The 72089-nt window shown below is 40.8% G+C and overlaps 2 protein-coding genes across 4 annotated transcripts; both read right to left on the reverse strand.

Annotated features, from left to right (window-relative positions):
- Positions 1–7751: 7751 nt before the first annotated feature.
- On the reverse strand, positions 7752–39945 carry LOC105272722 (carnitine O-palmitoyltransferase 2, mitochondrial). Its single transcript, XM_011314948.1, has 2 exons — positions 39402–39945; positions 7752–8646 (listed from the first exon to the last, which is right to left on the reverse strand). The coding sequence occupies exons 1-2, from the start codon at positions 39918–39920 to the stop codon at positions 7825–7827; spliced, it is 1341 nt and encodes a 446-aa protein (XP_011313250.1). The 5' UTR covers positions 39921–39945; the 3' UTR covers positions 7752–7824.
- On the reverse strand, positions 30226–36379 carry LOC105272721 (hepatoma-derived growth factor-related protein 2-like). Of its 3 annotated transcripts, none has more exons than XM_011314947.1 (5): positions 31913–32946; positions 31425–31807; positions 31138–31349; positions 30860–31057; positions 30226–30802 (listed from the first exon to the last, which is right to left on the reverse strand). In XM_011314947.1, exons 1-2 carry the CDS (start codon positions 32798–32800, stop codon positions 31802–31804), a joined length of 894 nt encoding a protein of 297 aa, XP_011313249.1. In that variant the 5' UTR covers positions 32801–32946; the 3' UTR covers positions 30226–30802; positions 30860–31057; positions 31138–31349; positions 31425–31801. The 3 variants fall into 3 exon arrangements, with proteins under 3 accessions (XP_011313249.1, XP_011313248.1, XP_011313247.1); XM_011314946.1 differs by lacking the exon at positions 30226–30802 and adding an exon at positions 35886–36379 and having other exon boundaries at positions 30841–31057; positions 31913–32818; XM_011314945.1 differs by lacking the exon at positions 30226–30802 and having other exon boundaries at positions 30841–31057.
- Positions 39946–72089: the final 32144 nt, after the last annotated feature.

Genomic DNA, 72089 nt, shown 5'->3' on the forward strand with positions numbered 1-72089 from the left:
GCCAGCAGAGTGCACTGAGCAGCCAGACCAACCCATCGCTACACGCGATGTCCAGCACTCACCACCGCCAGTAAAGGTCTACAAGGTAGCTGCTTGTCAACCCGGTGATGGACCGATGATTGCTCTACATGGACCTTACCTGCAACCAGGAAAAATCACGGCACTCATCGATACAGGGGCTTCGGTTAATCTGATCTCTCTCCAGTCATTGAACCCGGACACCATAATCGACACCACAGAAATCATCACGATAGTTGGGTTAACTAATCATGTGCTCGACTCTTTGGGAACCATCATGCTCCCAATGCATGCCGAAGTGTCAATCCGGTTTCATGTGATCATTCATCAACCTGGTGGTTATGGAGCCATCCTAGGGGATGAACTCCTTAACACACTCAAAACCCATATATCCTTCAACACCAATACTGTCCGTTTCATCACAAATCCTAACCATGCTAACCACTTTTGTCTACCACCTCGCCTTACGCGGGAAGAAACGTGCAGAATATCAGTGACCGGGGGTGGACCCACAGTAAACGTCAGAATCAACAAAAAGCTGAATAGCAAGAGACATAGATTTCTGATTGACACGGGGGCTCACATCAACTTGATCGAGAGAAAGGCCATCAAACCATCAGCAGAGGTTCAACCTCCCAGAATTAAATTCCTTCTCGGGGTAACCGAAAATGCTCTACCCACCTGCGGACTGATTTATCTGCATATGTTCGGAACAGAAGTCCCATTCCACATAGTAGACGGGGAATTACCCGTAGATGGAAGCGGTATCCTAGGTCAAGAATTCCTCATAGCTGAGGAAGTCGACATCCGATATGCACAGCGGAACATCACCACCATTAAGGGACCTTGTAAGCCCATCCCGTGGTACGAATATCATAGGCCTAATGACTTCACTTTAATACCACCAAGGACAAGAATGGTCATTGAAATTCCAATGGACAACCCTGAGGTAGGAGTAGGCTATCTGCCCAAGGTGGACACACCAGGAGGAATATTCTTGGGAGAAGCGGTAGTCCAGGTGGAAGACAACACAGCCACGGCCATGGTCATCAACACTACTGAAGAACCGGTTCAACTACACCTATCACCTCAATGGCTTGAACCCTTCGATGAATTCACAACATTCTCATTGGAGCATCCACCGCCAGATGAATCTTGCATAGTCACCTGCAACCTAGGTCTACTCCCCGGCGAAGAACAACAGCTGGATAATCGGGTGACCGAAATCTCGAAGGCTTTGCCGGAGCAGGAACTCAAAACATTCGAACGAAAGCAAGTCGTTCAGCTGGTAGAGCGATTCCCAGATGTGTTCCATCTGCCAGGAGATGACTTGGGTCACGCCAAGGACTTCAAATGTAAAATCCGAACGACGGACGAGGTCCCCATCTTCAGACGACAGTACAAATATCCTCAGCAACACCGAGAGGATATCAATGAACAGATTAAGTCAATGAAGGAACAAGATATCATCAAGGACTCGGAATCCCCTTATAACGCACCATTGTGGATCGTCCCCAAGAAATGGGATTCTCAAGGAAGAAAACGTTGGCGGCTCGTAATAGACTTCAGAGCACTGAACCAAAAAATCATCGGAGATTCCTATCCCCTGCCCGACATTACTACGATCCTGTCACAGTTGGGCGGAGCGAGGTACTGCAGTGTATTCGATCTCGCCAGTGGATTTCAGCAAATAAAGATGGACGAACGGGATGGCGAAAAAACTGCCTTTACCGGCCCGGAAGACCATTACGAATATACCAGGATGCCATTTGGTCTGAAGAACTCTCCCCCGATTTTTCAAAGAATGATGGACCAAGTCCTCACAGGTTTAAAGGGCTCTGAACTATATGTCTACCTAGACGATATAGTCATTTATTCAAAAACCCAAGAAGACCATGTCAACCGGCTCAACAAATTCCTCAACCGCCTCAGACAGAGTGGACTCTCTCTTCAACAAGACAAGTGCAGTTTCTTCAGAAGGGAAGTTGCCTATCTGGGTCACGTCATCGATAAAGAGGGCATTCACCCGGACCCAAAGAAAGTCAAAGCCTTGAGGGAAATGCCGGCATCAACCAACCAACATGGGGTTCAGAGATTTCTAGGCTTCAGCAATTATTACCGAAGATTTGTAAAGGAGTATGCGGAAAAATCCGAAAGCCTCACCAACCTCTTGAGAAAAGATACGAAATTCAAGTGGGACGAGGAGCACGAAAAGGCGTTCGAGGATCTGAAGAAGGCAACTACGGAAGACTCTCTGTTATTTCATCCTGATATGAGCGAACCGTTCATCGTCAATGTTTCGGCAACATCCAAGGGAATTGGAGCAATTTTAAGCCACAAGGACGAGGAAGGAGACACCCCATCCTATATGCTTCCAGAACCCTTAGAGATGCAGAAACCAGGTATACACCGGCGGAGAGCGATTGCCTAGCAGTGGTGTACGCTCTAAACTACTTCAGGCCATACATTTACGGAGTACCATTCATCGTAGTAACAAGTAGCTTCTCTCTAAATTGGCTGATGGATTCAAGCAACCCCACTACCCGTCAGGTAAATTGGAAGACGTTCCTGAACGACTACTCCTTTGAGGTGGAGATCAGGAAACAAACGGGCGCTCAGCTGGCGGAAGCATTCGCAGGAAACCCTCTGGAAAACCAGACCGCCGAACCAGTACTTCTCGCACCGTGTCTACCAATCAGCACGAACTCTACTCCCAAACCATGCCTGAAACCGTCACGAACAGTCACTAACCCTAACCTCAGGGTCAGAATCAACAGTGAACCTGACGTTATCAATACCAAGAGCTCCATCGCCGACAGAATTAGACTCAGAAGGGCTACCCAAACGTCTGACAATAGCGGAAAACCAATCAGCTATAGAGATAAAAAGGAATACCGTCGCAACACCAACCGTAACCCAGCTAGTCCAACAGGACAGCTATCCACGGAGGAGACCACACCAACACCTACAACGAGTCTTCAACCAATTGTCGAAACCCTTGAAGAAACCACTCCAACTCCGACGACCGGAGCCCGACGTCAAGCGACTTCAGGGACTTCTCAAAGGACTCAGTCAACTACAGCTTCACTGCCTCAAGCCCTCATTGAGGTACCTGAAGCAACCATATCCAACAACGACGTATTAGAACCAATGAATACTCGTCTAGAACCAGATCCAACAACGCTAGAGAAAGCAAAATTGGAAGGGTCCTTAGAAGGAGATTCAATTGAAGAACTAGAAGACGACGTGTTTATCTCAGAACAGACCCCGTTGATGAATCAACAAATGATCGTGGAAGCTGACCCCCCCGACAGACTGGGAAGACGAGCTAGATCAGGAACCCGATTCTCCTCCAGAGTCTTTTAACTGTAAAAGCATCCACCAAAGCCTCAAAAAATTCGATGAGATTATGGAACGCCATAACGAAACTCATCCAGAAGAGGAAAGCTCCGATGAGGAATTCGAATCACCGATTCCCACGAACCTGAACGATCAACGGAAGCTTAGCCTAGGACCAGAATTCAACAAAAGCCTTCACGAGTCATACGAAAAATTCAATGAAAAGATGCGCCAATACGAGGACCGCTCTTTACCGCTCATCAAGTCAACAGACGAGGTCTCCAAGGAAAAATTCGATAAAATGACAATCGAAGAACTACGCGAGGCTATCATCAATTTCAAGGATAAAGTGGAGGAAAGGATACGAGCGAGAAAGGGAGAACAGGGCGAGCCCACAACTCCATCGGAAACGCAAAACCCTGACCAGAACGGTTCCAATCAGACAGCTCAGGTCGACAACATCACATCGGAGCAGCCATCGGGGGCAACCAGCCAACAATCATCCTCCCGACACTCGGTAATTGCCAAACCAAGGATCATACGAGAATTCTTGGTCCCAACTCCAAGAGCTATTCAAAACCCAACAGCCGGGTCATCACCATCGAAAACCATTGGAAACAGGGACCTCGTGACTCATAACCAGCTCTGCACAGAAGAGGAAGACGACAACTCCATGTTTATAGATGATGACGTGCCAAAAGACATCCTCTTTCCTCCATTCCTACAATCAGTCAATGACACTTTACCGGGGGTGGATCCAGGGTATCCCTATCATCCAAACCCAACAGACTGTTCATCACAGGAAAGAGCAATTGTCAAACCGTCCGGGAACAATGTTGACCAATCAGAGCCAATCTCTGGAGAGCAGGAAAATGGAGGGCCACCCGAAGATAAGCTTACTATTCCACCAGATGACTATTAACCAGCTAAAAATATCAACGAAACCAGGGATGGATTAACCTTCGTTCGAGGCAATATCGCCCATTTCTTGACAGCAGATGCTGAATTCACTAAACAGAATACCAAGCTTCTCGGTGACTTGAACCTGATTGACCTAGACTACATCAAAAAATTAAATCCTCAACTGGGACAAATCATCGTCACCAAATCTGGAAAATTCAGAATCTTCACCCTCATTGTAAAGGAATATCACTTCGATAAAACGCAGAACAGAATCTTAAAACTCTGCTTGCGAAACCTAAAAACAGCAATCGAAAAATATGAAGTCAAGCAACTGAAAATGGTGATGAAGGGAGATGAAATCGATGAGGATATTAGAATCAGATACTACCTAGAGCAAGAATTCCAAGCCCACCCTGTGACCATCACCTTGTGCCACGGCAACGTCCGAATGCCCCCCGAGGCACTGCGACCCGAAATCATCCGGGAATGCCACGAAACTCTTCCTGGAGGACACAAAGGAATAGTGACCACCTTCCACAGGGTGAGAGAAAGATTCTACTGGCCCGGAATGAAACAAGAAATCGAACGAATGGTCAAGAAATGCCGCATCTGCCAGCTGCAGAAGATCAGACGAATAAAGTTCAATCAGCCAATGCTAATAACAGAAACACCAAGCGAATGCTTCGAACGAATATCCATCGACACCGTAGGAGCTCTTCCTCCGACTTCAGCAGGACACGTATTTTTGTTATGTGAATTGTTTTGGTGATCGCAAAAGAAAAATGTCTGGATAAAAACGTCAAACCCCGAAACTCATATAGATGAACAAAGAACCGAAATGAATTTACTCAATTCCACCTACATCTCAATTTATGGATAGACATTCAAAAATAATTGGAAAACCATTCATCAATGTATTCAATCATGTTCGGACCATTGCGGTAAATAGAATAAAAGTAATCAGGCATCAGTAATCAGCCATACTAACGATAATAAAGTTTAAAAAATTTTGCTCAGTCTTCAATGGAACCGATATATGAAAGTCCACATAGTTATCCTTAAATACAGAAGTAAGCCCTCCAAATAGACATACTATGGCATAGTTCCTTATAATTTCTTTCAGTCTTTGATGTAACAGATACATGGAAGATCTGATAGTTATCTTTCCATGTGGAAGTAAGTTCTCAAACTGAATATACTATGATAGAGTTCCTGATAATTTCTGTCCGTCCTTGAAGTAACTGATATATGACAGCTCCCATAATTATTCTTGAATGGGTAAGTCCTCAAAATTGACATATTATAGCAAAGGCCCTCCCTCGTCTATAATGTCTGCCTTGGAATTGATGAATTTCATGAAAAAAAGACGGTTCACTGTGTTCTGTCAATAACTAGGATGAATCTTGATTCGAGGAAATCTTTTTAGCAAATAATCGAAAGCGACTCTTCTTTTAAGAACAAGTCAGCAAAGGTGATTTCTAATTCCATGTCCTGTACCCCAGCCTCCTCCACTAGTGTTGTCAATTTTTTTAATCCATCCAACATGTATGATCAGGGCTAAAAGACGAAATTTACCAACAAGTAAACTCAATATCCGTTGCGTCTGTTGAAGTGCGAGCAAATGCGAAAAATGGACTAATTCCAAACGTCCTTACAGTAAAACCTCAAAAAAAAAACTTATACGTCCCCAGAGCAGCTATCCAATTATTGATTGTCGTAGGCCCCAATATGCAATTTCCACAATATGTTTTATATTAGGCATATGCTAGTATTTGGGTCAAAAGAAGCGGAAAAAATGAAAGATAGGCGCCGTGTGCAGTCCTTGTTATATATAATGAGTATCTCGAATGATCGAAGACAGGTATCCCAAGTGTCTCCAAAATCTTCATTACATAACTAGATATCTATATATGTGCGGAGAGTATAATATAAGAGCATATACATATATGATGTGATGTAGTTTTGCCTTCTGCGGAAGAAGAAACAACGATAGGCAGTCCTCGGCGACAAAGCAATCTTACAGAAGTCGAGCGTCAGAACATTTTTCCATAAAACGAGTAAGAATAAAAAATTACAAATAATTTTAAGGACAGCTGCCGACCAATCAATATCTATCCCGCGGAGGCAGCTGAGTTGCAGTTATTGCCCTATTAAGAAATGGCTACGTTTATTCCCTTCCGAATTAATTGAACATTGCTTGGTAATAAAATATTTAATCTTGCTTAAATTAACAAACAAAGATAGAAACATTTTAAATACTCGCTAAAAATTATCATGCTGTTCTCGCTTGCATCACGAAATAAAATAATTTAGACGACATGTAAAAGTAAAAATTAGTCAACCAATATTCAAGTCAGAATTTCAGGCTGATCGGTTGAACAGCTAGTAAGTTACTGTGTCGAATTATCCTGATATAGAAATCTAGCATTACCGCAAAAACCAATGGGCCCGTCAGAACATCGAGATAAAGTATAAGGAAGCACTCGGCGATAGAAATGGAGAATGAACCGAGAGAGGACATAAGCAATCCCACTGGAAGTAACCGAAAGGGTTACCGGTAAAACATAAAGCTGGATGGCCGCCAGATGCTGTAAAATCTAGTTTTACTGGTGAATATTTACAGAGAAATTATGATATAAATTGATGCGGATAAATGACATTTCAGCTGTATAATTTTCAAACTGCGAACGCAGGCGCCACTATTCGGCCTTTTCGGTAGAATATTATATTGCTCACCTAGGGAGGAAAAGTAGACAAGTCCTTCCCACGTGCAAAATTACCACGTGGTATGCACGTGGGAAATGCTTGTCTGATTATCCTCCCGAGGCTTGCATACGATTTTTCTGTCGATATGCGGCGAAAGTGACGTTTCTAACCGAACGAAGTGAGGTTAGAATGCTCACTTTCGGCGCATGTAGGCAGAAATACTTAATTACGGGGGGAGTTCCAAATTATCCCCCCGACAACTCATGCTTAGGATATCAAGAACAAAAATATTATGTAAATCAATATTAATATGTATTAAGTAGATGTTAATAAGTTTAAGTAGACTAAAAAAACGCGATAGAATTTGAAAAATTGGAAAAGTCATTAATAAAATCCTCTCTAGAATGATTACGCGTTATTAACACTAATTTCAATTTAATTCACAAAAAGCCATTATCGTCTGCTTAAATTACTTACAATTTTTCCTTGAAGTCCAATGTTCTATTAGAGAAATAACAAATGAATCTGAATAAAAACAAGTCAAATACAACTAAAAACGAGGACATCCGTCGTCAGCGGGCTGGCCCTATGACCAGAGCATTCCAGTAGTGCACGTTCGACTCCCAATGATGAGAAAATTTCCATCGTCGGAAAAGGAACTGATAGGTTGTAGAGTTCATTATAAGTGAACTAGAGAGAAGGGCGAGTAGGGAATTATGCCGTGATACTGCGTACTGGGACTGGGACTGGGTACTGGGACGGGTTCCTAAAAGACATACTAATCATACCATTTGGCACCACCCAATTTATTCATTTTTACAAATATATCCCAAATTATAAAAATTCATCAAGGCTAATTCACTTGGCTTGCAGAATTTGATGAATATCCTCAAAGGCTGATTTCAAATACCTTATATATTCTGTCGCATCGCGATGATTATTGTAGCTCGTGACAACTGATCCAAGTCGATTATCTTGAATCATGTAACCGATACCATAGCCATTCTCCACAGTAGGACCAAAGCCTCCTCCCAGGACGTGAGGGCTGGATAAAGTAGAAGTCGATAGAATATTATGATTCATTTTAGTGTACGCTGGATCCTTGAAAATTAATGCAAGGTTCCCACTTTCATTCTGTTCGTTAATTTTTTTCAATGCAAATAAATGTCTGTCGAAACCTTGACCCATAGCCGCTTGTTTGGTGAGCGCGTTGTGTGCCTCACTACACTGAATAATCAACTTTTTATACTCATAATCATATGTTTTACAGGAACGATTCTCTACGATCGCTTTGCACAAAGCTTTGGTTTGGTTCGTACATGATCTTATTGTCTCAGTGCGACCATGTTTGAAAGCAGAGGTGCTGCAGGATTCGTATGTAGCCACTGCTCTTCCCTCACGTTTGTAAAGAGCTAATTGAAATGCTATTTGCATCATTGCATCAGGACTAATACCAATCGTTTTGCACTGCTTTTTACCGAATACTTCGGATATGTGGTGATCTATTGATAAACGACTCTGAGCCCAGTCTTTATATTTCGCTATCGCCTGATTCACAGTTACTCTTATGACATCGTCGACATTGAACTCTAATTTTTCAACGTCTGGGCCTGAAGGAGATAGTTCAGTTTGATCATTTGGATGGAAACTAGGGTTGAATTCTATATCGGCTTTCAAATCCTGCAACAATAATAAATGAACACAATCAATTGGCAAATCTGAGTGACAAGGAAATGAAAATTTATGAAAACACAAAGTAAGTAGAGCGAAAGATTATTTCTGATGGTTTTTGCACGCTTTTTTAATTTTTTATTTTCTATCTGCTCTTCCCACTTGCCTCCGATACACCGATAGATACGTAAAAGTGCCTTGAACAACATTTAAAAATGTTTACACACTGTTCAATCGGGAACATAAATTAATTAACTGAAAACGATCGACTTTTGAGCACCTAACGCCAAAAATGTCAACCGCGTCAATTGAGCTCATCCAATTGCAAAAATATTATCGGCATGAAGAGCGAAAAGGAAGGAAAGGTAAAAGAACATTTAAACCCGCGTCCTTACCACCCTCAACTTCGCCTCATATCGGTAATACACACACGGGTTAGAATGCCTTGTTTTCCTCCTTTGGCGCAGAATATACTGTTTCAACATGATTGCAAAGGGAACTTCGTGTTCTGCTGTCTGAAGAGCGGAACGCAACCGAACATGTCCCGCCTTTAGGAAGATACTGCCAAGCTCGAAAAGTCAAAACTTTCCACCCTAGGGCGGAAACTATTCCCTTTCCTTCCCGCTTATCAGGGAGCAAAGTGCGAACATTTCATGTAGGTGTGTTGGAAAAGAGCATGTGCACCTCATGGGGGAAAACATGACTTATGACTTTCCGCCCTTGATGTGCAATATACTATCCATCTAATATTCCCATTGTGAGCGTAAGTACCGTAGCGTGGTATTTGGCGACCGCCGGCGAATATATTATAACCATTTTTTCAGGTGTGGATTGCTTTTCTATGACTCCGACCCTTACCCCTATTAAAACTACTTTCACTGTGTAGTGCTTTCTTAGAAAAGAAGAATGGCAAGAAACAAATGTCAAAACTTTATTCACGCAATACACATGTGCTTCTCACAGGCAATGAGAATAGCTATCGCACGTCTGTCGCAATCATGGGAGTTTAAGCACACTATTGTAGCAGAACAGTGAGGAAAATGCCAGCACTTAATGTCTTTGATGCACTCCGGTGGTAACTTGGATGGTGGAAGCCCAAATCCCCGCAAGATCCTTGCAAATCGAAGCCAGGGCGCTCCCAGCAGGAGGAAAATGCCCGTTACGGAACCCAGTTGCGTAACCAATGGCGCCGTTCTTCCCTACGGGTTCCTCCAATTACTTTTATCTCCATACACTCTGAAATAGGGGATGGTTTGACAGAATCATGGATATATCCTCTACCTTCCCCCTCCCCCCATCGCCCGCCGATCTCGCAGAACTTGCTTAAATTCGCAGGCTTATCTACTCGATAACCTTTCACTCTAGGCAAACTGTTTTCTTTCGTTAAATATGATTTATAATTTCATCGATTATATGGTACAATAAACGGGGAAGATTATTCTCCGAGCCTGTTTAGAGTTTCTGGGTTCTCTAGAGATCTAATTTCCTAGAGGTCTAAGCGATTTTCACTCGATTATCGTGTTTGATTTTCCTCACATTTTTCCTGCGAACCCTTCGCTCGATTACCTACGCTCCTCGTCCGGACTTCTTAACACTCGTGTTTCTGGCTTACTTAAAGGGTCACGCCGGTAAAATTAAATTTTTTTTTCTCACGTCAGATGAACATTGCAAAACTTTGGTATCCATAGTGCCCGAAAAATTTCGTACTGGAAAAATACGATGATTGGCTGGACTAGAAATAGAACGAGTTGGACAACAGTCAACAGTATGAATTTGCGTTTTTTTTTCATTACAAAATTGACTTGGACCACAATTTCTAGTGGATTTGGGTGCATGAAGTTTCAAAATGACCAGAATACTTCACGGTACAAAGCTCAGAATCTCGCTTGAGGTTTGGATCAAAAAATGTTTCTTTCATATTATTTATATAATTTTAAGCACGTTCAGCATCATTCTTAAATATAATCATCCCGAAAATTAAAAAAAAGGATAAAACTAAAGGAACCACTGAGACAATGGAACTTCACCTTCCTTTCTCTCTAGAAATAATTAGGCTAGTTAGAATTATACCCCGAAATCGAAGGTGAGAGAAGAACGGAAAAGGTCGAGGATAACCTCAACTACTCCGGCCTCTCTCCCAGTAGGAAATAATTGATGAAGATGATTAGAAGATTAAAATAGCCATGACAACGAGAAAAAAACATAACGAAACAGAAAGGCTAGGAGATTATCCAGAATCCAGTGACCGGAAGAGGTTAGGCGCGCAGAGACCAACCAAACTATCGGAAAAACCGTCGACTCAGGAGCCACCACGCACTTTAGGGAACCTGGAACCCTAGCGATACTCCCTGGAGACCGACAGAATAGTAGCACCGATTAGATAAAGGAAAAATCCCATTCGCAAAGAGCAGATAGATACGAGCGGAAGGAAACTATCGACAAGGCTCCAGGAGGAGAGGTCGATAACTAGAACTACTACATACAATTTTGAAGATAGAGGAGAGATTTTTTCAAAATTGTTACGGTTTCAAACTAATAACAAAAGATGAATATTTTTTATAAATCAAAGGTGTGGAATCATTTTAAACTCGAAAATTTGACATTGAGATCGAAATGTGAACAAAACTGCTCACGTTGCTGTGTGTGTTTACCGGTGAGCACGTACGCGTTGGATAAACAAAACACTCAGCTTCTTGGATGCATGGTGTTCCAAAGTGGAGTCAATTTTCCATGGAGTAAAACAAAGATACGATCCAACATAACCAGTATAATAACATGAAATAATAATTTTTTTTTCTGCCTATATGCGCCGAAAGTGACGTTTCTAACCGAACGAAGTGAGGTTAGAATATCGACAGAAAAATCGTCTGTAACCCTCGGGAGGATCATCAGACAAGCATTTCCCACGTGCATACCACCCTCGCCTTCCGCTCGGGTGGTAATTTTGCACGTGGGAAGGACTTGTCTACTTTTCCTCCCTAGGTGAGCAATATACTATTGCATTGAATGGTGGCGGGGAGCTTACGAAAACGTACATCAGAAAGATTTTTTCAATTTTCAAGTTTATTCTCCATTTTATGAGTTGAAAAACATTATATTTGTATCGATGAAAAAATGTTGGATTCTAATTAAAACGTTCATTAAAATTGCCCTCACTACTGTAAAATTTTTGACAATTGCACTGAAACCAAGTCCCCCACATTCGCCGAAGCAAGCAGAAGTCAATTCAAAAAGCTCGACATTCTTGTATCACGGTGTGACATTTTGTAAAAAACAAACATTCCCTTTATTTCAAATAATGTCGGAGAAACATGATGCGAATACAATTGCGTTCTTCTCGCGAGAATGACTGCGGGTAGGAGCTAAAATCCCAAAATAAATCATCTCAGATCACTCTGTTGCTCAGCTGAATGCTATCTCTATGGCATTCAACCAATGCAGCCTAGAAAAGTATTTAAATGAAGGATTTTCTCAGTTATCTTCTTCGCATGTGTATCTACTCTTACGTTTGGATATTGTCCACCTTCTTAGAATGATTGGGAAATGGAAATGCTTCCCAAAAGATCGACCGCACATAAAAGATTTCTTTGTCCGAGCGGATGGAACATCAATTCACCGAACGGACTTAGAATCGTTCAAGTCAACTCTACATGCTACGTTAATTATCGCACTCTCTTCTAAGGTTGATACAGACAATCCTGAAGATCTTTACTTCCGTGCTCAAACGTTGCTTTAAAAATACATGAAGACTTCAGTTCTTAAAGCGGATCAAATCAAGGAAATTCTGGAGGATATGTGCAGATAGTAGCGATTTTGATGACTACGATGACAGTCAAAAGAAAAATGGAATAACATCGCTCATTCAAGCGAGCATCATATTAGTAATGTAGCAGATGAAATTTTGAAGAATGTACCTTCCCTCGCCACAATTAGAACTTGTCATGGTCGCAATAGGCCAACCTCACGAAGTGTAACAGCTTTGAACATTGATCTAAGTCCATTGTATAAAAACGGTATAGCAGGCCTTCCAGAATCGCTAAGTGAATTGAATCGGGAATATTGGGAATCCTGTAAAACTTGCAATGCAAAGAGAACAACCTCCTTCAAACATGGTGATCATCTTTTTATTGACTTAGAATCGTTACAATGGGACAGTCTTGCTAGGAATTAAAACTACCACGAAGACTATGAAAAACAATTATCACTTACAGATTTACCTATTTGTTTAAACTTTGGTGGTAGAGTTTACAAATTAGTCGGGGCTATTAAATTTCTTCAAGGACATTATCGACCACTAATTTTAAGAAATAATAAACTTTCCACTTTGTGGGAATTACATAATGGGATTTCTAGTTCGTTGCAAATTCGAAAATTGAACGAATTAGAAGTAAAGCAAAAAGATTCATTTATTTGCTTTTAAATATTCGATGTGAATTGAACCAATGACTCCATAAATCATTTTTCTAATAAAATGATGAATTATTTTATTGCAATAATTTGTGACGTGACATTTTCTCACGACCGAAAATGCCTGTCACCTTCGTCCTTCCTCCCTATGGCCTCCTCGCCGATACAAAAAAAAACACGGACAAAAATCGGGACCTAAAAAGGTTGCCGGGCGCCAGCTAATTTTCTAAGGTCGAGGTCGAATCAGCTTAAGCCTAACGAAAAATCAGAACGGAACTCCAAACTTACTCAATCTAGCGCAGCGAAAGGGTTAAGGGAGAGGTAACGGATAGGTTGTGGTTATAGTGCTAGGTTGTGGAGAGAGAGGTGGATTCGGGGGAAAAGGGCACAAATGTTCCAAAAAAACAACTGAGAGAAATACGAAGAAAGAAAAAATAGGCTCTATTAATCGGTATGCGACTTTTTGGCGCCGACGTTTTGGCGTCCCTTTTTTGACGCCGATACATTTTGGCGCTGATTTTTTGGGCGCCCAATGAAATTTCGGCGCTGAAAAATAAAAGTTACGAAGATGCGCAGAACGCAAGGTGACATTTTTTCCATCGAAAATGAATGAAGAAAAAATCGAAGAATTATAAGTGCGAGAGAAAAATAGTTCTACGGGAAGAATGAAAATATAAATATATCATAAAAACATATATATATATATATATATACGTTTTTTTTGTCCTTGTAGAAAAGGTTACCTTCATACTGCACATCTCCATGACTTATGATATAAAAATATATACTAAGCTTCATGAGTTATTTCATTCCCTATCTTTCTCGTATTATTTTCCTCTTCTCAGCGCAAATATTTCGACACCCAGCGTTCCAAACCAAAACAGACAACTGTCAATATTTACATAGCGCCCATTGAAAAATTCTCAGACATTTTTAAATTTTCGAAAATTATTCCCACATAAATTTTAATTCGCGAAAATATATATGGGCGCCAAAAAGCCTGCGAGCCAAAAAATCCGGCGCCAAAAAGGTGGCGCCAAAAAATCCTGCTCCGTCTATTAATTCACTTTAACTGACTGCTTTATTCGACGATTTCAACAAGTTATGAAATTCTCTCCAGTTGACCGAGGTCAACGGTACAAAATCCCTGAATGATTCGGAGGCCCCGTAGAATCGATTGCTATCAGTCTCAAACCATGAAAAAGAACTTCCACGTAGTTCTGCGCGGTGCAGGATTTTCCCAACCCCGTGTAACCTCAAGATAATTACCAATCGACGATTTAAGGAGCGATCGGTATTTTAAATTATCGAAATAGACTATTGAAGGGCCGTCGATTATAGCCCAAATCTGGCAAATCGCCGCGAAAATCCTCCGAGAGGACCAGAAGGAGGCGAAGAGGAAGAGAGAGAGAGAGTTGGGAATAGTGCGCGGGAGATATAGCGCGAAATTCAACGTGCACGGGGCGCGTTATGATAAGTTCTTAACGGTTTTAATTTCCCCGGGCCATAACGGGTCAACCGATCGAGCCCGAGTAAAGTCCACCACCGAGGGGGATAACTCGCGTACATCCTCCCAAAATTAGGGATTTTCACCGCGTACGGGGATCGAGATATCTCAGTTTTCTGGAACGAGAATTTTCCAATGCCGTTGACCCAGAGTTCTCGCTCGACAGTAAGCGGAGCGTAGTGGGGGAAATACCCAAGGCCTTGATAGCACGTATGCCGATCAAGGCCAATCGAGAAAAATTCTCACATTCCACGGGGGTTTTTGACGGTTTCTCCGGGAATTTTTACTGGCATTTTCACACGGAATGACCCAAAACTTCTACGGGGACGGTCCCCTGGGATTAATAACCCTTCACACGCGGTCGGCTATGGTTTCCAGGTCAACCGTGGCCGAAAAACATTCGCGAACACGTCAACGCAGGGAAAACGCCGTTCGATCCGTTGATCGAACGGGATATTTTTCATTCGTGAATCACAAGAACGGGTCTCAAGTCACCGGGGTGACTAGGAGAATTAATTAGAATATTCTCTGACCTTGGCACGGGCCTTGTGCCCAGGGTCGGATCCTCCCATTGCGTCCTTTTGCATCCTCGTGAACAAACTCCCTTATCACCTTCGTGTCCTGGTGATAACTGCCAAAAAGATAGCCGGCGTCACCCAGCGCGCTAGACCTTCCCATTCAAATTTGAATAAGGGAATATAAATCTCCGAATTGTGACCCTTAAGTGCGATTATCGCGACTAGCCTTACCCGGTCGGCTCCCCGGGGATCCATGGACAGAAAATTTTTACCTGAAAACACCCTACGCGACAAACACAATCGGCAATTCAGGGGGGTGTTAGCCGTAACACCCCTAATGACCTGCCACCCTTAAACGTATTCGAAAACACCTTACGGATCCCTCCCTTTGGGGTGCTGGCACTTGCAGCCAGATTGTTCATCGCGGGCAGATTTCGCGAACGGAGTTCCTTCAGCCCACGTCGGATGATAATTTTAATTATCGCTTTTGGCGGCGCGATTAGAGGACCGACACGATTTCCCCTGCAATTAATCATTCCCTGAATTATTCCCTAAACCTAACCTCTCCTAAAATTTTCCCGACGGGAACCCTCCCCTAAATCCGCTCCGTAATAGGCGTAACCGTCGGCCGATTCGCAGAGATTCGCGAAAAGGCGGTCATTAATTTAATTAGTTTTTTTTTCTTTTCTTCTTCTCCACAATTTGTGGGACCATGAGTTAGCGTGGTCCTCTCCTTCTCTCCCGCTCCACAAATTTTGATGTCCGTCACAAATTATTCTCTCCTTAACTCAATAGTTTAAAATTTCCCCTTCCCGGAGCATTAACAAAATGTTGAACTACAAAATACAATGGAATTCGTGAAATTATTTGTAGAAAAATAGTTGTTCCTCACAAACTATTAAAATATTTTTACTAGAATGCATTACATTCCATTCTTCTTAATGTTGGAATATGAGCCAAATTCTCACTACTAATTTTAAAATCATTCTATGGTTATTCGTGATTTATGAAAATTTGTTACGTGTATACAAATTTTACAGCAACTTTAAAAAACAGCAAATTATTTTGACTGTGAATATCAAGTATCCGGCGACTCACCTATCAATTTCCTCCTTAAAGTAGTTTAATCGTCAATCCTGAAGAGATCGCTCAACTACTAATGGAGAAATTATTCTACAATCTTCTACGTGATACCTTGCTTTGAAAACATGATTATAAATTTGAATCGGTAAGAACCATGCCTGTAATTAGTCCTTATCGGTGACTTATTAAAAACCGGAAAAATTCGTTTTTCTCAAACTATGAAAATATGTTGTTGCTAGAATCTCCTACATTCCATTCTTGATACTGTGGCAAGACGAGCGATACTCTCAGTAATCATGTAAGTATCAATCTATAGTTATTCGTGATTTGTGAAAATTTATAGCCTGGAAAAAAATTCTACACTAACTACAAAAAAGTAGAAGCCATTTTGACTCTGAATATCATGTATGCGGCGAGTCACCGATAAATTTTATCCTTAAAGTGGTTTATACAGCGATCTTAAAGTGATCGCTCAACTACAAATGAAGAAATGCCTGCAACAATCATTGACAGGTCAAGGTTCTTTGAGTGCATGGTAAAAATGCTGTATTGATCACAATCAAGCCTGTAATTGATCCGTTTCAGTGATTTATTAAAAAAAACAAAACGTAGTTTTCCACAACTTACAAAAATGTGTGAACTGCAATTCATTACATCATTCTATAGTTATTGACCCTTTATGAAATATATTGGTCAGTCATGACAATTCAAAAACAACATACACCAACTACAAAAAATTACAAATCATTAAGGAAGCCCCGTGCGCCCATTTTACTGCCATTGTCAGCGAGAAGACCCTACAGTGTCTAAAAGCCTGCAATTCTGGACCTCATTGCGGGACTCAAAGAGCGTCGATCAAGATGCTCGAAAAGAACCGCACTGATGGACAAGGAGCGACCGAGAAAGACAAGTGAGCTCTTCAATGGCTTACGGGTCGATCGAAATTGTTCAGATCAACTTGCATCACAGTAAAAGTGCATCTGCCATCTTATGCCGGACCCTTGCAGAGATGCAAATGCAGATTCTGCAATGAAACAAAAGAGGACAGTTTATACATCCTGTGCGACTGTATGGCATTAGCAGCGGCGAAACTATGCTGGTGGGCCACGGTTTTCCTTACCACTAGTCAAATCGCGAGCAAGGAGGCAACCGATGCGTTAAGACTGGCAAAAAAAGCCGGGCTGCACATATAATACGAACCTCAAACAAGCGGAGTTACAATAATTCTAACTTGAGTTCGGTGGCATTGTGGAGGCCAGTCCGAGCCTCCGCATTTATTAATCTAATTAAAAATCTAAAGATTCGCAAAGTTACCTCGCGGCTACACATCAAAAAATGATTACTACAATGATCTAATGGTCCATCCGTTTCGAATATCTGATCTAATTCGCCAACCTATTAGAATCTACTCTGTAGTTAGCCCTTGGTGGTGAGTTATTGATCAATAAAGATGTTCGTCTTCTGGAAACAATAAAAATGGTCGCACTACAATTAACTACTTTTCATTTTCGGTACGCTAGGAGGACGACCGAAGCTCTCGGTAATAATTCTTGCATCATTGAAAAGTTAATGATGATCTATGAGTTGTAACATGGTATTTCACCCGTTACTATTTCTCGACCGTTTCGCGATTTCAGAGACTTCCACCAGACGGGAAGTCCCTTTCAGTGGCGAGAGTCTTGAGTAGAGTGAAAGAAAATATGTTTGATTGATTTTATTTGTTTTATTTTCATTAATTTACCTTGACGCCGGAAGTGACCCAGAGATTCGTGCACGTGGCTGTTGGAGATCATCAAATATTCATTTAATATTGATGTGAGAGAATTATTTCTCTCAGAGCAGCGGTGGAAGCAGGGTGTATTTTAAGTTATTCAGGATGCGTTTAGGATATGTTAATATGGTGTAACGAGCATCGGGGATGCCCGTTAGGATCCCCAATAAAAATCCAAAAATGGAGAGAGAGAGAGAGGCAGTTGGGACGTAGGTTAGGTTTAGGGATATTAGGATTTTCCCCCTTCGGGGTGGTTCAGGGAATTTAGGGTTAAGGTTAAGGTGAGTTTCAGGATCGGGTTAGGTCCGGCGAAAGACGCCGGCGCTCCAGGTGAAAGGGTTTAAGGGGCTGATTGGTACGGGTGGAAGGCCGTACGGGGTAAAAATATTAACAACCCCGACGGATTGCCAAAGACTGATTGCGGGTGGAAGGTCGTACGGGGTAGATTCAGTCACTACCCTTACGAATTGCCAAGACTGAATACGGGTGGAAGGCCGCACGAGATAAAATCAGTCGTTATCTCGGCGGATTGCCAGAAATTAATTAACGGTTAAGTTTAGAAATATTAGGTTAAGGTTAGAGATTAAGGTCTTTCAGTCCCGAGAATCCAGGGGAACCGATCCTGAGGAGATACGCATGGTGGAATTAATTTTAGTGATGGGGAATTAATTCAAATTTGAATTAATTCTCCCGCGAAGGGTTTGACCCAGAATAGGGTAGAGGGATCCACCAATCGACACCCGATCGATTGGTAGGCGTGATTAGGGGGTCAGCGCAGCGCGACACTGACCTCCGAAAATTAGTTACGCATTAACCGCGATAGCATCGACACGTGAGTGAGTAGTGAGACGTGATAGTGCACCATCCCGAGGACACCAGGACAATTAGCTGCCACCAGGATGGTCCAAAAACGAAAGAGAAGGGCAGTGAGAAAATCCATCGTGAGTTTTTCCGGTTATTTCGATTTATTTTCCCCTTTTTGGCGGCTCCCCGATAATTTTTGGCGGTTGTAATATTTTTCCGAGCCATGGAAATGGCGTCGGTTGTGTCCCCCAAATTTTGGGTGGTTTTAGAGAAGTTGTGGAGGATTTTTCCGAATAATTTCGGTTCAAATTATCCCCCAGTGCGGTTGGGAGGTCATCGGTGTAATTTATGGGGTTTTGGGGGTAATTTTAAGTGGATTTTTGGGTGAAATTGTCCACGGCCAACGAACAAGGCCCGTGGTTTTCCCTCGTGGCGCAATCGAGGCCGCCACGAGTGGCTGTATGCAACAGGTGGGATATCGCGCGTTAGATTTCCTTGTGATTATTAATTGTTTTAAGGGGTTAATTATGGGCCCTTGCGCCTGAATTTTTGTAGGATTGTGGGGGATGATGTCCCGGACCAGATGGTCCAGGGTTTTCCGGAATCTGCCGAGCGGATTCCGAGTTATGGATTTTTTCCGCCATCTCGGAAATTTTTCTTTTGGGACCATGTTTTCTCGGCGTTTTGCACTATTCCCTATCGACCTGTACACTCCCCGGGAGACCGATTTTTTTACCCTTCATTGAGAATGTTAGAATTTTATCTCGGGGGCGTCAGCGCTAGGCGGAGCTAAGCGCCTGATTGGCGGAACTTAAAAAATTCATAACTTTTTAACAAAGCTTCTAATTGAAAAACTAAAAAATACGGGTTTCTAAAAAAAACCCTCCTCTACTTCCCCTTACACGGTGTACATTCCTTTTTGATTCACGCTGTATATACCGCTTATTGAAATTTTTCTTTAACTACAATAAATGACAGATCATTCCGTCTTAGAAAGCCAAGTGTCCGGCAACCTGTCAATTAATTTTGTTCTTACGGTATTTAAACAATGAATTCTGGTGTAATGGCTGAACTACAAATGACAAAAATATTATTACAATCATCTTCGCCTCAGTCTGCTTTGAATATGCAGTCAACTTCTTCAATCGGAACCCTTGTCAGTGAGATATTGATAAATAAACTGTTGGGCTTCTGGACACTATGAAAATGGTTGCACTACAGTCAACTATTTTTCTGCCTACATGCACCGAAAGTGAGCATTCTAACCTCACTTCGTTCGGTTAGAAACGTCAGTTTCGCCGCATTTCGGCAGAAAAATCATATGCAACCCTCGGGAAGATAATCAGACAAGCAATTCCCACGTGCATACCACCCTCGCCTTTGGCTCGGGTGTTAATTTTGCACGTGGAAAGGACTCGTCTACTTTTCCTCCCTAGGTGAGCAATATACTATTTCCTTTTCGATACGATTATCAGGGTGATCAATGTAGGTCTGAGAAGATTTTTCAAAAGGCGCCGGTACACTGTGTTAATGTCTCCTGCTGTTGCAGCTGCCTCAAATGATGGATAATGCTCCTCCTACATCTCAAATTGATTATCGTTTGACATTTTGAGAGATAGTTTTCGAAAGAATTTTATTCTTTAGCAATCTTAAACTTGACTATTCATGGAGAATGGTATCTCACATGAACGATATTGAAGATTCAACTGATGAGATTTCCTGAACATGTTTATATGTGAGCTGAAATATTGATCTTATTGGGAGGTGGAGGAGAGGGAATTATGGATTTCAACGAAATTATACACAAATACATCCATACTTAATTTTATTCGATCGACTAAAACTGCCTCATGCGTGAACTTTCCGTCACCATCAAGTTCTAGTGCGGAAATTGCAAATTCTTTCACAAGAAACTCGTTGCCAAAATTTTTGAATCCTTCAATATCAATGACAGCTGCCATATTGCACGAGTGACTGTAGATGTCTCTCAATCTTCTAACGAGCAACAACCACCGAATTTTTTGTGTGTATATGGTATAATCATTTTGAGCATGTCGGGGGGGGGGGGGGGATACCAACTTGCTCACGTTTTCATAATATTAGTTTTAAAAAATACCTATCTGATTTCATAGGGTCTCGGTACCGAGAAACAACAGAACCTGTTGAAAATTTCGAGAAATATTCTTCCGTTGGACTTCTTACTAAACACTTTTTCATATAATTGAGCCCTGTCTGCCCACTCACCTATTCCTAATATTAATACCATAGTCATTAAGATGGACTGGTGATAACATTTTTATATATTTCAAGTTCTCCAGCTGTTTGATGAAAAAATATGACTGAAAGGGGGGGGGGGGGTCGCTCGCTGAGTAGACGTCTGTGATTGCTGATCGTCCAACAATAACAAGTAATTGGATTTCAACTTGTGAAGTGATCACAATTCGTCAATTTATTGGAGAGGATGACGCGAGGAGTGCAAGGAGTCGATCACCTCGTCAGATGAAGTGATAGAGATTAGAAACTTTGCCGATAATGATGATGATGCTTGGGATGCTCCTACCCAATCAGGTCAGCACCCCATCGCACCTGATGTCGGTGAAAACGTGGATGATTCGCCAGAGAGTCCAAAAACAGACCCTGAGTCTCGAAAGAGTCCAACATCTGTGGAGAAGGGTATTGTAGACTCTCCAGCAAGCCCAGACCGCGACTCCCTAGAGACACTCCGGCACCTGAGGACAAAAGCTTGGGCGGTGCGCTAAACTCATCAGTACACTCAATGGATATTGATCCACCCACCACCTGCCTCGAGAATCCAGAAATATCCATCATCCCGAGGTAACATCAACAACAAGAACACCTGTGAATGCTGAAATCGCATTGCATGATTCTGCGGTATAGGGTGTAGAACCATTCGTTAGAGTGGCGGAAGCTGTCTGTTCGCCAGCTGATGATAATTCAGATGATGATATGGAACCTGTCCGAATTTTCGTAACCGAAGAATGGGAAGCTGTGATGTCAGAAATGGGCTATGAAATTAAACGTGAATGTGATTGTATTGCATGGTTCATGGATGAACTAAAGAAAATCTGAGGGATGGTATATGATAAACTGAGAACGATTGTACTAATGGAGCCGCTCACGTCTGCACAGTCCCAAGAATTCTCAGCAGCCCAAGTGTGTCATATATGTGAGCGGCCATTCAATTTAACCGAGATTAAACATCCAGATCATTGCCACTTCACAGGTAAATATCGTGGAGCTGCTCATGGTGGATGCAATGTAAACTACAATAATTCGTATGAAATGCCAGTGGTCTTTCACAATCTTTCGGGGTATGACGTCTATTTTATCATTTTGAATTTGGTGAAGGAGATCAATGGATTTGTCGTGTTGCTGCCTTCACACAATAAAGTATACATTTCATTCAATAAATCTATTCCATAAACAAAATTCAACTCAAGATTTATTGATTAATTCAGTTTTATGGCTAGTAGCCGAGAAAAATTGACCTCCTGCTTGACTGATGAATATAAAACAATTACACGAGCACATTGCAACGCTAAGCAATTCCATTTACTAATGTGAAAAGGTGTTTTTCCGTACGAATATTTGGATAATTGGATTTAGATACAGAGATGCGAGCAAAATTGACAAATGAACTTGAAATTAATTCCTTCACTTTAATGAGCAATGCGGTGTTAGAAAAAATGATGGAAAATGTGAGAACGCACAGAGATGTCAAGATATGGCGCGAGAGCTTGCATCGCCCAACCAAATTTTCACGGCAGTCTAATTTTCGATGATAATATGACGATCATTAAACAAGTGCAAATCCGATTCAATAAACCAATTTACATTGGAGTTGCCATCTTGGACTTGTCAAAAATTTACATCTACGATTTCCACTATAATTATGTGAAACGTGAGTTTGAAAAGCAATCAAAATTAACGTACACAGGCACAGACAACCTTTTATATCAGTTCAATTTCCCGACATTTATCACTTCATCAAAAGATATATTTCGAAGTTGGACACTTCCGACTACCCAACAGAAAATGTGTATCAAATACCAAGAGTGAATACAAAAGTGATAGGTTTAATGACGGATGAATGTAATCGTAAAATTATGACTGATTTTGTCGGCCGGCGTCCCAAGCTTTATACTTTTAAGGTGTTGGATGATGTGCGAGAGAAAAAACGAGCCAAGGGCGTGAAATGCGCAACACTGAGAACAATTACTGTTTGAAATATCGTTACTTAGAGAAACATGGTCAGGTTGTTTTAATCAGAAGCACTGCAGACTTGTAGATAACAATTATAGTATTTATTCATGAGTGAACTTGAGTGTAAAAATGAACAGTGTAACAATGACGATATGCTCAATAAAAACCGAAATCAGCAGCACGCTATACACACTCTTTTTAACGAAAAGTACGTTGAAAAACACTAACAGCGCTCTCACACACCAATATGCACATGACAAATTATTGTGTTCCAACTTATCAATAACTGATGAGATGTCATCCTCAACAATTACTTTTGAAGACTATAAAAATTGTCTCTTTCAGTAGAAGAAACTAGTGAAATCTCAGTATTTGATTCAAAGTCGATAACATCAAGTTTACACGGTGAAACAGAATAAATTAGCACTGAGCTATGAGGATGACAAGAGACTAATTTTGCTTCATTCAACAGACACTCTACCTCATGGTTACACTGAATAAAAGACACAAATTTTTCCAAATAATGTTTTTTTAAATTTTTATTATAAAATTACATTTCATTAGAGTCTATCGAACTGTTCTGAGTATTATCCAATGCCAGCCACTATACGTATTCATTCTCCCCCCTCCTCTTCAGCACTTTCTAAATGAGAAACACATCTGGATAAGTGACGTGATGTTAACTCTTCTTGGTGGAAGCCACTTTCGATTGCATCTTTCCCATCATCCAGCTTTTATGTTAGAAGATCGATATTTTGCACTTTTTTCATTGTAAATGTTTCGGTTGCCCAGTTGAGGGTGTATCCTATTTCGAAAACAGTTGTGTAATTGCTGCTTCGCACTTTATCACCTACTTTACATTTACTTTTCCCCTCCTTTTCCTTTCGTACGTTCCCATAAATTGATTTCACCAAAGATTTTTCATTCTTGGATGTAAGATCTTTATGCTTCATCTTGAGAATTGTGTCCACATTTTATTTTTCAATGTTCTATTGAAGCGTTCACACATTGATGTCTTGAGGTTGCTGAAGGTCGAATACATCCGTATGTTATGCCGCTTCATGGGAGCTTGGAAATTTTTATTGTAAAACTCTTTGCCTTGATCAACATGGAGTTTTTTTGGAATACGCCCCTCTGGCAAGATGAGATTCATGGTATCCACAACGTCATTGACACTTTTTGATTTAATAGGAATGGCCCATGCATACATAAAGTATCGATTACAGTTACAAGATATCGATAATTTTTGTTGCTGTGTACATATTTAATCATATTCACGAGATCAGCCTGTCATGTTTCATCCAGCCCACAAATGATGAATGAAGTTCCTCTGCTATTGTTCGCCTCTTGTGACTCCATCTCTTTGTTCATCAATCTTTGGAATTGCAGGTTGGTTTAATACTAATTTTTTCTCGACTCTCACGAAACGCTTAGCAAATACACTTTCCAAATCCCTCAGAATCCTCTCTTGGATTTCCAATTGTTTAACAACTTTTTCACGTTCAGCATTCAAACGTTAATGCAAAATATGATTAGAGGAGATTAGAGGTTCAATAATACGTATAAATTTTTCCGTAGGATTTTTGCGTCTCACTGCCTTATTTGGATCATAGTACAATCGATGTGCATTCGTACGGCGCAGAATTTCACCATAGTGCATTTGATCTGTGGATATCACATTCGCTGTTTCTGGATTTCTATGGAATATCAAAGATGCGAAACCGGGAGTTAAGCGAAACTGCTTGTCACCAATAGTCATTCTATCTCCATTGAAGATCAGCTCAGCATTTTCAATTTTGCATTGGCCATCTACTCTTCGAACCCCAAATTGTTTATCAAAATGTCTGTCATCTTTTGTGCCGAACATGCTGAGATACTACTGCAGGACATACCCAACATCAGATTGAGCATGTGATTCATCAGCTGGGTCTACGAACAGTGAGGCCACCGCATTCTTGGAATAGTCAACTTGACTACTTGACGGTTTTAGGTTTATTGAGGACTACTTATTGTTGTTGTAGTTTTCTGTTTATAATCGTCCACTCCCTCTCCTCTTCCGCCTCTTTTGTCACAATAATATTTTCATTTATTTCTTTCTTCGTTTTTTTCTAGATTGCGCCTTGATTAATTACAGGTTTCAAGGCCTCATTCACGAATTGATGAATTCATTTGATGAATGGCTTTGCTGGCATCAGCAATATAATAAAATACGTCAGACTCCTCTTGCAAGAGAGCTGGTCGTACGTTGAAGATTTTACGTTCAATTCAACGATGTCCCTCATGCAATTCACAATTTTTATTGATGGCAATAAAGCCATGCTTATCATTATTCCAAGAAGCAGAACACAAATCTTTGAACTCTGGGTATGGTTTGTCTAGATTAACATGATCCTGATAAATTTACTTCAATTCCATTTCATCCTGACGAAAGAGAATGAGTCAATTTATATTATTACGTATCAAGTGTATTGGAATAGGTGCATAGGTCTGACAAACATAGAAGCAGTCTACACCTTGATGGCGACCCATGCCAAATAATACGCCCATATTATCCTGTATTTTATACGCGACATCACCAAGTATCATGAAAGAATTTGGATGAATTTCCTCAGGTCTGACCACCTCTTCGTGATCACTGAATGGAAAATAGCCAATAACTTTCACTGTTGCCAAGAATTTTTTCAAAAACTGATATTTTGGGTAATTTAAGGACTTGAAGTAAACATATACATTTTGAAATCTCACTCCATTGAAGTGGGTGATGAGAGCGAACAGGGCATTCGTTTTGCCGCAGTTTGAGGGCCCAGAGACAATGGAACGTACAGTATTGCATAAAAGTGGGCCGTGACGATTCTTTTGTTTATCTTTCTTTTTCTCGGTAATTTTATCGGAATTCAGCACTGGTAACTTCACACTTTGCTGCTTAAACCCCATCTTGACAACTGCTAGCAAGCTCCATAAATACACGACATTTCTAGACTTCTACTTCAGTCTGTACCAAATCATGGTGGTGTGCAAGAGTGTTAGGAACGCGGGAGGGTAGAGGAATTGTCAACGATATCATCAACAAGTTACCTATTGCATTGCATATACCGGGTTACCAGTACTGTGGACCGGGAACCAAGTTGGCTAGACGATTAGCACGGGGTGATCCTGGGATAAATTAATTAGACAAGGCGTGTAAAGAGCACAATATAGCATATTAAAAAAATAAAGAGAATTTCCCAGCTACTTACACCACTGATAGAATTCCGGGGGATAAAGCTCTGCACCGAAAGACACTAGTCTTGGTGAGAAGGCGGCTGCTTGGACTGTGAGTAACCGCATAAAGATGCAACGAATTCGGTATGGCGCTAAATATTAGTGCTACTACATCAGCTGTGGTGCTGGTGGTGGGAAGAACCGTAGAGGAGGAGGTGTGAAGAAGAAGATACCACGTCGACAGATTATACGAGCTGCCGGAGGCTCCATGCTGCCTGGACCCAATGCTGTGAAGAGTGCACGTAAAGATGCACGTGAAGCAGGTAAAAATGCTGGAGGGAGGAAAAAAATGTCTCCTACTCCTCGAGTTCTCCCCATCCCATCCAAAATTGGTGAAATTTTACCAGCATTTTTAATTCCACTATTTGCGGGACTCAGTGCAACAGGTGCTATAGCAGGTAGAGCTGCTGGTATAGCCAAAGCTATAACAGTTCTAAATGTGGGGATAATTTTTAAGCAAAAGTAAATCAAATGTATAACCCTGCTAAACTAACATTAGTTATTGATTCACCCTCACTGAATGCACTTAATTAATACACTTAATGGATACACCGAATTGATACACTTAATTGTAGTCATCTGGTGACGCCGTCTGGGGCAATCCCTGGCAACAGCGTTTCGGTCTTCAGACCCATTGAATACAGTCCGGGTCCCAGGACCAATCGTAAACCTGAAGTACAAAACTTCCGAAGTAAATATTAATTGGAATCTATGTAATGGACCTTAGCGGACGGGTTCGTTGATAGCGATAGATCATTCGTAGATAATTAGGAATGAATATCTTTCAGAGAGAATCAACTTCTTTAGTAATCAAACGATTTATTAAAATAAAGTCTTTGTATGATTCCGTAGTTATCAGACATTATAAGTTACAAGAAGGTGTGTGGCAAACTAACTAACTGACCCAGAGGCAACGAATAAACGAGCTTATATTTCATCGTGGATTCGATTGCAACAAGCGTTTTCTCTTTGTTTTACACTTGCAGAGGCATCGGATGACGTCCCATGTGCCATAGCCGTTGATGGCGCGAAGTGCCGACACTGCACCACAGTGATCCACATTATGACGAATATACGCGGGCTCAATCCACAAATATTAGGGTTCATTTATACTTTAAAATTAGCATTCTCTGCTTCGACATTATATGTTTTGTATAAGATATGCCACTTCGCGTGTCCTCATATTATGTAGATCAATGAGAAATTACTTAATCCAACTTCATAATTAATTATATTTCTGGGGCATAACACCAATAATAAACTCGAGCTATGTTAATAAAAGTATCTCCCTTAGACAACACGCCCTGGGAAATCCCCGATACTAGATCAACATGCCAGAACCAGATTGAAAGAGAGGAAACGTCACAACCGCACCATGGAATTCATCGCTCTCGGAAAGGAAATATACATAAAACCATATAAATCTGGGTTGGGTTTACATTTGAATCTAAAAAACTTGTCAAACTACCACACCGAGACCTCACTCATGGTGATTCGTTGCGTTATCGCGAGGTGGACCTTGGAAATCTGAATGAGCTATAGTCAATCTTGATGGTGAAGATGGCGCCGGCACTCATTTGGTTGCCTTTAGAAGGAAGAATCATAAAGTCATCTAGTTCGACAGTTATGGCAATGTGCGTCCACCTCAAGAGCTGATTAATCACTTCGCTGACGGTAGTGTTGTAAAATATAATCCTATAAAATAATCAAGACTATGATACTATCATCTGTGGGCATTTATGTTTGAAATTTCTCGTTGTTAATTAATATAAAGCTACAAAAAAGTTCATAATTATATCTGATAAACGTTGACTATCATGAGTGATGCATTTACCTTGAGCCTGTCGGGCCGATCTTTAATACTTGAGGAATGCTATTTTCCACCCATTGAATTATCACCGAAGAAATTGTATAGTGTTGGGCTTTCCCATTTCTCAGGTACCATTTATTTCCTAATATCGACGAAGGATGTAATAAAGTTTACATTGAACAAGACGGATTGACAATAAAAGTGAATCGTTTTCGAAGTGGAATGACTATTCCACCTTAGTCTCCAAAAGATGATACGAGGCAACATAATAAGTCTAATAATTTGAAATTATCTTGCTTTTTTGGTTTTTACATCGAACGCTTACGACGCAGAACAAAAAGAAATTAATTGGTCCTTTTTTAACTGAATGTTTCCAATATAATTGAACTGGAACATCAAGTACTTTATTCAAATAGATAATAACTGATTGATAATAAGTAACAGTAACAGTAACAGTAATATGATAATAAAACAGACGTGAATCAATTTAATTTTTCAATAAAATCTCTTGAGGCTCAGTGAATGTCGAATGCTTTGCGTGTTTACCGATGTGCAGGTACGCATAAACATTGGTTGTGACCTCGCTGGGATCATGACATAGTGATGGAAAAGTTCATGTGAACAAGTGCAAAAGTCATTGACCTCATAAGGTGAGATGGTGGAGATCGAAGAAATTCAGAGTTGCGTGGATAAGAATTTATTGGAAAGTTGGTATAAACGATTTCTCAGAAAAAAAATTGACCGTTACCAATGTAAGCGCTTTTCTAGAAATCAATAATGCTTTCCACGAATACAATTTTAGATGAAACGAAATTTGGATAGACTGGTGGAGGGGATAAGGAGATATAAATCGCGAATTTTCAGGGAGCACTTTAGTTGTAATCATGGAGAACCTCTCACCAGAAGATATACGCTATTTGAATAGTACTCCGCCGTACTGTCCCGACTTTGAGGATATAGTGGAGAAGCATTACGGTGATGGTCCACCGGAAAATATCTGGAATGTCATCAAGTGATGTGCTGCTTTTGGAGAGGAATTATGCTGCTGTGAGAAAGAAGAATGAGGAAGATGCTTCAGATGACTCACTCCTGCCATTATCCATCCACATTGGGAAAAAACTGACTGTTATTCTCAACTGGATCGAAGAATTGATAGTGAGAGTGGATGATAATTTTGTGCGAGATCGTTGGGTCAGTTCATGGAGCAGTGGATTGAAGAGAAAAAGAGGGCCAAACCTGTATGAGAAAAATTCAGCAGCGCCTATGCTGGGCATTCTACATGAACTCAAAGTCGGTGTAAACATAATGTTTGAATCATTGAAAACCGAGGCAGACTCGGCTCTTGGTCGTGATGTTATTGATGAGAAATGAAAATATTTTCTTTTCCAATAATTATTGTTTATTTATTTATTTATTCAACTGAATGATTACATTTTTCTTGTTCAAATAAATTTCTTGACGCTGCCGGTGAGTAAGCTGTATTTGACAATTCGAACGTGTAAGATCAAGCAGTAGGCTGCGGTATTGGGATAGAAGATCTCTGATGATTCAAACTCCAGACGAATGTCCACAGGTCCGGATTTCAAGAACTCATTCTGCTTGGAGCAACCGATGACAATGAGTGGTGCTGTTTTCAAGAAGTCCGCTCTGCTGAATAGTGGTTCTGGCTTTTTATGGTAATAGGACGCTTGGAAGCTGGTGTATATATCGTAGAGTAGAGCGGATTGGTTGTGTGCAATATCCAAATTCAAATTTTCATAGGTATAAATTTGCGAATTCAAGAATAACTTGATTTCTCGAATATTAGAATGATCAAATGCACTTGCATCTTTCAGAAGCTGATTTTTTCTAGCTATTTGGAAACTGTCCAGACATGTTTCGTTGTTCTCGGCAGCAGAGGATACTCGTACAATTCCCAAGAGCGAAAGCTAATCGGCAACACCGTGTCTTTTGAAATCCGGTTTAATGTAGGGTAGCATGCAATCGATCCTGGAGATTGTGATTTTGAATTGTTCAGCCTGGGGTCCATCATTGGCTTGGAATATAGCATTAAAGTCACTGTCTGAACGTATTAGGATTAGCTTATGCTTTGCATTCACAACAATTCTCTGATAATCTTCAGCGAATCCTAAAATCATGCTCAAGGGAATGGATACATCAAAATATCCTGCCTCATCAGTTATTTTCTTCTCGCTGTCAATCCCCCAGCCCGCATTTTCCATGAGATATTTCTGGCTAGGACTCTGAGAGATGTAATTTTTCATTAATTAGTCGTCAAACAAACATTTATACACCTATCGATTTCCACAGAATTCAATTCATAGCGTATTTCTTCGAATAAATGACAGGCTGCATTATTCACAAGTTGTGTATTTGCAACGAGTGTATTATCAGCTTTCGTCAATCTACCACAAATGTGTAATGAACTTTTGAATGACAGTACATAGAGATCCTGGTGTTGTACGGAAATACAGATTTGGTCATTGTTGCTGAAGGAAGACGATGCAAATGGTTGGTGCGATCAAATCTCATAATGAGCAAGGGACTCAAAAAAGATTATCCGCTTCTGAATATTCAGGATCTCTTCCATGGCAGGTGACAGTAACAGCAGGCGATGAAGACACAGCGAACCTTCACTTTCCTCCTTTTCCACGAATTCTTCGTCCCAGAATCCGCAGGAACTTGACGTTCTGCGATGTCAGCTTCGTGAGATGCACTCGACGACTGTTCGCTTGCCGACATGAGTTCGTACTTTTATAACTGCAACCAACTTTTCCCCCCTCAAACACAATACCCATTATTAAATGAGCTCTTATATGGGGCCGTATTGTAATTACTTCGCTGCGGAAATTCACAGGGCGATCCTCTTGATCCACAATCCTGATCCACAATCCTGAGCATCCAGAATCATGACAGCTGCCGCTGCAAAGCGTGCGTGCGTGTGAGGCCACATCTCACGCGCCTCTTCCTCCCGTCCCACCAAACGCAGTTCAAGAGTCGAAGAACTCCCTCAACAATTGGTGAAGCCGGGCTTCCTAGAACCAAAAAATTATACATTAGTCAAAAAAAAATAAATAAATGTGTACAGAAGCACTTATCGTAATAGCTGACTTACCTTATTAGCATAAAAATTCTCGCCAAGGTACGCCATGAACTCGACGACCAAGTCCATGGGTATCTCGAGTCTGGCGATTAGGGGGAAGTATCAGAGGAGATTCTCCCCCAATTTTTCCACTTCCCCCAGTCACCATTCCTCCATTCTCCCATCGTCCTCCTCCCACTCCTGCCTCATTTCGGGATCCGGGAAAACGTACACTTCAAGTTTCACTAAAAAATAAGCCAAAAAATCATTATCACAAAATTTTTAAATCACGTTCAAATTCACACTGTCACAGCACTTACTTGTTGCGTCAATTCAACTCAACGTACTAAAGAAGCGAGACGTCAAGACAACGTTGGGCCTCTCGCCGCACCATCGCCACTCTTCCGCTATCGCTCTGTCACTCAGGCCTCCAAGCCTCCAAATGTTGTCTGTATCACTCTGGGTGTCTGGCGCGCAAACTCTGATTTATTCAATACATATATATGCATAGATATTTTGACGGAATAATATTACAGTCTTCAAAGCATAGATGATTACAGCGATATTTTCCAATTCGTCACTTGAACATTTTAATATTATAAATTTAAAAAATCATGAAGCGTAAGTAATAACATTTTTCACTGTTTAATTATCAGGTGGTAGAAGACACTTTTTCAAAATAATTTTCCCTCGGAAATTACAACTGAAACAGAGAAAAATGAAAGAAATTAATAATTTAGTTATTTAGATGTATTTTTATTTAGAATTAGCGGATTGATAAGACGGTAGAATTTTGTTATTAATTTACCTCTGAATAGATTTTAATATTGGTTGACCATCGCTTGGGATGTTTAAATGATCCCATTGGTCGAAAGAAAATATTCCCGTGAGGACAGAAGATCAGCTTGGCTCGAACTTCTCCCATTGTGACAAAAGATGCGCCAACTTTATAATGACTATTGATGATATCTCTCAGCTTCTTCTTCATAGCCCTTTCTGGCATCACACCTTCCCATTCTTCAGGTACCAAAATTCGAACAGGTTCCACATCATCATCTGAGTCATCTGCTGGTGGGCAGACAGTTTCCCCCACTCGAACAAATGGTTCTGTGTCATCCGCCGAATTACTTAGTGCAGTCTCAATATTCGCTGGAATCACTGGTGCTACCTCTGATATAGTAGAATCAGGTGGATCTATCTCCATTGAATCGGAGTCTTCCACAACCATCATCGAGCTGTCTGATGATGGGCTTGGAAGATCACCCAAACCTTTCCCCTCAGGTGGTGGACTCTCTGGAGACTCGGGGTCTGGGCTTGCTGGAGAGTCTACAATCTCCTTCTCCACAGGTGCTGAACTCTCTGGAGACTCGAGGTCCGGGCTTGCTGGAGAGTCTATAATCTCCTTCTCCACAGGTGCTGAACTCTCTGGCGAATCATCCACGTTTTTACCGACATTAGGTGAGATGGTGTCTGGATCTAATGGGGTAGGAGCATCCCAAGCATCATCATCATCACTGTCAGTAAAGCTTCCAATCTCTGACTCTCTATCTGAGAAGCTGATCGACTCAATTGCATCCCATCGCAAATCTCGCTTCATCCTCTTTGAAGTTTCCAACTTTTGAATAAATTGCCGAACTCTGGTGACTTCACAAGTTGAAATTCTATTGCTTGTTGGTTGGTCAGCCTCAACAGACATCACAGAATCAAATGAGCTCTGCTCTAGGAAGGAGATTCTTTATAAGCTATAAAGATCTTATTTACCCAGCGAGAGATCGCCCCTCCAATTACATTTCTTTTTTTTCATCATGCAGTTAGAGAACTTGGAATCCATAAAAATGTCAGCACCAGTCCATCTTAATGAATATTGTATTAATATTAAGAATACGTGACTGGGCGGGCGAGGTTCAATTGTATGAAAAAGTGTTTACTGCAAAATTCAACCGACAAAAATTCATAAAATTTTCATCGGTTTCGGCTTTCTCAGTTTCGAGAGGACATAGAGTCGGATAGGTATTTTTTAAACTAACATTATGAAAACGTGCGCAAGTTGGTGCCCCCACTCCCTCCAACATTCTGGAGATGTGCACACCATTCCCCCAAGCTATTCAGTGGGAGTTGATTGCTAGAGGATTGAGCAACATTCACAGTTACTCTTACAATAGAGCAGTTGTCATTGACACTGAAGGTTTCAAAAATTTTGGCACCTAATTTGTTGTGAAGGAATTTGCAATTTCCGCGCTAGAACTTGCTGGTGATGGAAAGTTCATGCCTGTGGCAGTTTTAGTGGATCCACCACATAAATGGGATGAATTGCTTCCCAAGTACAAAAAAGTCAATCAGTGGCTGTCACGTCACTACCATGGACTACATTGGGACACTTCAGGAGATATCAAATACGACACATTGAGTGAATATGTGAAGAATACTGTGAAAAATATTTCACACATTTACGTCCAAGGTGCGGAGCAGAAGAAATAGCTACAGCAAATTCTCAAGAATGAAGTACCAATTGAGGATTTCAATGATTTCGGCATGATATGGAGCCTCTGGAAGGTGAGGGTGTTTTGAAGTGTGTGTACCATTACAGTCTCTTTGATGGTAGTTCTACCCAGTACCATTGCCCCCTTGCACATGTACAACGTCTGAAAAAATGGTTCACCAAGTACAATGCAGGGTCTGAGAGAAATCCTTGAAGAAATATTGCGAAACTGAGCATTTGAATGCACTGACCACTCAGGAAATTGCATTCCCAGCGAAGCATTTCATCAAAACCATTGCCAAGGACACCGTGGATGCGGCTTGGGACAAGTTGCCTGAGGTGATGCGGAGGGATTCTAGTATCGCTAAGCTACGTTATTGCCACACGCATTGGTCTTCAATATCGACCTCATCATTCAATCTAATCCCCCCACCAATAGCTAAATGCCCTCTGTATCTCTATCATCGCTGCTAATACACTCGAAGTCACAGTATATTATTACTGAATAAAAAACACGTATGGATGTATTTGTGTATAATTCTATTGAAACCCATAGCTCGCCCCCTCCTCCACCACTCCAAAAAGATCAACATTTCAGCTCACATAAAAACATCTTTGTGAAATCTCATCAGTTGACCCTCGAATACCATCCATATGAGATATCATTCTTCTTGAATAGTCAAGTTGAAGTTTATTAAAAAATAAAATTCTTTCGAAAACTATCTTTCAAAAAGTCTGATGATAATCAATTTGAAATGTGGGACGAGTAATATCAATCATTTGAGGCTACTGCAGCAGCAGGGGACATGAGCACATTGTACCGGCGCCTTTTGGAAAATGTTCTGATACCTCTGGAATGGTTCATGCGACTACCGGTGCCTACACTGATTACCCATATAAGCCAAGCTATTCTACAATTTGATGGTCTCACTGCAGTCCATCTCTCACTCATTGGAGTTCGTATAATCGTTGTGAAAAACAACGATTTTTTTATATTCATGCAGAGATCTGCAGCTGAAGGAACTGAGTGTGGAACATCTCGAGATTGCAGCTCATGCGAGGGTGAGACTTCCCCTGAGTGTGGGTCACACAATGAGGGGGGAGATTCTGCAGATATCGAGCCGCTGGAGGAGATGGAAGCTGTGGCCATTGAAGTTCTCAGCTCATTTTTTAGTAGTAAAGTGTAAGCACTGAAAAAAATCGGATGAAGATGAGAGGGGCGGGGGGGGGGGATGACCAAGGAGTACTAGTCCAGAGGAAGGGATACTACACACCTCTGCTCTCAACAAAAAAATTCTAGATATCAGGAATCATTCAATCTTCATCTGAACAACAAAAATGGCATTCATCGTCGATTTGCAAGGATTCCAAAGGCAGGGAAAGTTTACTGTCAAAGAATTGAGTGCAGTGGCCCTGCAACAGTCACCAGACATTGAAGAATCTCCCCCCATCAACATCCTCTTTCAACCACCATGTGCCTGGAGTGATCTGGAGATGCAGGAAGCTGTAACCAACAAGTGACTTACTCGCAATCATAATAGAATGTTATGGAGTGCTGGTGACTGTGATTACATCAACATCAACAAAGTTTTTGGTAGTTTTCTACAGAATAGTCGGAAAATTTATGTGAAACGTTTAGAGACACAGCACTATGTGGAACAACTGCTTGGTGATTCCTACTTCGTTGTAAATTTGGAAGATTACAATTGTCCGAAGATCGACAATTGTTTCTTCAAAGAAACTGCCCACCCGCACACTCATCGACACATCAAGACAGCGCAAGAGTTAGTTTGTTGTACTTTAGTGAATGTGCGCCACTTGAAACTGTGACCTTGGCCGGGGAACTAAAATATAATAATTCAGGGCGAGGGCACGATATTGGGGAATTAATAATATTCTGAAAAATTAGGGAAACTTACCATAACTTAAGGGAGGATCGGAAATAATAAGAGGGAGGGGAGTTCTCAATAATTACTCGGGGTGATTTATAAATTGACTCTGTATTCTGATCTCATTACAACATATTAACATAACAAAAATCCGGGCCTTTTGACTAATAACTCGAGAGTGGGGGGTAAGGCCAACTCACTTGCGGCTACGCGAAATATGGTACAATAAAAAGAAGGGGTGACTCTAACTCTGGAAAAAAGGGGGAGAAGTGAGGGGGCCGACTGAAAAGGTAATAATTAATAGGAGCTTAATTTACAACTAAAATGAATTTACTGGAGGCCCACCGTTGGGGGGAAATTAGCACGGGGTAGTGAAATTCGTTGGGGCAGGGAATAAAAAATGGGGCACTCACGGGGAATGGTGTCTTCAAAATCCTCTCCGCTTTTCTCGGGGTCTCTCCTCCTTCCTTCCGTCTCCCGGCTCTCCTCGGATCCTCTCCATGAGATTCAGCCGTACAATCTTCCTCTCCCAAAATCTGTTCCTCCACACGAGATTCCTCTCAAAAGTTCTTCAACCGAAAATGTTCCTCGCAATAAAATCCTTTCCTGACAGTTCCACACAATATTTCTCTCTTTCTCAATAGTTCCTCTCACATACAAAATCGTGCACAATATCCTTCACTCTCTTCCTCCTTCACACGGTATTTCAGCCGGTTCTCTTCACAGGGTTTATTCCTTCTTAATTCTTTCTTGGGCAGTGACTGGTGGGGAAGCGGTGGCACGACTGACAGCTGCCAATCATTTTCACTTCTTCTTTCCTTATTTTTGGTTCTTCCTCGGTGACTGTAGGGGTAAGGGGAGCGGCCGGCGGGATGGCGAGGGGTAGTAGGGGCGGGGGCAAGTAATATCAGCGAATGGGTTGTCCAACGGCGGTACAACGATTAACTTAAATCTAACTTACTCTAAAAAAAAAGATTATATTAATTAGAGGGAAGGAGGGGGGGGGGGGCGAAAAATTCTCCCTCATCACAAAACAATGGCTCCAGACCACTCATCAAAAGTGTGAAAATAATGAAAATGATTTTAATAAACTTTTTAATTAGAAAATCAAACATGTTTTTTTTTAATTCAATTGTTTTCTGGTATTCTGTTCTTCGATGTACCTCATAAAATGTAAAAATATATGTACGCACATTCCAAAAATTGCCTCATGTTAATTTTTGCAAGCTCCACATCATCATTCAATATAAAAGTTATTATACGCCTGATGTTGTATCGTATCAGCTTTTCGATCCATGGAATAGTTATTCACTCCATTTCAAAACTACGCATCCAAGAGACCGAGTGTTTTGTTTATACCACGCGTACGTACTCACCGGTAAACACACGCGGCCACGTGAGCGGGAGACCAATTCGCGCTTCAATCTCAAAGAGAGAGAGAAGTACCAAGTATAAAATCATTTCTCAGATTGGATAAAAAAAAGATTCATCTTTCTCGTTATTAGCTTCTATTCATGATGGTTTTGAATGCGAAATTTCAAAATCGTGAATTAACTGTTGTTGTTGTTGTCATTATGATTATTGAGGTGGTATAAAGAAAAAGAAATTCATCGGCAATAGAACATCTGAAAGTTTTTGCCACTATGATTCTCAGCTATGCAATATTAGATATTAGACATTAGCCATCAGAAACAAGATATTAGACAGTAGACAGTAGACGTCACATGCTAGATATTAGATATCAGACATCATATGGTGGATATCCCCCCCCCCACAACCGGCCCAAAAGTTTGACGGCGGATATTACCATCGACGAGTCGATAAAGCAGAACCATTACCGATCGAGGGTCAAGAAGAAGACGACATTATCCTCCCCCGCTGCCTTAACCCGCCCCGCAACCGCCCTCAGATCCCTATGTCCAGAACCGGTATAGCTTATCTAGTCAGACCACTGATCTCTATATATCTGGATAGAGTATCCCTGTCCCCCCACTATACTCAAAGTGAAGTAAATTGAAGTATCAGCCAGCGCCGCTGCATACCAGTCAAGGTACTACGAACGACGTAAATACGCATGCGCACCACTAAGAGGGATGACGTAGTTGGCAATATGCCCCGGAAATATTTCCCGAGTCATAACTGTCTAGTCTTAGCGGCGCGCCAGTTGTATTTCAAAAAATTCCCCTGTGATCGAAGAGTGTACTTTTTCCCTCGGAAAAAATGCGGTGCTGCTATTGCAAAAAAATGAAGGAGAAAAATAAGGAGTTAACGTTTCATCAGTAAGTACATGATAATATTCGATTTATATGCACGTCAGATAATTGTCAATCACGTTTATTCTTTGGTATGCAACCTCATAATATAAAATTTTAATAATGTTTTTAATTTTCTTTCCAACTTAGATTTCCGAAGGATGAAAAGTTGGCGAAGATTTCTCCAATTTATACAATATATATATGTATACATATGAATACATTCAATATATATGTTATTAATTGTGCCCATAAAAGCCCCCTTAAAACATGCAGACACATTTTTCGCATAATCTATCTGGGAAAAGAATCGGGAAAGTTTCCAATTACTCTCGGTAATTATGAGTAAGTGCTCGCGCAGACAACTGTGCCACGCATGCGCAGTTGATAACATTTTAGTCCGATGACTGGTATTGGGAGGCGCTGCCTGACTTTCTATGCGACTCAGCGGTGGGCTATGGAGTCAGCTATCCAGTTATATAGAGATCAGTGCCAGTGGCCTTTTACCTCTGACACCTGAGGCGCCACTTGATGGACAGGTGTAATTTATCATCGCGATGATCGACACCTCCCACCATGCGGCTTATCACTCTCTCTCATTTGCATATCGTCGTTCGAGAGTGTTGACGTGTTTTTCGCAGAACTTCGCTTTCTCCATTAATTGATCCGCTCTTTATTAGTCATTCTCAGAATTAACTCAAAAGTTTTTCGACTTTTATTCAGTTCTTGCTCAGCTCTTTGTGACATTTGATTATAAGTGTAAACCAGTGACTTTTATTAATTAAATTGACTCCATTTGACCAACGCCACGCGAGTGATTATTTGATCCTCTAACGCATCACGCCGTAATCTACATAAATCTCGTCCGTTTCCTCAAAATATTCTCCAAACCAGATCCCCCTCTGAACACCACATAATTGCCAATTAATTACTTTTTCAATTCAGCTCGTTGAAAGATTCATTATAGGTTATTGTGAGTTCATTTATTCCAATTGAAGGTAATTGAATGGATGTTTTGCCCTACAATGAAAAAATAATTTATTTTCAAATGGACTGAATGAAAAAAAATTATTTTTGAATCATGTCGTGGTAACTAAATGTGCATGCGCTTTGCGCTGTGACCGACGCTTTCATACGCGCCCTGCCACACTCGAATCCAGGATCCGGCAATCTGGACTCATCGGGCTCACGCGGCTGCCGAGGTTCGTTAGTGAAATCTGGAAGAGGGGCCTCACCCACTTAACGAATCTACCTGCTCTAATTCGACTTTTCTCCCCCTTAAGCCATGGTTGGGCCGATACCGAGAGAAGGCGAGCGTGGAATCGAGCGGGAATTTTTAATTTTCCCTCCATTTAAAATGTAAGTATGATTTTTTAATGCGAAATACGTCGCAATATGAGGAAAAAATTATTTTCAATGCCTTCCGGAGGAGGAATCACCCTTAACCATTATTTTCGGTTCCGCCGTTATTTTTGTAGCAGTTCAATAAATAAAATAGATCAATTGTTCAAAGTTGTGAGATGCAGCGGATAACTTTACCGGGTAGTGTTTGCCCAATAATTTGAAAAAAAAGGTAGATAAATAATGGAGTTATTCGTATAAGTGATAGTCGTAATAATCGTTGTTGAGAAAATTAAAGATTAGTAAATTATCAAAGATTATGAAGTGATTACTTACTGTGAAATATCGAAGAACAGCCACCCCATCTCCCCAAGAGTGTTCAAAATTCAGTCCTGCATAACCTTTTCCATTAACAATCAATGAAATTGATTTATCAAACCATCGATTAACTCCATCGGAATGTAAAAATTCTCGAAGCAATGCATTGTGATCCTCATCTTCCATATCGTCGTCTATCGCTAAAATGAAACTTGCAGTATCGATTTTTTTTATTACTTCTTCATTCCCGAGGTTCAGTAAGTTCTGACGATTCTCAGCCCATTGATTCCGTTCTGTGGTTGTTAAAATCCCGATTGGGCATTCGTTAGGCTTTCGAGAATCATTCAAGATTGAATATACGCAGGAAGCAATATCAGAGGGACGACGAATGTGTCCGTTTTCGTTCAGAAGATTAAATGAATAGAAGTAACCTCTTCGCATTACTACCACATGTCTTGAATGAGGATCGTTACAGATTCTGTCTTTCCCACTTTCGGGCATTCTTGTAGTTCCAAACAGGTGTTTGAATTGAGACATATCAAGCGGGAAAGCCTAAAATTTCAAACATTTCAATGTTTTAGCTAGAAATTAAAAAGAAGACTTTAGTAATGCAATATTCCGCTGATTGCCCTATATAGGCCGTGTCGTACCATTTGGGCATTTTATAAATCATCCTAATAAGCTCTTGAAAAATGTTGTGAAAAAATAAAGATCTTATTTCCAAACGTTCAGAAGCGGTACTAATCAGAACATTCTGTACGAGTATTTTCCCGGAATATTTCATCCAAGCAAATTGGACCTTACGACAAATGCCCGTAACTGAAAAATTTTGTACGGTCTGACAAAACTAGCCCTCAGGGACCTTGCATCTACTGAAGATACTCAGCAGCTGCTGGACATTCCACATGCCAGGTCAGCTCAAGTTAAGATTAGTTAGGATGAGAGTGCCTGACTCATGGCTTGGGGCACATATTTTAGTATTATCTTTGCCCGGAAAGCCTTTCCAGGTCTTCCAAGGCGATCGTTTTACTTTTAGATATTGCTATCCAGGGCAAGGCCATCCTTGGCTGCAACTCTGCCAGGATCTGGGACGTTAAAAAGCTGAACTGACCCACGTGGTTATCTTCACATCCAATTTTAATATTTTCGCCGCAAATAGTTTTGGCCATAAAATAATAAAATTGATTTATTTCTTTATCCTGACGTACTGTATTGACTTTTAGAAGAACAATATCATATCACTCAAGTTCTTATAATCTTTCGAATTACAAGGCCTCTTTAACGGTATAATGATACCAAAATTATTTCTCACGGTTTAGATCAGAAAAAATAGCTCAGGAAAGATTGAGTAATAACATGCTCATTTATCGAAGATAAAAACAGAAAAATTTGAAAAAAAAAATTCCCAATCGGTTCATACTTTCGGGAATTACGCTCTTAAAAGAGGAAAAAATGAAAAAAAATCATAGCATGTTCCTGATATCGTCAAAAAATCTCAAAAAATTTAATAGTCATCTAATAATGTTGTCCCACATGGGAAAAAAATCGACGATACAATTGAAGGACGTAAGGGTATGAAACTTTAAATCTCGTTGAGTTCACGCAAAAGCCTATACGCATTGTAACGTGACATTTTCCTGTGGGGGTAAAAAATTCTGATTGCCTTTGCCTTACTTTCCCTAAATTTCATAAAAGGGCGCCAGGTAATTTTCTATTGAACTACCAAATTACTACTAAATTACCAAATTACCAAAGCGGCGGAGGCGGGGGGGAGACGGTCCTGAGTCGCTCAGTATGCTAGATTATGAGGAGAGAGGGTGGAAATGAGAAATTTGGGGTTCCAGAAACTTTGAATTTTGAAAAAAAAAAGTAGAAATTAAACCCTTAAAAATTATTCTAAATATATAAATAGTATTTATTTCATATACGAAATTGAGATCGAGAGAATGAATTATATACTGGAGTGAATCATCTGCCCCAAAAACACATAAAACTGAGGTTTTTTTTACCAAAACTCAACTAAAATGACGCGTGAATACCCTTTATTATTATCATCGGAATTCACCCACCAAGATTATCCACCAACGATAATCCGAAAAATGCCCTATTTTATTTTTAATGCATCAGGGAAATCAATACTTTCCCGGAATGGCCCACGAGAATAATCGGGTGAGCGAGAGATAGAAAGAAAAACTCGCAGATCGACCTCATGGCAAAAATCGTCTGCCGAAAACTCCAACCCCTCTCAAAATTCGATTACCCGAAATCCCCTAGAGAGATTTTGAAACGCCCTGAGCAACAATGCTCTGGCAATTATTCCCTGCAGCATTACAAATTTTTATTCATAAAAATTCCTAGTGCGCCACGTTAGGCTAATTATTGAAGAAAGAATAAAATTAGTGCCATAACATAAATCTGCGAGTTGGGGAGTGATTTCCAGCCGGAGAATACATAAACCCGGAACTTAAGAGAAGTTTTCCACTGTAAGTACGATAAATGTGTATATTGGGGGCCTCGCCTATTTCTAGTAGAAAAAAGCGAAAAAAAACGGAATTTCGCTACAATCCAATAAAAAACTGTTTTCGGAAGGTCGCAAAAGGTATTACAGTTGGAATTGGTGGTTGGTTCGTGTTTTTACACTAGTTTTAAGTGAAAAAATATCATAAGGTGAGGAAGTATTACCAAATACACCCAACCCACTAGGACCTTGTATTCATCAGAATAATAACAAGGCGATTAAAAGAGGACGAAATCAATAATTATAATCACAGAGGTAATACAAGTGCACCAAAGTGAACAGTTTACTGTACTCCAGTGAGCGGTGAACAAGACGGTCCTCGAGGTCCATGATTTGTGTTCGCACCAACTTCCATGGCTTCATATTGCTTGATATTTACGGCAGTGGCAACGAATTCACGAGGTTATATTTCATCGTGGATTCGATTGCAACAAGTGTTCTGTCTTTGTTTTACACCTGGAGAGACATCGGGTGACGACCCAGGTGTACGTAAAGGCCATAGCCGTTGATGGGGCGAAGTGCTGACACTGCACCCCAGTGATCCACATTATGACGAATATATGAGGACTTATTCCACAAATATTCGGGTTAGGTTATATTTCAACATTGTCTAATTCGACATTACATGTTTTTTTGATAATATGTGCCACTTCGCGTGTCCTCATATTATGAGAAATTACCCAGTACTATTTCTTATTTAATTGTATTTCTGGGGCATAACATCTCTCCCTGCCAGGGAAGAAAATTTCTGCACTAGGAATTTTCTATGCAACCCCGCAACACTGAAACCTCTTCAACCATATGTATTCCGCCTATATTTAACTCAAGGGGAAAACTGGATCCCTTCGGTAATACTGCTGTCTTGAGTAGGTTTACTAATTCTTGTTCCGTGAATATTTCTGTGCTCAACAACATTCCCGTAGAACCAGTTAGAAGTTTCTTTATCTTCGCAGCATCACTGATTACTTCGCTATATATGGCCTGTATGATCATGAAGTGCTCATCTATCAGTTGCCGATGCGCTAATTGTTCATTTTCGCTGTTGATCTCTGTAAGTGATTGGATCAATATATTTTCATTTCCATGAAACATGGCTTGTGTCCGGGCTAATTGGAGAAATGTGGAATTGACGATTTCCAGTTGTTTCCGGGAACTGGCCAATGACCCTTTTACTCCGCTTTCCAGATGCAAAAGTCTCTCATTGATTTCCTTGGTATCTTGAGCATCCATAGTCCCAATTAATGATTTTGCTACGGAAGCCAGACCGTCAATGAGTCTTCGGCGTTTCTTATTAATTTTCAAGCCAAGTAATTCATCAATGGTATCTGCTGTTTCCGTAAAACTAGCAATCCATTGATCCACGATGAGATCAAAATTTTGTCCCCATGGACCTGCTCTAAAGCAAAGAAGTTTTATGTAGTGTGACGTGCATCATTTTTTTTTTCGAGAGAGAGAGAGCCGCGCCCAACCGCGGATCCCACAAAAAGTGGAGAAGAAATTAAAATAATTAAACATTAAAATAAAATTTAAAAAATAGCTCCGCGCTCATCCCGGTTGAACCGGAGGCTACGCTAAGGCGGTTTAAAGTTTTAGGATTTTTCCCTGCTAATTCCGGAATTAGCAGGAGATTAGGGAATTTTAGGGGAATTTACGGTGGGAAAAATTACAAGGGTTATTCCCTGCCGAATCAGCCGGAGATTAGAGATTTATTAAGGAAAGTTTAGGGTTAGCTAAGGATTTTGGGATTAGTAATTAGGGTGGGAAATCGTGTCGGTCCTCAATCTCGTCGCGAAGAGGGATAATATATAATTATCATCCGACGTAGACTTGGGGGTTATTCCATTCGCGAAATCTTCCCAGGATGAACCGTCTGGCTGCGAGTGCCAGCACGCCTAAAAGAGGGATTCGCGAGGAATTTTATTTACGGGTTAGTGTTGGAAGGTCGGTGGGGGTGTTACGACCGACACCTCCCCGAATTGCCGTCTTAGGTTAAGTTATTTAGGGTTAGAGAGTCCACAAATCCCCGGGGGAAACAACCGGCAACGACCAGCAACGATAGTTAGGGTAATCGGGTTAATTATTAAAAATTCGATTCCCCCATGCAAATTTAAATGGGGAGAAATTAGCGCGTCAGGACAATTAGCGCCGTCGCGTTCAATCCACCGAAACTAACGTTCCGGCGAGACACGAGTTCCGCCATATTTTGGCAGTTATCGCCAGGTTGTAAGTGCCAACGGACGAGTTTTTCTTCAGAGAGAGGAAGAGAGGAAGAGTAGACAATGGGAGGATCCCGGAGATCAAATGCATCCCGTGGAAAGGTGAGGAAATTTCCTTAAATTCATCCCAGTAACACCGGTTACTGGAGATCGCATATTTAATTCGGTTCGCGAGTGCATTAATCCTGTTCGATCGACGGATCGAACAGTGTTTCCCTCTGTTGAGGTGTTCGCGAGTGTTTTCTCGGCCATATCCGAAAACCATGGCTGACCGCGTGTGGGGGATTATTCACCCTACAGGGCCGTCCCTGTGGAGGTTTTGGGGTATATCGCGCAAGGACACGTCTGAAAATGGAGGGGGAAACCGTCGTAAACCCCCGTGGAAACGTGAGGAATTTATTCGGGTAACCTTAAGGGGTGTCCATGCCGTCGAGGCTTCGCGTGTTTCCCCCCACTCCGCTCCGCTCAACGTTGAGCGTGAATTCCAGCACAACGGTGCTGAGAAAATCCCGTTTCCTTAAAACGGAGATATTGCGATCCCCTTGCATGGTGGAGTTCCCCAATTTTGGGAGGATGTTCGCGAATATTCCCCCTCACCGGTGGAGTTTATCCGATGCCGATCGGTGGAGGCATTGAGGCGTCGCAAATTTTTATCCGTCGGAAAATTTTCTAACGCGTGTCACGAGCGTTGGGCGTAGTGCGATCTCTCTCGCACATTATCTTCCATCTCTCTCGCTCTCCCGTAGCGCCTCTTCCAGGCTCTCCGAGGATTTCCTCGGCGATATTAAAATTTCACATGTAATTAATTTAATTCTTTTTTTTGGGGGATTAATCCCGGACCTCTCCCGAGGGCCCGCGGAATTACGTGGAGTTAGAATTTATAATTCCTCCATGGGAAAAATTTATTATTAGCCCTTCTATGGGGCCCTAGCTTGTTGGGAAAATCCCGAGCCTCTCCTGAGGAGTCGTGGAATTATGGGGAGGTTTTCTGTGCGAAAAATTTACGGTAAATTATTTAAACAGGGTCCTGAATTTCGGAGAAATCCCGAGCACCCTCCGGTGCCTCGCGGACTTAAATGAGGGTACTTCTCTTCTTCTTTTTGGAAATTATCACCGCCATAGCGGGTGCGTTACATACTGTTGGCTGCGGTCAACTGGGAGATTTCCGATATCCGTGTTCGGGTTCGATTTAATAAAAATTAGTTAGTTTTGGAAACGTTAGTACAGTTTTGTGAAATGATTTTTTTTTTAACATTTTCGCCCTTTTCCCCGAATCCACCCCTCTCTCCACAACCTAGCATACTGAGCAGCGCAGGCATCCGTTACCTCTCCCTCAACCCCCTTGCTGAATTAGATATAAGTACGGGTTAGTGATACGTTTTTCGGTTTTAATCTAGATTTGAGTTTTCGAGTTGCTGATTCCTCGATCCGAAAAATTAGCTGGCGTCCGGCAACCTTTTTAGGTCCCAATGTAGTCAAGTTTTTGCATCGGCAAGGAGGCCAGAGGGAGGAAGGGCGAAGGTGACGGGCATTTTCGGTCGCTTAGGGAAATGTCACGTCACAGTAGTTTAGATCAGGGCTGGGCAAACTCTGCTCTTAGAGCACGTCGTGCTCCCGACCTCTGTTAGTGCGTAACAAAGAGTAGACGAAAGCCCATTGTATCAGGTGATGGGCCTTTATGACCCAGGTCGTAAACGCCCTTCTCCTCCACTGAGATCAACCGAAGTGGCGGTGAAGCTTAAGAAAAGGGAAAGAGGAGAAATGAGACTCAAGTAAAGGAAAAGCAGAGAAATAAGTCGATGAGGAAAATTTCAATTTTTTTTCATTGTGTGCATTAACAAATAATCAGATGCGCGACAAGTTTTACCCTTCCGGTGGATGAATTCTACCCGTAAAATTTCATCAGTCTATCTACCTCTCTCTCTAATACAATATGTGCAAGAAAGAGGCAGAAGACACAATTATAACGCAATTTATACCAACGGCCGGGAGACCCCTATTTTTTTTAATTTTATTCATAACAAATAGCTTAGCCAACTAGTTGAAATTTTACTTGCGCCATTTAATAGAGAAGCCTGTCAAGTATTTTCTGCGAAAATGTCAAATTTTTTTGGCGGAAATTTTATCGATAAACGAGAGTATTGAATCTGTGTGAGAAAATATTTTCTTGTGCTATCAGTTGTTGATTAAAAAATAATGTAAAAGATGCAGTAAAAAAAAAATTTAAGAGTTCACTGGGGAGACAATTGTATTGGCTTTTTATGGATTTTTCTTCAAATGGCAATAAGTGCTTTATAATTCGCGCAAATAATTGTTTATTATTGACGGAAATGCATCCCAAATCCGCGTAGTATATGTGATAAATGAGTTATGGGTAAGGTTAGCATTTTTTACCCTGACGGAATAATAATTTATAAATAGAAAATAATAAAAACTCCAGATGATTGATAATTTTTATTCTGTGAAGAACAAAAATAATATTGTTGAGGATAAATATTATATAGAAGTATCAAGATACGCGACTGCGTATCGGCCAAGTGGAGGTTTTACCGGTGTGACGTCACATGCCGATGGTGTCGCGTATAATATACACGACACAACTACTCTGAAAATGTGTTTGATTTTTTTTCTCGTAATACGAGAATTTTTCGCGTAATCGGGCCTTAGTTACATTACATAAGTTGACTGTGAGCTTTATGGAGATATTTTTACTTTTTCGATTGAATCACTAAATAAAAATATCCTTCCATAGCAACCATCATAATGTCATATTTCCTCAGTTTTATTTTCTCGCAGCGTTAGATTTGTTCGTCAAAGTTGGCAACGAATATCATAATGTGTGTCTTTCTCTCTTTTCCTCGTTTTGTCCAGAGACTACCAGCGACATACTCATGCGTATCAATAAGTTTCCGAATGAAAGTGTCGTAGCGGTGGCGCCTGAACTAATTCGGCCTTGGAGTATGGCATGGGCCACCGAATTGAATAAATTAACTATTTGGACCCTGTTAATCGTTTACAGGTGACTTGCAGGTCAATGATAGATTACCGTTTATTCGATGGATAATAATTAATTTTCACAGATTTTTTGAACATAATTAAAATTTTTATGGGAAGATGAACCCCAGTGTTCTGTAATTGAATAAATTAATATTAGGGACCCTGTAAATTGGTTCTAGGTGTTTTACAGTTGAATGATAGCTAAAAATTAGCGATTAATCCGTAATAAGTAGATGTTAATAATTTTTCAAGTTGAGGGCTAACTTCCTATAAAAATTTTAATTATTTTACAAAAATCATTAAAAATCCATTATTATGGATCTAACGGTAATTTTGATCTATCACGGAACTGCAAACCTCATGCAAACGATTCACAGAGTCCAAATAATTTATTTATATATTTACAAAATTTGGGATCTATCTTCCGGTTAAAAATTTCATCATGTTTGAACAATCATTAGAAATCAACTATTGTCGAAGAAACGCTAATTTTTTGCTATCATTGACCTGTAAACCACCTGCAAACGATTCACATCGTCGAAATGATTAATTTATTTAATTCGGTGGTCAACTTCTCGGAGCTCTGCCATACTCCAATCCTGTAACGAATTAGTTCATCAAATCTATCAAATTCAACCCTATGAGGGCTATTATCGTTCATTGCACTATAACGTATTCCCATGCAAATAATGGAAAGATGTAAAATTGAGGGAGGGTGGGGGCGCAGTCAAATTTCCTAAAAATATCCCATTTCCAACCTTCAGTCTGTTCTTTTGGAGCGTTAAATGCAGATGTGTATTTAGTGACCAAGTGATCGTTCAGATATTCCATTTTTGATTAACCTGTGCATTTTCTACTGCAATTTTGGTGATTTGGTGGTGTTTTAAGGTATTTGGTGATTGTATGTGTTTTAGTTTATTTGGATTATGGAGCCATCTGCGAAAAGATTTAAAAACAATCGTTTTGATATTGACTGAGAAATTCGTTTTGCATGTAGTAGAATTGGTGAGAAAACGCTGTGTTTATTGTGTGAATATGAATTTACCTGCATGCGAAAATACAATATTGAAAGACATTATAGAAGTCAGCATGCAACTTTTGACGTGAGTTTCCCTCCGGAGTCATTAGCACGGGCTAATGAAATCCGATTGATGAAATCTAAACATTTGTTATCCACAAATGTTTCTGACAATGAAATTTCTTCCCTTGACGTAACCGTTTCTCCTCAACTTACACGCGAAATCAGAAATGATAAGTGCATGAAATCTCCGGCGTATAATATTAAGTGGGAACATTGCTATGCATGTAGCAAAATCGTGGAAAAGGTGTTATGCTTGCTATGTCAATTGGAATGGAAAAGCATGAGGTCCTTCAACATTGAGAGGCAGTATAGACAGAACCATAAAACCTTCGATTTGCGTTTTCCCCTTCATTCAGACGAACGCGCTAATGAAATTCGAATTTTAAAAGAAAAAATTTTATCGTCCGAAAATTCAACGCTTTTGTGTAATGATGACCTTCAAACCGCGAATTTAATGTCCTTTCAAACCGCGTATCAAATCGCGAAAGAAAAATCATCCTTTTGTGCCGGTGAAAAATATAAAAAGCTCTTTCGGACCCACATGGAAACGTTATTTGGAGAAACCGTACTTAATGAAAGAATATCGAGATTTGTGGAAAATTTACCGCTTTCAAGACGCTCAATAATGCGAAGAATTCAATCAATCGGTGCCGACCTACGTTCTCAGTTAGCAGATGACTTTTCTCACTGTAGTTTTTTTTCATTACAATTAGATGAATCGACAGATAGATCAGATCACGCTCAACTCGCCGTCTTTGTTCGCTGAATTTTTTCGGATCTCTCCATTCGAGAAGAGTTATTCACTTTAATTTCTTTAAAAACAAACACCAAAGGTGAAGACATTTTTGGTGCTTTAAAACAATTCATTTCTGCAAAAGTGCCACTCCACAAATTGGTAGCTATCACTTCGGACGGTGCCGCGAGCATAACCGGTTGCGTGAAAGTTCTCATTGCGAGGTGCAATAACGATGCCGATTTCCCCAAATTTAATCACTATCATTGCATGTTAAATCAACTAGCTTTATGCGTAAAAAAAATTTCGGGAGACGTAATAAACTTAGTAGTAAAAATCATCGATTCTATAATTTCGAAACATTTGCAACATAGGCTGTATAATGTTTTTAAAGACGAGAACAATTTAGAATCTCGTGATTTATTATATCATGAGAGAGAGGGCGAGTACAAAAATTTAGTTTTCGGTTAAAATAATGATTAATTTCTCCCTTCGGGGTGGGTTCGAAATGAGTTAGATGGGTTAGACGATATTAGGATTTTCCCCCTTCGGGGTGGTTTATTGATTTTAGGGTTAAGGTTAGGGCGAGCTCTAGGTTATTTTAGGTCCGGCCCAAAAAGCCGGCGCTCCAAATGAAAGGGTTCTTGAGGGTTAGATGGTACGGGTGGAAGGCCGCATGGGGACACGAAAAACACCCCTACGGATTGCCAAGCGCTGTTACGGGTGGAAGGTCGTCCGGGGTAGAATCAACCTTCATCCCGACGAAGTACCAAAAACTTTAGGATTAGTTATGGGTGGAAGGCCGCTCGGGGTAAATCCAGCCCTTACCTCGGCGGATTGCCAATTAATCGAATAAAATTACGGGTTAGTGAAATAATTTGATACGTTTAAGGTTAGTGATTTAGGTCTTCTAACCCCAGGAATCCAGGAGAATCAACCGAGAAAAAAAATACCGAGGAAAGAAAAATTTCTGGTAATGAGAATTAATTCAAATTTGAATTAATTCTCCCGCGTAGGGCTCTACCCCTAATAGGGTAGAGGGATCCACCAATCGACACCGGATCGATTGGTCGGCGTGATTCCCCCTAATCAACCCCCCTGTCAGCGTCACGAGACACTGACCTCGGAAAATCAGTTGCGTATTAACCGCGATAACATCGACACGTGAGTGAACAGGAGTGGTTAGTGAGACTTGACGAGGACATCCTAAGACACGAGAAGTGAGAAGTAGCCGCGATGGTCCTGAAACGGAAAAGAAGGGCTGCGAGAAAGTCTACCGTGAGTTTTTACGTGTTATTTTGGTTTATTTTCCCCTTTTTGGCGGCTCCCCAATGATTAATTGGCGGTGATGAATTTTTCCGAGCCATGGAAATGGCGTCGGCTGTTCCCCCGAAACTGGGTGGTGTTTTTGAGGAATTGTGGGAGGATTTTCCGAGCAGATTCGGCGTGTGTTTTCCCCCAGTGCGGTTGGTGGGTTTTTAGTGAGGATTTTTGGGATTTTAGGGGTTATTTTGGGGATAGAATTTGTGTGTGAAAATGTTCCACGGCCAACAAAGGGCCAGTGGTTTTCCCTCATGGCGTCATCGAGACAGCCATCGAGTGGCACGTGTAACAAGCGTGATCTACACATTAATATTCCACGTGGCTATTAATTAACCTAGCGTGGTTAATTACCGATTTTTATGTGTAGGATTTTGTGAGGATGTTCGGGATAATGTTCCGAGCCGTATGGCTCAGGGTTTTCCGGAATCCACCCGGTGGATTTCGAGATTTTGAATTTTTAAGGGATGTACATTTTCGGTGGTGGATTATCACTCACCGTTAACCGAGCGGTGAAGCGTAACGCGCTCGCTCTCTCTCTCACTCTCTTGGAATTTGCTGCGTCGTGGGTTCGAGCCCAACGAGTTCATACTTTTTTTTTTTCTTTTGTTTTGGGGAGTTTGAGAAAATATTCCTCGGATTATCAGTGAGAGATTATCCTTGAGGCCTCATTCCAAGGACACTATTTTAGGTCTTATGGGCAACTAGCGATTTGATTTGGGGTTTTGTTTGGGGAGAATTTATATCTCGAGTAATTAAAATATTAAAGATATTTCAAAATAATTAAAATGACAGTAAAAAGGCGGAGGTAAAGGCAGTTCCGTAAATCTTCTGTAATTAATTATTTTTTTTCTTGTATTGACTTTTGACTCTCAATAGCGAAACACGTAAGGACAATTTTGGAGTTATTTTCTTTTCTCGAATCCCTCTTATATTTTTCCCGATTTTTCCGATAACCTTGTTCCCATCTACAACCCGCCCCTCTCTCCACAACAGGCATACTGAGCGACCCGAGGACCGTCACCTTTCGCCGGAAGCCAAGCTATCCCTTCCGTTCCCTTTTGGATTCCCTTTTTTGGATTTTAGAGAGTAAGTTTGAGTTAAGATTTTAGGATTTCGAGGTACGATTTTCGAACAAACGAATATCGAGATTAGTTAAGTTTAGGATTACAGAATTTTCCGGTTTGGTAATTCCGGTTAAAAATTACCTGGCGCCCATTTGATTCAATTTTAGCAGGTTTATTAGGCTTAGGGGAAATAGGGCGAAGGTAATGGGCATTTTCCATTCCCCGGGAAAATGTGACGTTACAATGATACTGAAGTTCGGTGGCTCAGTAAGGGTACTATGCTTTGTCGATTTTGGGAAAATTTGGACGACACTGTTTCTTTTTTAAAATCACGTGAGGGAGAACCCGATGAATTAACTGATTTTGCATGGCTTTCAACGTTAGCAATTACAGGGGACTTAATTGAGAATATCAATATTTATAATAAAGAAATGCAAGGTTCTCGCAGATACTTCTGGCAACACCTCAAATGCTTTGATAATTTGAAAAATTTCTTATTATGTGCAATCGCGGGGTTCGGCAAAAATTCGATTCTTTTCCCATTTATACGTTTGCGATCTTTTGTCAAGAACGAGCACAACACTCAGCTGGATTTTCATAAATTTTCGAAGTGCACACAGGAACTTGTAGATAATATAAATTCAAGATTTACGAACGTAATTGAAACGGGCAAAATTATTAAATTTCTACGTTCTCCGCTTAGTTCAGCTGTGCACATCAATGATATCATACCGTTGATCATCGAAAATCATCATTCGGTAAGCGCGATCGAGTTATATCACGAAGTGAACAATTTACGGCGAGATGAGCATTTTCTGGTAATTACCGATATTGATCAGCTATGGTATGAGATTTCTCAAAATAATTGTTATCCAAATTTGTTAATCACTTATAAACGAATTTGTAGTCTATTCGGTACTTCTTACTTATGCGAATCGGCATTTTCGCATATGAACAATATTAAATCGTCAGATCGAACGCTTTCTACAGATTCTTCACTTAATGACGCGATTTTAGTGGCAATTAGTAATTACCAGCCGGATTTGAAAAAATTATCCCTCACCATGACGGCCCACCCTTCCCATTGACAATTTTTTTTTGAATGGTATCTGCTCTATAATTTTCATCTTTCATTCGCATCAGTACCGAATTTCTGCATGGTGCATGATGCATATATTATATAATTATATTATGTATATATTATTTATTGATCACCTTCTTATTATTAATATTTTTCGGATCCTTAACATTTCCCATCAATTTCCCTATCCTTATATTTCCCTTCCCATTCCTGACGGAATACGCCTACTACCTTCCCGTGGTTTCCGTTGTGTTCAACGAAAATGCTGGCTAAAGAGTGGGCAAAATATATAATTAATCAATTAAGATCTCAGGATTTGATCAATTCGTTCCGGTTGGAAATTTATTCATTTTATAACTTGAACTCGGATTTTAAGACAATATGATTCAGAATTAAGAGGAATTCTCACATCAGCTTATTCAGAAAATTGTTGTCTAGTTTTTGATTTTTCATTGATTTTTTATTAATCGCGACCGGTATTTTTCCCAATTTCCCCTTTGCCAGACGCTTCATGGGACACTCCCCACCTTAGTACCCGTGAAGCCCCTACTACTGCCCAGTGATGCCAGATGGGAATTCCCACACGCTCCCCACTCCTGTCGGGTAGTAGTGCGCAGCCTTTAGGGCGCAGTCGGCCCGGCGCGACGTTTGAATGTTGGATTTGGGGCATGGCTCGTTATTTTATTAGCGTGTCATTTCATGCAAGTTACAAGGGCAACGAGGGTCCCGAGGGTGATAAGGGCAACGAGGGCCACGAGGGCAGCGAGGGGAAAATCAGATTTTACGTGGGTCAAGAGGGTGATAAGGGCAACGAGGGCCACGAGGGCAATGAGGGGAAAGTCAGATTTCACGTGGTTCACATGGGTAATGAGGGCCATGAAGAGAGTCTCCAAGCCCACGAGGGTCCCTATCAATCAATAATTAACCGACGTAGATTAAAAAAGCAATTTTACCTTGAAAAAAAAATGGGGAAAAAAAACGAGTGGGAATCGAACGTGGATCCCCAGTGTTGCAGCTGCGCTACGTAACTACTGCACCACTGCGCTGTTATGTTATGTTATGTAGTAGTTTATTAAGTTAATAGAAAAAAATATATACATTTTGGGATGTACAGAATATACAATGCTTATAAGATAAAAATTGTACATGTCGGTAAACTAGGTCACCAGCCCTTGGCTTTATACCTAATACAAGAGAAGTATGGGGGTTGAGATTACAAAAGTGATTGGTGTGAGATTATAGAGGACGTTGCAGTAACATAAGAAAAAATAAACTTGTAAAAAACCTTATAAGTAATGGGTTGAAAGGGAGGAAATGGGAAGGGGGCGAAAGAGGGAGGGGGCGGGGAAGGGGATTTATTTTGGTCTTTTGAAAGACCGCCTGAATGATTTGTCGATATCAATGTGGTGGCGGCTTGCGTTTGGGTGGGTTCTTAGGGAGTTTTTGAAATTGTTGTTCAGTTTATAGATGTAATCACTTATGGGTGGCATATCAAGCTTTTGGTGCAGCACAGAGATGGCGCAGTTGCGTTTGAAATTCCCGATGACTCTGAGAAATTTATTTTGAGTCACTTGCAATCGGTTTAAGTGCGTCATGGCCGCATTATGCCAGGCAGGACAGCCATAAGTGATTATTGGCCTGATTAATGCCTTATACAGGGTTAGCTTTAAATTGATGCCAAGGGCAGGTGATTTTAGCAGGTTGAGAAGTCTTGCTAATATGATTTTTGCTTTGTTGTTGGCGGCTGCGATCTGGTGAGTCCAGAGAAGTTTGGAGTCTATGGTTAGGCCTAGGTATTTTACTGTATTTGAGGTGGATATTATTGTGGTTTTGATTTTCAGGGAGCGTTTAGTGTTTTTGTTTGAGAATATAATGGCTTCGGTTTTTGAAGTGTTAACATTAATTTTCCATTTGGAAAGTTCGTTGATGACTAATGATGCAGCGTTTTCAATTCTGTTTAGGGCTTTTGGGCCTGATGAACTGGCTGTGAAAAGCGCAATGTCATCAGCGTAGCCTGCTATGGATACATTTGTTGGAAGCTTATGAAATACGGAAGCTATATAAATATTAAAAAGGACTGGCGAGAGGATGGAGCCTTGTGGTACTCCCGCGGCGATTTTGATGTGATCAGAGAGAGCAGTTTCGACCTTAACTCTAATGTGTCTCTCGGAAAGATAGGCTAGGACCATTTTTGAAAGATATGGTGGGATGTTCATGCTATCCAGTTTGAAGACTAAGCCGTTGGGCCAGACCGAGTCAAAAGCTTTTTCGCTATCGAGGAGAAGTAAGACCGTGGTCTCCCTCTTCTCGCTAGCGCTCCTGATGGAATCTGTGATTCTCGCAAGCTGGTGGCAGGTGGAGTGGCTTGCTCGGAAGCCAAACTGTGCCCTGGGGATTAGATTAAGTTTTAAGCTAAATTTGTTGAGTCTAATCAAAATGATTCTCTCCAGCAGCTTCGCCAGAACGGGCAGGAGGCTAATTGGTCTGTAGCTAGCAGGGTCTGAGGGAGGTTTACCAGGTTTGGGGATAGGAATTACCACAGCACACTTCCATGCAGTAGGAAAGTATTGGAGGCGAAGGCAGGCGTCGAAGGTGTTTGCGATGAGGGTGATGGATTTGAAAGGGATATTTTTAATTACTATGTTAGGAATTCTGTCTATCCCTGGGGCCGATTTCTTTTGAGTTTCTTGATTAGGGGGATTAGTTCTTTAGGTGAGGTTAGGAAGGATGTTGGTATGTCGGATGAGTTAGTGCGTGCAATTGATTTAATACGTGCATTAACGTGTTCGGAGAAGGATTTGTTGCCTCTGCTTGCTGCAGTCTCGTGGACCTTGGCATAGTGTTGGCAGAGTGTGTTGGCTTTTTGGTGGTTGTTTTCATATGGATGGTTGTTGGAGATCAGGGTGGGGATTTTGGGCTTGGTTGGGTTGTTAAAGGATTTGGCGATTTGCCAGATGGAGTGGTCGTTTGGATTGATATTTTGTAGCTTCTGGTTCCAGCAGGACTGTTTCCAGAGGAGGATTTTGGATCTCACTTCTTTAGTCAGTGCGTTATACCAAATCCTGAAAAGAGGGTAGCGGTTTTTTTGCCACTGTTTCCTGATTGTGTTTTTTTGTTTGATTAGGGACGTGATTTCTGCTGGTAGGGGTTTGTGAAAAGGACCTGGGGTTTTAAGGGGGGTGGAGGATGAAATGGCCTTTGTGATGGAGTTGGTGGTTTTTTGAATGATTAAATCTATTTGCTTGGTGGTGTGGAGAGGAGGGTTAGTGGACGAGACTTGATCATTGATGATATCACGGAAAATTTTCCAATTTGTTTTGGAGAAGTTAGGGAGTTGGTGGGCGGGTTCAAGTGAGGGGGTCCCATAAATGGAGAAGAGAAGGGTGAGGTGGTCGGAGGGAGATTCATTTAGGACTTTGAGGTTTTTTATTAAGGAGTTTTTGTTAGTTAAAATTAGGTATATTGTGCTGGGGGCATTTCCGTTTGATGGATAGTGGGTAGGAACGTCTGGAAAGAGTAGGTAGGTATTGTGGTTGTTTAGGAGGTCCAGGAGGATTTTTCCCGAGCGATTTTTCCCGGTGGGGGACCAGGTGGGGTCCTTAGCATTGAAGTCCCCTGCAATAAGGGTGGTGATTCCCGGGGGCATGAGGTGGGAAATAAGAAGAGGGTCGAGATGGGTGTCAGGGGGGTTGTAGAGGGAGTAGATACGGGTGGCTTTGCCCTCAATGGAGATTTCAATACCCACGTATTCTGTGTGTGAGGCGAAGCTATGGGGGAGGATCTTAAATTTGAGAGAATGGTGGACAGCCACTGCCACTCCACCACCAGCTCTGGCTGCTCTGTCTTCTCTGATCAAGTTATAATTTGGGAGGATTATTTTTTTAATTTTACTGCTAAGTTTGGTTTCCGATAAAAGTATTAAATGGATGTTATTGTTCGAGGTAATGTTTATTAATTCCTCGAGGTTCGGTTTGAGCGCGTTTATATTTAATGCTAAGAGGCTTAGGGAGGTTACGGGAGGTTTGAAGGTGAAGGGGACGATGTGGTGAAGAGAAATTCATAGGAGGCTATGATTTGAATTTTTTCTATGGGTGTGGAAGCATTTTGGAGTTTGGTGATCATATTTTTAAGGTCCTCGAGGATTTGGAAGATTTTGAGGTTATGAAGTTCGTCAACGATTGTTTTGGCTGTGTTTATGCATGAGTGTGTGATACTTAATTGTGTAAGTGGGGGGTGGTCAGCAAATGGTCTTGCAGATCTAGTAGTTTTCGAGGGTCTTGAAGGTGGTTGCTGGTTTCTCCTCAGAGATGGCGTGGTGATCGAAGGTCCCGCTGGAGAGAAGAAAGGAGTGCCTGGGGTGGTTGGCGTTCTAGATGTCACCGACATCGCTGGGGTTGCTAACGTTGGGAAGTCAGATGTACCGAAGTAATGGATTGATTTGGCTAGCTCCGCAAATGTTTTGGTAGATGACGACCTGAGTGGATCTGAAGCGATTTTCTCGTGAAGCAGCTGGTGATTGCGTTTGTGTTTGTTGTCTTCTTGGTTCTTGGTGTAATTTAGGCGTGTTGGGCATTTTCGGAAACTTGCAGTGTGGTCAGCCCCGCAGTTTGCACATTTTACAGATGGGTTGGAGCAGGATTTGATGTCGTGTTCCTCGGCACACTTGACGCATCTGGGCGAGACATGGCAGTGCGCGCTGGCATGTCCAAACCGTTGGCATTTGAAACATTGCGTGGGTTGGTCTGTTTTCCTGAACTTCTCCAGCTTGAAGGTATGATGAAGGATGGCTTTTATGGATGTTATCTTGGTCATGGTCACCTCATGGTCGACTGTGATAGCGAACATCGGCAGGGGGGTTTTCTTACCCGTGGCTGGATCTGATTTAATGAATTGCCTGACTGATAGAGTTTTTATGCCCTTGCTTCCAAGTTCATCAGAGATGTCTGTTTCAGAGAAGAAGGCTGGTAGGCCCTTAATGATGTATTTTTTGGGTCTCTCGTTCTTGAGCCCAAAAGTGTAGAACTTGAAGTTATTTTTTTCAAGTAGCATGGTGATTTTCGTAAAATCCTCCTGGGATTTCAGGGAGATTTTTGTGTTGTTCCCGTTGTATTTTAGGTTGAAGTCGTTGTTGGTAACATTCACCTGGATGAGGTTGATCAATTTTTTGGTTTCCAGCTTCCCGTTCTCGAGGATGATGGGTGGAACTTGTGGTCGGATGGTTGGTCCAGCAGAAGTTGTGGGGTTCTGGCTTCCATGTTGGTTGAGGGTTTCCCCCACAGACGATGTAGGATTTGGGATGTTCTTATCAGGAGGGTTTTTGGGTTTTTTGGAGATTTTGTTAGGAGGACTCATTTTTTGTTTCCTTTTGATCGGAACAGAGGAGTTTGATCTTATTGAAGGCACCCTTGGGGCCTGGTGGTTGGATTTGGGATTTAGAATAGTTGGGGGAAGTTTAATTGGAGAGATAATTGAACTGAATCGACGAATACTCAGAAATCGACTTATAGCTAGGTTAAATGCGGTGGGATTGAGCGGGAAAGCATGCGTCTGCTCAGTACCGCTGAACGACCACGACTGACCACTGCGCTATTGCGATATTGTGAATTTTCCTAAATGGTCAACATTCAGAAACGTCACAATTTCGGATTTTGTTATGAATAAACAAAATCAATCGGATTTTAAATTATTCATGTTTCTTTGGGAAATGCCCTGTAACTTTAATTAACATTAAATCTTTTTATACAGTCGGAGTGGCTATTTACCCCGAATTTGTTCTATTACGATTCGTAATTGATAATTTGATTAATAATAATTATTGATATTGATAATGATTAAATTAATAAATGAACTCTTTTCCGATTTGCTATTTTTTTTTCCGACTTGGAATATCTCCCAAATTTTTTCCAACAGAATTTCCGAAAATATCCGAAGTACATTCGATCGAGAGACTCGGGACAATTCCGCGAATTCATAACACTCCCGTCGACGAATGAACGTCGACTTTTGTTTTGACATCGACACAATACACTCACCCATGTGTAAGTCCACTCAGTCACGTGAAATTGGTGGTGAAACCTTTAAAGTGATTTATTTTTTACGAGTTTACCGAGGTTTTATAATAGAGTATAATTAAAAGTTGATATGGAGATCACAGGAGAGCAGGACTAAGGCTCAGGACAATCGTGGAATAAAGAGCCTGAATTTTCAAATTGGTTGGAGAGTGTTGAAGGTAAGCTAAATAGTGCATTAGGGCCACTAAATGCTAAACGTGGAAAATTTAATAAAGCTGATGAATCTTGTTATATTTCCAAAATGTATTCTCTTGTACAGGATACTATTGCACCAGCGATTTGCAGGAAATTGGATTTTCCTGTTGTTACCCTCACAGTGTTTCACCCTTACCCTTGTGAACCTTACGGCATTTGATCTTCCCTTTCATGCCTTTTAATCCTCATGACGTATTTCAAAGAATAACTTCTGAAATTTCGAATATTTCCTTTTTCTATTTACAAATGATAAATATTGAGGGATTGAAAATTGAAAAACAAAAATAATTTAATGGAATTGCAATTTTCTTGCAAACTTTCTTATGAAATCTTAAAGTCCCTGAAATCTAATTAAAAATCTAATAAAAAATAAAATAGAATTTTGAAAATGAATAGAAAAATACAATTTCGCTATAGGATAAGCAATTTCATAGACGAATTGATCTCAAACCGATTTCAAATTTACCACATTCAATATTTTAATCATGCTTTTGCTCAATTTTTAAAGAATTTTTAACCGTAAACTGAGCTCTCCATTGTTATTAAATATTAGTAATAAGTAAAATGTTGAGAAAATTTATAATAACATCAATTTCATTCGTTTTATTTATTTATTTGCGAGTTCCATCGCGGAATTTAATTTATCGGGTTTATTTACGGGCGTTGAGCCTGCGCGGTAGTGGCGGGGACCCGCGGAGTGCGCGAGGGAGCTGCACACGAAATTCCCACGCGTGGGATTTTTCCCCTCATCTGGCATCACTGCCATGGACGGATATTTGAAGACTCATGGGATCACGAGGTGGACTACCGTGCCACGAACTCCACAGCAAAATGGAGTGGCGGAGCGGATGAACCGCACGCTCCTGGACTCCGCACGATGTTTGATGATGCAATCGGGGATGAGCCCACATTTCTGGGCTGATGCAGTGGCCACAGCCAGTTATCTTCGAACTAGATCCCCGTCGAGCAGTATCAGGGGAAAGGTTCCCTTGGAGATCTGGACTGGACAGCTTCCAGATCTGAATCACATCAGGGTTTTTGGATCTGAGGTACACATCCTCGATAAAGATCCAACCAAGGACAAGTTAGCACCACGTTCCAAACGAGGAATCTTCATTGGATATCCACGAGAAACGAAGGCGTATCGTGTGTGGCTACCAGACGAGCGTAAAACAGTGGTGGCGAGGGACATCAAGTTTCTAGAGTCCCCTGATAAGGAATGTAGGATTGAGAATGACGATGATCCATGCGAACAAACGAGTGACGACTTGCCGAGTCATCAAATCCATGGGGTGACTGAGTCCTCCGGCAGTCATAAAAATTCGTCGAGGGGTTCGAGCACGAATAGCTCACTCCCGAGTCCGAGGGGATCCCACGTTGATATTCCAGTTACCCGAGGGCAAGTCAAGCGAGGAAGAGGAAGGCCAACGCTCTTACGAACTGGATCCAGGGGGCGTCCAGCGAAGATATATTCACGTTCCAGAACATCGACTTTGGCTGACGAATCGGAGGAGCTAAAAGTCCCGACAATTGTCTTGGACGAGGTCGAGGACGATGTGTTTGAGGATGCCAATGTCGGAGCGAGCGTTGACGCATCTGGCTTAATTCAAGGAGAAGCCTTTGCTAGTTTGCACCTGTTCTCAGGGATGGCAGAACTTTCCATCGATGAAGCCCTGGCTAGTCCTGAAGGGGAAGAGTGGAAAAATGCCATCATGGAGGAAATGAGGAGCTACATCTGTAATGATACTTGGATAGTAGTAAAACGACCGAAAGAAGTAAGGGTCGTTGGGTGTCGAATGGTTCTTACGAACAAATATACGGAAGATGGGCTGATCAGCAGGAAGAAGACCAGACTGGTGGCCAAAGGATACAGTCAACGCCCTGGAGTCGACTATCATGAGATATATGCGCCAGTAGCTCGATTAGAGACGTTGAGACTTATGTTGGCACTATCCGTTGAATTAAATCTCAAAATATGGCAATATGATATTGTGACGGCCTACCTAAATGGGTTTATCCATGAGGAGATTTACATGGAACTGCCTCAAGTGCTAATCGATTCACTGGAACTATTAGTCGAACGCGAGGACCCCAAGAGTTCGATCAACCACACGGTCAGGAGCATGCTGACAGATATAAATCGGGGAGGAGACTGCTGTCTACTCCAGAAGGCCCTGTATGGCCTGAAACAAGCCGGAAGACAGTGGAACAAGAAGATTAGTGAGAAACTATTGTCGATGGGTCTGCAGCAAGCAAGAGGTGATCCCTGCCTGTTCCATGGGAAACAAAATTATCACACACTCCTGATCTGGATATATGTCGATGACATACTGGTTGCTTCCGACAACGAGGCCTGGAGTGCAGGAATTCACGACGAATTATCCAAGGAGTTCCAGATAAAAAATTTGGGATTGCCAAAATACTGTTTGGGGTTGGAGATTAGGCAGGACATCGAGATGATTACACTCTCTCAGCGTAATCACGTCAAAAATTTGCTGATTCATTTTGGGATGGATAATTGTAATCCAGTGAGCACTCCAGCAGTCGTGGGTAGTAAACTCATAGAGTCGACGGTGAATGAGCCACAGGATTGGCCCTATCGTGAGGCTATAGGAGCCCTGACGTATCTGGTGATGGCCAGTCGACCTGATCTAGCAAACACCGTGTCAAGATTGGCACAGTTCACCAACAATGCGAGTAAAGAGCACTGGGCATAGTGAAGAGAGTCTTCCGTTACCTGGCGGGCACCATGGACTTGGGAATCGTCTACCGCAAGACTGCTAGACCTATAGAGGGTTATACCGATGCTGACTGGGCGAATTGCCTTGTAGACCGAAAATTGTACTCCGGATACTGCTATATGTTGGCTGGTGGAGCCATTTCATGGAAATCCCAGAAACAGAGAGTCGTTGCTCTCTCATCTACAGAGGCAGAGTATATTAGCCTAGCCGAGGCACTGAAGGAAGGTCTACACCAGAGGAGCCTTCTACATGAGCTGAAGGTACCCAGGTCCGGTATCATTGTCGTATTGGTCGATAATCGGGGAGTAATTTGTATCTCTCAAGGGCAAGTACATCACCCTCGTACAAAGCATATCGACATACGACACCACTTCGTGAAGGATGTCATCAGTAAGGGGCACGTCCAAATCGAACATGTACCCACCGAGAAAAACGTCGCTGATGTCTTGACGAAGGCCTTGCCCAAGGAGTTGCACTGGAGGTGCATTCAAGGAATGGGGCTTCGCCAAGTCCACATGGAATCGAAGAAGTACCGATTGCGGCGATTCCAATTGAGGGGGCGTGTTAGAGCAAATTTAAATTGTCGCGGTCAATTTACATCGACTCCATATCTAATATCTGCACTGTTCTCCTTCCCTTTTGATACAGATTATTATTATCCTTTTTCACCAACTAACCATAGAGAATAACGTTTTTATGTAATCCAAAGATTTACGCATTTAAGATGTGAAATCCAATTAGATTGAGATCATTAAACTTCCAATTGCAATTAAACCAAGTGCATCGACGATTTATTTCGCATACCTCCAATAAAATCAACAGTTACATTTCCAAGAGTCTCGGAGATGTAAAAATTATTTAACATAGAGCCTACGACGTTAATATAGATCCGCCGTGTAATTCCAAAGATGAGTCCCTCCATTTCAAGACTCCGGACGCTGGCACCATCACTCGGCTTTTTCGGGCGACTCCTTGTGTGGGGAGAAAATGCAAATTTCTCCTCTGACACCTGCTGCTTCTCCAACAAACATAAAATTAGCAGAGGACTTACAAAAGTTCACAATCAATCCCGCGAAAAATCTGGACGAGTAGTTAAACGCTTGGCTCGATATAATGCATGAAAAAAATAATGAAACAAAATCAAATAAAAGAAAATAAGTTGTATTCAACTCTGGCCTCATCAGTAGTGAACATTTCATGTGGATGTCTTAAAACCGGCGAACGGTCGAAACCTAAGATACCATGTAATAATATATTTTTTTATTTAGCAAATTTTTACACAACTTGAGGGATATCAAAGTGTATGTGGAATGCACATGCTATTGGAAACGGTCCCTTAAGATTTAGTCATATCGACCTTTCGCATATGCACTTGTTCAATTTACAATTCCATTGATTAAAAATTTTTTTTCGCCCTCTGTGGTTCTTTGCTTCAAACGTTCCCGGAAATCTCTTACTTGTTCTCTTCTTTAATAACGTTCTCAAGTTTGACTATCTTCCATTATTTTATATTTTTCACGACATCTGTTATCTTTCCTTTCTTCTTTTAATTATCATACGGAAATGACTGTTTATACTCTTCGGGTCTCTTATTCAAATTCTTCTCAGAACATTTTTGGGTTCCTTTCCTAGAATTTTTTCTACAACTTATGCCATCAGTGAATTGATTTTTCTGATTTTTACCATTTCTTTCTCTTACTATTTTCAATTGTTGTTTCTAATGTGACCTTGGCCGGGAATTTAAAATATATTAATTCTCGGAGAAGGCACGATATATCTGGGAAAATCAAATTAGGGGCAAAATCCAGTAATCTAAATAATTTAAGGGGGACCTGAAATAATAAGAGGGAGGGGGGGGGGTCTCAATAATTACTCGGGGGGATTTAGGTAGATTGATTTTTAGTATATTCTAGTCTCCATAATACACAAATGTTAATACAACAATTAATCCAGGCCTTTTGACTAATTAACTCGAGGGAGGGGGGGAGGGGGGTAAGGCCAGCTCACGTGCGGCTACGCGAAATAGTATAGCATAAAAAAATAAAGGGCGAGAAGTTAATGGTGCAAGGGGGGAGAAGTTAGGTGACCGAACTTCTAAATTCTTACAAACTACGGGGAGGGGGTTTCGCGGAGAATAATTATTACAGCAAATAAAATAATGGATAGAATGATTGTTCAGAGGCTCACCGTTGGGGGAAAATGATTATAAAAAGAGGAAATTCGTTGGGGCAGGGGATAAATGAAAGGGTACTCACAATGTTGGCGGCCAATACTCGACCAATAACCCTCAACTCTTTGCTTCTGGACTTTTCCTCTTTCCTTCCTTCTCCAGACTTCTCCACTCCTGGATCTCCACACTAGCCAAAATCTCTTTTCCAAAGACACTACTGGTCACGGGGTAGCTATATCACAAGTGATGACCGCCAGTTATCTTCACACCTTCTTCCCCGATTATCGGTCATAATTGGGGTTAATCGAGGGCACTCGTCATCGAGTGTCCTTTTCTTCTTAATTATTCCTTGAGGGTCAGTTGAGGGATGTCTCTTTCTTTTCGGGGTCACGTGGTGTCCAGTCTCTTCGTGGGAGGTTTTCTCCTTTTCGCCAGTCTGCGATGAGTGCGGCGGCGAAGGGAAAGGGGGGTGGGGGGTTTTGTTCTTCATCGTTCTCGTCCTTTTCCACTGTTGATGTGAGTACCGGGGCGAGGGGTCATTGGGTAGGGGGAAAAAGTATCTCGGGAATGGGTTGTCCAACGGTGGCAAAAAGGGTAACTTAAACCTAACTTAGCCTAGGAAAAATAATAAGTATTAATTAGGGGGCATTAATTAGATAAAAACATCAATTCCTATCTATTTCCGATTTCGATTTCACACGACTTCCATTGTTGTGGTCGGTGAAAGAAAAAAAAAAAAATTTGAATAAACAGCTGGGAATGAGGCGCGCTGACGTTCGATAGTAATTTTTTTACAGAAAATGCAAATCGAAAATTGATTCATTTGTAATAACGAAGAAAATACAGTTTCCGAGGCGTTTCAGGACATTATATTTGTATTACAAGATTCAGGTTACAATATTACGATATCATCGAAACTACATGGCAAAATGGGCTAATGTGACATGATATTTCACACCCAACCGATATGCGGAAAATCATAACTTGAGTGCGGATGACAATACAGCACCATTTGAAAGTGGATTCAATAAGCTTCAAAACGGTATAAAATGTTTTTACCGTACCAGAAGGAATTGGAAGTTGTAACGAGATTTTTCTCGTTACTAGAAAAAACACTAGTAAAGTCACTAGGTGAAAGGAACGACATCTAACGCCGGCTGAAATAGCCGAGCGAAAGATGAGTAGAACATCGGACGACGGCCGATCAGGCTGCTGCGAAGGTGAATTTGAAAAATCACATAGTGGGAAGAAACGTGGTAGGGTGAGATCATGTTTCGGAACACTGTGATGGCGCTGACGATAGCTGTTTCCCAATTCGGAAATCCACCCATCTGTGTTAGGGAGTCCAGGGCCAACGTACAGGCGTTCCAACTGGGTGGTTCCGAAGGGCGCCGTCGACTTAGACCAGGGACCAACGGCTAGGTGAAAGGACTAGCGCCCCCGGGATCCCGTCGAGTTGATTGACGGCTGTGGGGTAACGGATGACCCACAGTCGCTGAGATGCTCAGACTAGGGGGAGAAGGCCCTAGTAGATTTCAGGACAGTTCGCGTTGAGTGCTGGTCTCGAGCGGATGGTTTAGGAGCTCGGGATCAGTTGGTGGCAATAATCCCTGCCGGGATTATGAAGGGTACGTGGGTCCAAGGAATCTTGGAATAGGGAGAGAAGGGGACACTTATGTGTTCCCGATCAGTGCAATGGATTACTTTGAGGCTACGGACGAGAGTCCGAGGCTACAGAGATCCATCTCTAGGGCGAAATCCATGGTGTTGGGGTGGACTAAGGGCTGGGATTCAAGGCGTTTCCCGTCGGTCCGGTCGCACGCGCCTCCATGGGAAGTAACTTTAGTTTTGACTCGCGATGAGATGGCTCTTACCGAGTTCTCGAGTTGGGGTGGACGTTAGGTGGGTGAGACAGGTCTCCGGATACCTACGTCGCATGTGCCTCGAGCAGTTCGGCGCCCTGCGGGGTGAGAAGGATTCGCAGGTAATCTGTGTCTTGTCTGGGGTTGAGCCACCCCACAGGAGAGAGTACCACGTGCGAGGGATGGTCACTTCCCTCCACGAGAGTCTGGGGGATACGTTCCCCGAAAGATATCGTTGACGATGCCGTAAGCACGGCAGAAGTTAGTGATTGAAGTTACTCGTACGTTGGTGAACCTCGCCCACTCTACCGTGTTATGCTGATGCTGGCTCGGCGTTGTGAGACCCGCCACCGAAAGTCCGCGGAGTTCACGAAATTCCTTCGCGGCTGGTTTTCCGTCAGGTTTTCCAGAAAAACCTGGCTGGCGCCCAATCGTGAACGATAGAGGCGGCAGCCAGAATAGTTCGAGGAATATCCCGGGCTGTTGACCCGGGAAAAATACTCTTACAAAGTTTTGGCAGCTAAAAGTATCACGTGGAAGAAAATGAAGCCGATTATTTATATTTGAACGTGTATAAATCGACAACCGAGTAAAAGAATAAAGAAGAAAGTAGCGTCATTTGAAAGATCTTTTTTGTCAGCTTTTCAATTATATTACATATTCGCAATGTAATATAATACAGGATTTTATATACATCATAGAAGGGAAGTTTATATAGCGTTCCACATTCTATTTGTGACGTCACGGGAGTCGTTGGATAGGATTTTTGGATGAGGTAGGAACGGGAACAGGATAATTCTCCATATAATTTTTGCAAGAAAAATTACTGAAAAAATGGATAGTCCAGACCGGGACTTGAACCCGGGACCTTCCGATTATACATCGGGTGCCCTCCCAACTGAGCTATCCGGCTCCTAGCCATTTCTTCCGTTCATTTTTCTTGCCTATGTATGGAGCACCGCCGTCCTTCATACGGCAAACATTTTGTGTGAGGAGAGCTCGCCAATACGATCTCATTAAAAATGGGCGGGCGTTTACAGGACATTTCATTTTCGAGTCTAAATGTTCAGGAATCGGAGCATAATTCAAGCAGCGAAGCGAATGTCATCTCATATAAAAGTTAATTCTCCTAGTTTTCAAATCATATTCCATATCTATTGCGTATCATAAGATGACATGCTGCAAGAACTCTCAAAATAAAATCTGGGATGTAGCGTGATATATGACACTTTACATTCATTTTAATGTTTAAAATGCCATAACTTCCGTATGGGCCGACATATAGGCATAACAGATCAACCACGAGAAAGCGAATTTCATCAGCTTCAAAATAATATGGTATTCTAACAGAGACACGCTTGACAAGATCGATTATCTCGAAAATCTTGAAATCACGAAGCCACGATTCCTTATTGGTCCGTCTAAAGTGGCACGAGATTACAAACTATATATATTCGATTATATTTCTCAACGGAAAGAACAGAGGACTTAGATAGCTAAAAGTATCGGCTGACTCAGAGTGACCACGATTTTTTAAATAAGGAATATACAACAGTATTTCCAATATATACAAACCTTAAAAAAATTAATGTAAAAAATGCCTATTACATATTAATCATGCCTGAATCTGGAAACTTAGGCCTGGAGAGATTATGCAGTTCATATTTTCGCTTACATTTTCCACTTAGAATTTTTATGTAACTAGAGATGAACGCGTTATGCGCACCTCTTGTTATTTTTGGGGTGCTACTACATGAGTTTCCATTTCATTTTTCAACGATAGATATATTCAAACATTCAGATTCAGACTCTGAGCTAGAAACAGAAAGATTATAAAATGAAAAGGTCCAATGTAATGATTTTTTTGAAGCTTTCTCTTAAGTTATAAAAATATATCGATTCCACGATGGCATTTCTCGCGTCTCTTTTCATCATAAAATATTGACCAAAGTATATGGTTTATCTACATATATATAATGGTTACTTTGGGGACATTTTCAGTCATGTATGGTATTGTATGGGGACATGTGGCTGTTTTGAGGGCAGTCCTCATAATTTGTTTTACGCAGTGGGTACTTCGGGGACTGTCCTCATAATATAGACAGTCTATGCAATGATGATTATGGGGACTGGGAGATCTAGTGTCATAAACGAGGACAGTGTCCCCGAAATAACATCTTACTTTTTGTATATTTTGAGGACATTTAATTCTATCCAATAGTATTGTTTGAAGGGAAGTGAGATGAAAGAGAATGGATAATTGTGCACAATTTAATAATTTTATACATATTAATCTGAAATCATAACATCAAACATTTATAAAAAGTGTTCAAAGATAATTGCAATTCAATTCCGATTTCACGGAAGATTTCATTTATTCCAGGGAAATGGAACATTTGGTTAATAGTTGAGAAAGTAAATTGAATAATCTGAGTGAAATCAACCATACCTACTGAAGTTCAAAAATTAAATATTTCGATATCGTCACATTCACGTGCAAAAAACAGCATTGATTTGTTTTTCCTCCGTGGTCAATTTTTTTTCTAATCACTAAAATAGAAACATACTTCGTAAATCAAAATGAATTCATCAAGTAGAAGGAGAATTTTCCGAACGGGAATGAAGACGGATAATGCAGTTTTGGGAATACTCCGATATTCTACTCAATGTATTATATGGAGACATATGTAACATATAAAGACTTTTGCATTCTAACGTATGTTCCTTACGAGGACTCATCGAAAATATCAGGACATTTCAATTATACTGTTTGGCGTTTACAAGGACGCAAGGCTGTCAACGTAAAGTATATTATGAGGTCTTCTCGGAAAAAATTTTGAACTAACGTCCAAAAGTTAGTGTATCGTATTTGGCATGGTGAATGACTCTATAGAAGAGATTATTTTCTACGTATCAATCCGAAACCATGACAGTAAATGATTATAGCAGATTTTGAAATAATACTCAAATTCGAGCCCAACTTTACTGAAAACTACGTTTATTCCAGAGAAATGGAAGATTTCGTTGATAGAAACAGACTTATTTGAATAATGTGATAGAAATAATTTTATAGAAAACTTCTATATTATAATAATTGTATAATATGGGGCCATATGGAATTTATAGGGACATTTCAATTCTAACGTATGTTCATTACGCGGACACATCGAAAATATGAGGACATTCAAATTTGACTGATCGGTCACTATGAGGACATGGCAGCATGTGTGTATTGTATATTATGAAACCTTTACATAAGATCGTCATCATTTCCCAGGTAGGAATGAACGATGGGGAGAAGGTCCGACGAGGGTTCGGCGAAGGCTTGACAAGCCTGGGTTGAGGCTAGAATTGACCATGAGTAAAGCCTTTGTTGAGCCTTGGATCGTAACAGGGGGTAGAGCCTCGATCCCAAGGCTTGCCGAAGGCTTGAAACCCAGGGCTTTCCAAAGCTTTGAAAGGCAGAGACTGTCGGAGCCTCAAATATCAGTGCTTCTTCCCAGGTGGGAATTGACCATTGGTCCTAGCTGAGACCAAGCTTGAACCAAGCTTGATCCAAGCTTGAACCAATCGTTAACTAATCCTTTAATTTATCTAGAAATTATTAATCAAAATAATGAAAAAAAGTAAAATAATTATATTGTTGTTACTAATACAAGTCAATTTCACCCCGATTTACCTATCCCTGATGAATGGATCATTGGAAAGAACTGATTAATTAACTTAAAAACTGACCGCCGCAACCGAGATTCGAACGCACGACCCTAACATTACGAAACCTACGCCTTACCACTTTTTTTTTTTTATAATGCGTTTATTGACCAGAAAGAGAACATGTGGTAAAATACAAAATATAAGTAACGCATTAAGAACTTATCACATAATTATGTAGACGGATTCATAGTACCATGACATTCAGAATCGCATTTATGGATGATTAAATCATCTTCTGACTTCGCAAATAATGCTTGATAAATACTATTGGAGGATTAGGGAAACACTAGTTTTAACAGTATTGGGATTGGATGAGAAGGTGAGCCCAAAAATGGTTAGTAAAAAGGCTCTTACATAGCTTATTTTTTTTAGGACTTAGGAACTAGAGGTAAAAAAATAAATAGATATATAAGCAGTTATGTACAAGCAAAGGATGATGATTCTCTGTAGAGAATACTCACTGGACAGTCCTTAGTGGATTCTAATCAATAGTTGGAGCATGAAACCTCCACCAATAAGTTTTAATCTTATTTAGATTAATTTTTTTATCTCTATCAGGTATATCAGTATTGAACTAAATTTTTGAATGGTTCATGACGTTAGCACAGTTTAAGTAAGAGGGGGGTATAATCAATTGCCCTGGTGATATTATTGGCTCTGGACGCATGATAAATAAGTGGAATATTGTTATCATCGACAATATACCCATTTGCATCGAGGTAGGTAAAAATTTCAGGAGGTATGAACCCTGTGGATATTGCCTTAGTAAAATAATTTTCCTGAGGATAAAAAGGTCCTCCAATTAGACTATTGAGTTCTGGATTGTAGGCTGATGCCTTAGCTATGTGGTTTCTACATAAACAGAGAATATGATTGTCAATTCTGGGAGTTTTTGGCTTATTGTATAAAATTATATTCTTATAGGATTTTGTATGGTTTGACTCAGGGGTTTTGTACATGTTAAGGCAAGCTCTTAAGCAATATCTCTCGAATAGTCTGATTTTTTCCATCAAGTGTGCTGGGATGTTGAACCAAAGGGGACAAGCATATGTTATTATCGGCCTTATAATTAGAAGATAACATAAAATTTTTACTTTTTTGTGTATATGCTTATTGTAAAATAATCTGCTCAGCGTCTTAAACGATTTCTTAGCTTTTTCAAGTTGGATTGTAATGTGATCTAAATATTTTAGTTGGTGATCAATATTTACTCCTAGATATCTTACTACTTTTTTATGGGGTACTATAATTGGAGAATTTTGTTTCTCTCTAAGTTGGAAGGATTTCCAGTGATTTCTAACGTTAGCGTGAGCTTTATCCAGTGTTGGACGCAATAAAATTGTTTAGCATTTCGTGGTATTAATTTTTAGTTTCCAGGTATGGTAATAATCGGTTATTTTTTCGAATAGTTGTTGAAGTGAATTATTTATTGTTGTACATTTTTCGTCTGAAATATAAACAAGTAAGTCGTCTGCGAAGGCTACTGCTTTTTTTTCCGGATCAGTATTTAAGCCGAATAAATTTAATAGATCACTAGTATAAATGTTGAATAATAGTGGAGAGTTAACCGTTCCTTGTTGCAAACCGTTTGAGACTTTGAAGGATTTATTCGAGCATTCTTTTCCGTCTGAGACGATGAAGCTCTTACCATGGACCATGCTCCATATTAACTTGATCAGGTGAGGAGGGAACTTCTTTTGTAGTAGTTTAAAAAAGAGTTCATCTAGCCAGACTGTATTAAAGGGCTATTCCAGGTCTATGAACACCGCGCCTACACATTTTCCGCCGTTAATATTCCAGGAAATATCAGATGTGAATTTATTGATGGCATGAATTGTAGGATGTTTGTGCCTGAACCCGAATTGATGTTCTGGAAGGATATTATTTTTATTGCAATGAAGAAGAATTGCATTGTAAATGGAAATTTCAAAGATTTTACTAATATTAGGTAGTAAACTTATAGGTCTGTAACTTGAGGGGTCCGATCCCTCTTTACCTTTCTTATGCAAAGCGATAACCTTGGCTAATTTCCATTGTTGAGGGAAATACATATTGTTCAATGCGTTGTTGTAGATTATGGCATAGAGATTAATGAGTTTTTTGGGAATATTTTTTAGTACGGTGTTTGGGATTCCATCAAAGCTGGCTGATTTTTTGTTATTTATTTTTTTAAGCAACAGATGTCTCAGTTCATTATCACTAGTGAAATAATTCTGAATAGGGCAATCTATGGGGTTGAAAGATTTTAGATTATTGTCAAATTTAACGACGAAGTGATTTTCTCGGATGCCTGAATCGATTTCTAATTTTAAATCCTTAATCTTATTTTCTATTAGTACTTTGAGTTCGGGCTTGCCTAAATTTTCATTCTGATTGTTACTTAGTTCAAAGTGAGAGCCAATTATGTCGAATTTGTCATTAGGATTGATAATCAATATATTATCATTATTATCCATTCTGAATTCTTTTGGGTTAAGATTAGCGTTTTCCATAATTTTTATTTTGTTAGGAGGTATTTTTAGTGAATCTATTGGAGCTGAGCCTTTTCTCCTAAATAATCTGTTGACTTCTGGAAGTGATTTTACTGGGTCAACAGGATGAATACTTTTTAGTTTTTCGGTCCATTGATTGTTTATTTCTTTATCGAATTCCAAAGTTATTTTTTTTCTAATTTTATTTAGCAGAGTTTTTAATCTTTTTAATTTGGGACTTTCGATCCCAGGGTTATTGTTATATTTTTAGCTTGTGAATTTCTGTGATTAGGTAGCTTTTATGTTTTTGGAGATTATTAATTTTTTTATTTAAAAATCTTTCTGCAGAATTAAATTTTTTGCATTTAGGGACTGACTCGTCTATTGATTCTAATATTATTTTTTCCAGAGTTTTTAGATTATTCTCAATCTCTTCATTATTTAGATTTCTGTTATTTCTACCTCGGTA

Source organism: Fopius arisanus, unplaced genomic scaffold (genome assembly GCF_000806365.1).
Source record: "Fopius arisanus strain USDA-PBARC FA_bdor unplaced genomic scaffold, ASM80636v1 scaffold00246, whole genome shotgun sequence".
Taxonomy (NCBI): Eukaryota; Metazoa; Arthropoda; class Insecta; order Hymenoptera; family Braconidae; genus Fopius; species Fopius arisanus.

Excerpts from the sequence above, each read along its gene's own strand:
- LOC105272722 (XM_011314948.1), bottom strand. The coding sequence starts at position 39,920 with ATGTCTCAATTCAAACACCTGTTTGGAACTACAAGAATGCCCGAAAGT. Across the intron at positions 8,647-39,401 it reads CTGTTCTTCGATATTTCACA|GATTTGAAAGCCGATATAGA; the intron begins GTAAGTAATCAC and ends TTATTGTTGCAG.
- LOC105272721 (XM_011314947.1), bottom strand. The coding sequence starts at position 32,800 with ATGTCTGTTGAGGCTGACCAACCAACAAGCAATAGAATTTCAACTTGT.